The sequence below is a fragment of the Diuraphis noxia genome, unplaced genomic scaffold (assembly GCF_037042655.1).
Source record: "Diuraphis noxia isolate RWA-SAM2 unplaced genomic scaffold, SU_Dnox_SAM2 contig0001, whole genome shotgun sequence".
NCBI classification, from domain to species: domain Eukaryota; kingdom Metazoa; phylum Arthropoda; class Insecta; order Hemiptera; family Aphididae; genus Diuraphis; species Diuraphis noxia.
Window position 1 is genome coordinate 12,354,954 of NW_028301711.1, and position 52,891 is coordinate 12,407,844.

Genomic DNA, 52,891 nt, shown 5'->3' on the forward strand with positions numbered 1-52,891 from the left:
AAAAATGAACCATGTGGTATTCCAATCACTAAGAAAACAGATATCCTTGATCAATTAAAACAGGTTTTGCCAGAAAATCGAAAACCATTTTGGAAAAACTTACCATCAACAAATAGCAATTGATCAGTTTTTAATAATTGTAAATATATGTGATTATAATATTATTATCAACTAACTTATGGATCTCGATACAAGTCAGTATCTAGTCACTATCCTGTTAAAACAATATTTTATTAATCTATCTATGTTGTAACAATATTTTATATTAATCTACCTATCTTTCTATATTGATACAAGTCAGTATCTAGTCACTATTTAGTATTTTTATTGTTATTAACTTTTTTATTATATCCACTAACCTATGATATAACAATATTTTGTTAATCTACCTTTATCCCTTGATACAAGTCAGTATCTAATCACTACTTTTGTTGTTATTAATGTTAATATTATTATTATTAACATAAATCAGAAAATAAAGAAATTGTGTTTTAAAATGTTTTATTACTAATTAGTGTTTTTATCTAATAAATTTACAAACCAATCAATAATATACTTTTGTTAGGTATAATTATGGTGTTTTAGTCTTTATATTTCTTGTACTTGGGTAATTAATTAATTTTATAAATATAATTAATAGGCTTTTTTTTATTGGGAAAAGATTATTAACTTAATCAACTTTATATTTTAGTTTAACTTAATGTTTCAGTAGAAGGCTGCTGCAGAGTGCACATAATATAATAATTAAGAATTATAGGAATGGATTTACTGCATTTTGTAAATTTAATGTGGGTTATTTCCTAAGTAAAAATGCAGTAACTCCTATAATATGTTTAAAAGTGGTAAAAAACATACAAAAAATGAATAAAGTACAAAAAAAATATATCAACAAATAACTTGAACATCTATTAAAAATGATTTATAGAAAAAATCATAAAAAAATAATAACTTCTGGGTCAAAAATTAAAAAAAACCTTTAAACACGATTTCCCAACATTTCACTTTTTGGAGTTACTGCAATTCTTGGTAGCAGGGCAGTATATGCCAATTGCAGAATATTTTGAGGTAATTATTTATAATATAAATAATATAATATTCAAATTTTAAATTTTAAGTATAACTTAACTATTTAATGTAGATAAATTACATCCGTGGGAGGCAAGCCAGAGGTCGGAGGAAAGGAACTGAACCCAAATTCCCCCCAAAACTGTGGAACCAGTACCATACAGTACTCCAACGATTGGCAAGAACAAATAATTTGTCAGAAGGATGGCATAATCGGTTCCAAGTGGTTGTTGAACGACAGCATCCTAGCGTATACACATTTTTTAACGAACTTGGAAAAGAACAAGCTGACACTGAGTGCATGTTACGACAACTGAATCTTGGACAAAAAATAAGGAAATGTCGTAGTAAGGTACAACTAAAAATAGAGGAACGAATTTATAATATTGTTTCTAAATATGACGAATTTGTTAATAACAATGATATTATTGCAAACCTCACGGCTATTGGTCATAATTTAAAATTTTAATACTCTTATTTGTTAATAGTAATTTTTTTTGACTTATACTTTTTAATTTTTATACTTATGCATTTTAAAATTAACAATAAATCATTTCTGTTTTGTATTGGGGGGAATATAGTTTTTTAAAAAATAAATAATTTTTATTATTATATATTATATATTATATTGTGAAAAAGAATTTTTGGAGAAAAAAAAATGTGACAAACAGATTGGAAATAGTGTCTCCCTACCGTTAAAAATAATGTTTGTGCCTGGCCCAAAAAAGATGTCAAAAAAAATGTTGAACGAAGAGTATTAGCCAACAAATTTGATTTCAACTATTTTGCATCAAGAACTTTAAAGAAAAATATTGGTGAATATTGGCTGTTATAATTTTTCACTAAACCTATTATAATTTATAATTTTTCATACTTTGAAGTAAATTTGTTTAATTATTATTAGTACTTATAATAAAATAAGCCATTATTCTAAATATTTTATTTCTAAATATCTATCATAATTCCTAATTTTAATTATTATTTTTTAGCTACTCTAACAAAAGCTAGAGCGAAACTAAAAAAGGCCGATCATACTTCAGATTTATCTACTTGTGATGACGAGATTTCAAAATCTCGTACAAACAAATCAAAAGTATTAGAACCTCCAACGTATTCCTATAACAAAAGTATATTAAAACTTTACTACTTATTTTATTTATTTAATTTGTTAGTTGAAGTAACTACTTAACTACTGTCAGGACGGATTGGGCCATCGGGAAATCGGGAAATTCCCGATGGGCCGCGTGCTAACTAGTTGACGGGGCCGCTGCATGCGTTACCAAACTACGGCTGTAACCTGTCGCAAATTAAATTTTAAAATTTATAGATTTTCATAAATACGATTTTAAATTTTATTCATATCAATTATTGCAAACTAGAAAGCAATAAGTCAATAACCAAAATATGAATAGTAAATATTACCAAAGTCTATGACGCATAATATTATTATATTAATTATTATATTGTATAACAGGATAAATTTAACAAAAACTGAATAATAATTTAAAGTTATAGCAATAATTCTAATCAAAAATAAAACAATTTCCGTGAACAGTAAATCTACAAATAATCTGATATTCCGTCTTCGTTTTGTCGCCTGTCAGCGGGTAACGACGACGAATTTTAACAATGCAAGTCGGCATGGAACTGTAGTCTGAACAATAAAAATGTTTTTATTTTAAATTTAGATTATTTATAATATTGTAATAAGTAGTATCGAATTTATATAATTATAAATATACATATTAGTTTACCATCTAAACATGGGGCCGCTAAAAAGTTATTTTCCCGGGCCGGTCCAAAATTCCAATCCGTCCCTGACTACTGTAACTACAGTATATAATTAGGTTATGCTTTACAACAGAACATGTGAATAAAATCAATACATTCTTTTGTTACACTCAGAACCTAAAATAAAAATATGATTGTATTGAAATACTTATCATTTATTTACACAATTCATGTAAATTTTATAATTAATAGATCTTATATATAATTGCACAGGTATTTCACCCAAATCTAATGCTACAACTAATCATACTCAAGAAACTATAACAAATAGTCATAGCTTAGATCGTCCAACACTTAAAGAAAAGAAAAACTCTTATAGTATTGATCGTTCATCTTTTAGTCAATTAGGTATATTGTAATATTAAATCTTATAAATTAAATATGTTAATTTCATACACATTGTTTATTATAAATGTTATAGATGTTGATAGCAAGCAAGGTCATAAAAAGAAATATGAATCAAACTATTAAAATACAAGTTACAGTTTACCTTTAAAAGCAAAAAGAAAGCTTTTTGATAGAAACTCATTCAGTCCTATTGCAGGTATTTTAGAAAATTAAAATATAACACTAATTTACTTGTAAAAATATATATTTCAGTTTTACTCAGTGAAATTATTTAATTTAATTGTATTTATCCTTACATTAATTATAGCATTACCTCGAGAGCATAATATTAATACATCAAGTAGATATAATCATGAGTCTGATGTAAATAATTCACCTGCGTCGGTTACTTCTATCAAATGTACCTATATAAGTATGAAATTATAATTTATTTAATTGATTTACTTTACTTCTAAAAAATTTAAAATATACATCTTTATTGATAATTATTTGACAGGTTCCTCAATTACACCTAAAAAACATGATTTGTTTAACTTATCTCGGAGTGAATCTGAAACATCATCTAGTCCAAAAATTGGTAATTGAAATAATTTTTAAAATAAAACTGAAATTTTAAATGTAATATTTATAGGCACACAAATTATTATTATACTAATATATATATATATATATATATATATATAAATTATATGTATATAATAGAGCCTAAAAGAGCCCCGATTACTGAAATTATCCACACGTCGTCATTTCCTTTTAAAGTTTCGGAAGCTGTACAAGATGATACAAGTGATTACCTGAATTATGAATTATTAGACTTAGCTGGTCATAAAACTTAGCTATTCATACAATATTATTCTTATATATTAAAATATAATGTTGACTTACAATTTTGTGTTATTTTAAATGAAATTGTAGTTCTTTAAATTTCTTTACAGATATAAATTTACAGTCATCTTTTAAAAAAGTGCCTAGTAATACGCAAAACAAACTCAAATTAAAAAGTAACTGCTTGGCACAAAATTCTGAATCAAATGGTAATATCAATAATGGTCTATACTTCAATGTATATTAACTTCTCTGTAATAAATCTTATATTAAAAGAGCATATATTTTCATGTTTGTTTCAGATGTAATGAATAAAATTTTAAGAGTTGTGTTAAAAATCAAATATGATGTAGAGGCAATTGCTCAAAATCAACTTCAGATGGACAACATTTTAACTGACACTGTGCTTTAAGCAAAGGATAATGAAAATAATTCTTAAGAATTATTTGAATATGATTCATTTCTACCAATTAAAATGAAGATCAATTAGATGAATTTGAGACTAAGTTGCAAAACAAAAATTTTAGAAGGAACATTGTAAGTAATTTTTTAGAATATATATTATAAAATAAATAATATATTTTTATATAGTTAATAGATTAATATGTATATTGATATGACTAATATTTATATTCATTATTATGTATTGTGTGTCACATAGGTTAATGGTCTCAAACGTTTAGCAAAGAAGACATTAACAGGAACTATAAGGCAAATGTTAAGAAAAATTTTTGAGGATGATATTTTGAAAATGTACAGCTTTGTTAGACAGAAAAAGAAAAAGATTTTTTCTTCCTTAGGCTCATGTATAATTAGTATAATTATTATTGGTAAGAAATTGTGTTTAGATTATGTGAAAATATTATTGTGTTATAGTTTACAAGTTTGTTTATTAAATATAGTTAGTAGTTATAGGTTCACCAATTATGTATAATGAATAATGATAAACTTACAATTATTAATGTAGTAATTATTAACTCCTGGTTGTGGTGTTATTTTACTTTCTATAAAAATACATTCCTAATGGTTTGAAACATATATTTTAGGTAAAAATAACTTTATTAGTGAATTAAATTCCAACATATACTCAATAGTTTTTTTCCCCTTTCGTAATAATGTTGAAATTTCTGTTAAATGATTTTCTAAATAAAGATATTTTTAAACAACTATATATTTAATTAAATTGCTTAAATAAATTGAATATGACGTAATTATATTTGGATAGTTTTTTCAATTTTTTTTTTTATGTGTTAGGTATACCTATTAATTTTGTAAATGTTATTATGTTTTTGAAATATATGCCGCGAGATTGTCTAGGTGTGCCACGAGAAATGTTATTAAATATGACATTTTTTTTTAACTCAGCAACAAAATAATATTTTAAGAACTAAATTATTTAAAGTAAACAAAGGAATATCATATCATAAATTTAATAGATTTTTAATTATTAGTGAGAAACTTGAGCTTGTCGTTTCGTACACAAAAGTTCAATACGTGGTCGAGTTGAAGACAAGCAGACACGCATTCTCTGATCAACGGAAAGAAGCCTCTCCCGTTTTTTTGTTTTTTATGTTTGTTAGTGTTGAAAAGCCTAACTTTCTGATGTTGTTGTGGATGTCAAGACAAGTGCGTGAGTGTGCCGTGAAAACCAGTGCCGCAACTATTAATTCTGAGGCCCGTGTGCAAAATTTGATCGAAGGCCGTGAAACGATGTGAAACGATCAGAAACACATTTCATTCCATTAAACCGTTCTTTGAGTTTAAGTATTATACAATCCACGACTGGTAAAAATACTTTAATCCTAAATTTATCTTCAGAAATATCAAATCTCCGGTCACCGTCAACTTCTCCAAATACTTTTTTATGAAACTTAGGTCTCGAAGAATGGAATGAAATATTAATTCCCCATTCATCACATACGCGTTTTGATTCTAAATATATTGTGCTGTAGTCATTTCGCATGTGTTGCATATTTTGAATAGCTTTATCCAGAAGCATAGAAGCATTCTCTAATGAAATATCCGTACTTTGTAAAATTTTAGATACAGTATTTAAATATCTTAAATTCCTTAAAATATTTTCCCAAATATATAAAATTAATACAAATTCACTCGATTCTATTTTATTTTTAAGTACTTTACTCATATCTCGTTCATCTTTTTTACTACTTGTAAGTGATATTACTGTTAAACACTTGATTACATCAATAAACCGTTCTTTTAATGCAAATACTGCAGTATGTCTAGATTCCCATCGGGTAGAGCACACTTTTTTAAATACTTTTTTCCACAGATATATACAATAACTAGATAGCTAACTGATTATATCTGACACACTATGGGCCAGTTGTACCGTCTCTGATTAAAGTTAACCGGAGTTTAATCGGCCGAATTTGCACGGTTAAATATCTGTTATCAGCTGATTAAGCGTAATCGAAGTTTAACCGTAGACGGTACAACTGGCCCTATGAACAAGAAGCCGAAAGCCATATGCGTGGTATTGGTTTGTTATCAGTTTATCACTTCAAATTTATTATCATTATTGTTATTATTATTATTATTATTATTATTATTATTTATTATTATTATTGACTACCACTATAACTACACTATAACTTTTTATTGTTCTGTGCTACCACGCATATGGCAGTTGACTTCCAACTGCTATCTTAGTTAGCTATCTAGTTATTGTATATATCTGTGCTTTTTTCTTAATTTTTGATGCTGTGTTATCTCCTAATGCTAATGACGCTCATCGTGGACCACTTGAGCTAAAGAAATTAAACACATTCTGCACGGATTCAAAAAATCTTGACATGCTTGGTGAAATTTTAGAGGCATCAGATATCACTAAGTTTAAGTTATGAGTACAGCAGTGGACAAATGATGTAGTTGGAACAATTTAATTTATTCTCTTTTGGACTCCAGAGTACTGACCACTCATTACAGATGCTCCATCATATCCTTGTCCTCTACAATTTTTAATGTTTATATTATTTTTGTGTAAAACATCTTGTATTAACTGCGCATAGTCCATTGCTCCATGCTGTTCTAAAGCATAAAATCCTAAAAATGATTCTTTAATATTAATTATATGTGTTTCATAGTCAACAATCACATACCTTATAATGACACTGACTTGGTCAATTTTTGTAATATCTTGAGTAGAGTCTAATATTATTGAGAAGAAAGAACAATTTATTATTTCTTCACATATGATATTACATAAGTTTTCAGATAAAATGTTAATCAATTCATTTTGAACCTTCCAACTTAAATATTTGATGTGTTTGGTAGGGTCATTTAAAAGTTCATGAAGTAATGGGTCAAAATCAGCTAATAGACGAATTGTTCGCATAAAATTACCTTCAAGCTCTTCAGGCTTATAATCGCCTTTCTTACCTTATTCATTTCCTCTTAAAGCAGTGTTTCCTGCTGTGAGAGTTAATATAACTTTTATAATGCCGTCGTAGAATATTTCGCCAATATTCTGCTTCTTTAGATATATGTTGTTCTATGCTCTTGTCAATTGTAGCATTTTTAACCCAAGTTCCTCTAACTGTTGTGGCTTCAACATGTTGTAGTGATTTTTCATGACGAGTTATTAAATATGATAAATGCTGCCAATCATCAATACCAGATATCCATTCAGACCTGTAGCTTGAATTATTTCTGTTTGCAAATAACCAACATGACTCACAATAAGCTTTTTTTAAAATTACAGAATAACACAGCCAGGAACGTGGAATTTTTGAACCAGTCTTAGTAATCATATGATAATAACTCACTGAAAACTTGTGATGTATAATAGTGTGCCGTGAACCAAAAAAGGTTGAGAACCACTGATCTATATTATAAGTTCTTAAAATATATTTCTTAATTTGAAAAAAAGCACTATTTTTGAATAATTCATATTTTGCATAGAACCATTAATTGATTGTCAATGATCCTTTTAAATTATTACTATTTGTTATTTTATAAATAAAATATGATTATCTATTGTTTTCCATGTTAGAAGCTGTAAGAAAAATTAAAGCTTTCGAAAATGCAACAAATTCTGAAATTGAGGGACCTATAAAAATCTACTTAGCCGGTGCAGCATTCAGAAAGAAAAAAATATTGTAGTGTGCTCACTTACAATTTTATGTACATTTAATTTTTATATAGTTGCTATATATTTAATAAAGACAAGTATTATCATATTTCAAATAGTTTTTTTTATTATATTACTTATTGTTTGTTCATCTATATCTACTTATTATTTTGTATTTTTTTATAGATACCTAACTGTTATTTTTATTTTCTCGAATATTTACATAATAATGATGTCAGAGAGTAAATTGTTTTTAATGTGATATAAACTGCTAGTACACATCATCATCATTATATAACTTATAACAGTAACTAATACAAGAACAGGTACTATATAATATAATATGAATATATTATTATATTATATTAATTGATGAATATCATAAATTAATATTGATGAAAGTTCATTAAAGATTAAAAAGGATTAAATTCCACTATGGTAAGTTTGTCATACAACCAGGGGCGAATAGGCTAAATTGATGTTACTGGGAAATGTATGATAAAATGTGCTATTTTCATTATCTATAAAATTATTATTTATTAGGTATAATAAGTTACATAATAAATTATATATTATTAGTTCGGCCCTGTGTGGCTGTGTATATTTATATAAGTATTGAGTATAGGTAGCGACTAAGTCAAACTCTGTAATTATAATAGTGTTTACAAAAAGAGCTTACGGAGAGGAGGGCCTACCAGGATTCGTCTGGTATTCCAGGGGGGCCATCCGCCCCTGCCTACAACTGATATGAAAATTAAAAAAGTAATTACAAAATCATTTTAAACCCAGTTTTTTAGCTATAAAATAATGTATTAATAATATTTAAATAATGTTTTTAGCTGTTAAAAAAATATTATGTTTGTATTATCATAATATTATTATATATGGGACGTTATAAAAATAATTAAACCCGGGCCAAAAAATAATACTAAAATATTATTAAAACAATATCTTAATGGCGCTATACTTAAAATGTAATGATAAAAAAATATTAGTCATTACAAATGTAATTAAATAATAATGTTATTATGTTGTAATTTTGCTATCTGGGAACATATTCTTAAAATAGCAGTTGAAAAATAAAAGAAATATATTATAGTCACCATTTTATTTTATAAGCATTTAAAGTTCAAATTTTGATAACATAGGTACGTAAAAATCACAAAAATTCGCAAATTATTTTATTTTAGAAATTTATAAAAATCTTTCTTTTTAAATCTAAGATTTGAAAATTTTTAATAATGTGTAATATATCCTAGACAGATAAACCGGCTTCGCTCAGAATCGTTTTTCGTATACAATGATATAATATCATTGGATTCAAATTTAATTTCATCCATTACAGTAACCCACTTTTAACCTACTGTACAGCATAGCGACATCCACGACTTACCTGCTTCTTTTTTTTATTAATTTACCTATATAATTTAGCCAAATTTCTGCTGGTCCTTCGCATATGACCGACTGGTTCCAATCCACATACTCCCTATTTTCAGAAAACATACCTTGTGCTTCTTTTATATATTTAAAGTATTAATGATTCATCTTGCAAGCAATGTTTGTGATGATAATATAAAATTAAAAATAACAAATCTTAAAAAAAAGTTTTACTTAATATAAAATACCTATATTACTACATTAGGTATATTATAAACAGATGTTTAATATTTTTTTTTTAGTATTATCACAATAGAAACACTGTAAACTTTGTAAAAAAATAGCTCAGTTAAATAAAAAGCTATTTACAAGACATTTAAGCACTTTAAATATGTTTAGATGTGAATAAATGCCATAATCAAGTTAAATCAAAGTATATTTCCTTTATTCCAATAATTTATTTACTTAGTGAGGAGTTTTTACTTCACATGACATAAATAAGCTGAATGAAAATATTACAAGGTATTAAGATTAATACCCTCAAAAATTTTATTCTCTACTGTAAAACAAAAACAAAAATGATTTTGCTTAAATAAGTTTTGTTTATGTTGTGCATATAAGAGATTTGAATCGGTTTTATACAGAAAATTTAATAAAATTTTTTTCGAAAACAACTATCCACTTTTTCCAAATTATTCTTAAACCATTCAAAATTTTACTTTGAAATTGTGAATATTAAGTATTTTAACATATTAATAAATTTAAATATAAAATGAATTAAAAAACGTGAGGTAGTCTTTTTGGATTGAACTTAATTTCAATTATTTCATGATGAGTTTTTTAGAAGTTTTATCAGACAAATAAATTTGTAAATACCTTAATTAGAGAATAAAATGTATTCTTTTAGGGGGAAAAAATATAAAATAATTAATATTCATGTAACACTATGTATTAGCGGTAGTGCTCTGCTTATTTACAGTTTATCAACATTTCTGGAAAGAAGGTCCTGAAAAATGATATTAATTTTAGAGGTATTTTGTATTAAATGCAAGTATTGACTGTAATTTTTTAAATATATTTTCATTAGTGTCTTGAGTGGTCCAGTAACCAGAAACATATTTAGGAAAGCAAATATATCTTGCTGTCCAGGGTAGATCATTTTTCAGCAAACAACAGGAAAAATGTTCTCAATTATCACATTAAAAAACAAAATAAAATATCAAATGTAATACAATATTTAGAATACATAAATATCATACACTAAGGCGAGATTGAATTTTGTGTGGAATAATTTTGTCTTAACCCATTCATTATCATACCATTAAAAATATTTTGAGTTTTACGATGAGACACAAGACGTTTGGTCTTTGACACAACCACCCCCCTGACCTCTGTACTATTGTATTTAATGTTTATTAATATAATATATTACTTACCATTATTTAATATACCTAACCTAACCAATAATGAATTTGGTAGAAAAACTGTTATTAATGTTGGCATTCGCTTAAGTATGTTTTAAGCTTAATAATATAATATCATATAAAAATAAATATCATTTTAAACGTTTTTTAAAAATTCTAAATCTGAATCATGTTACATTATAAACAAAGACTTTTTGTTGTATTTTTTTTTTGCATTATATTAATCCATAATATTAAATAGGTATTTTGTTGTATAATATGTAATACATAAATAATATTATAAATATTATTTGTATGTATATTTTAAATAATTTAATGTACCTAATATGTAGAAGTTAGTGTTGTATTAAACTTGCTGCACCCACCACAAGCTAGCTTTATGGGTGGTGTCATAAATAGTTATTTTAGTTTTGTTATCTTTAAGTATATTATTTTAACAAATAAACTTTATATTATTATATATTTACTTTTTTGTTTAATTATTTTAGATATTAAAACTGCGGGGTTGATTATTACATAACAACATAATAATTCATTTGTTTAATCAAAAGAGAAAGGATTATACAAACTTTTAACCATGGTCTACCACAACAATGCAAGACTGTGAAAATGAGTCTTATATCTGATTCTGTGCAAACATCTATTTTACAACTACTACCCGTTTTAAAATCCCATTTTCCAGATTTATAAAAATGTATACATTACTAAAAATCTAAAATCTATTTAGTTTTTAAACTAATACACAGAATTATAAATTCTGGTTTAAATGTCAATGGGGAGCAAATTAAATTAAACTTAAAACAAATTGAAACGTGTTATTTGATAGGAATTACTTAGGCATCAAAAGAAAAGTCCATTGCATTATTATTAGGTACATTGAAATAATTCTAACAAAATTACATAAAGTGTTTCTCTTGTTACCTTATTACTACCCAACACTGATTGTATTTACTTTTGTATTTCTTTTTTTTCTTCGTTAAACTCGCTCACTAGGACCGTCTTGATCTACATCCTGTCCTCAAGTTATAACTATCCAACGCCTATATCATCCACTCTAGACCTCCTTCTAACACATAATTCCCTGCTATTTCTGTCCTCACACCTCAGGGCTCAGACGTAGTTTCCCCAGCAGTCTTTTCTTCTATTACTATGCATATGATTGGGTTTTGGTAACGCCAAGCATGCCCAGCCAATTATAATCTTCTGTTCTTTACCATTTTCAGTATTCTGGTTTTGTGGCAGAGAATTTTTAATTCATTGTTTTTCTTTATTCTCTTCTTATCACTAGCATGTATACTACAGGTCCAAAATCTTAAGCAGTATTTTCCTCTCCAGAACTGAGAATTTTATTTTACCACTTTTTAAGCCATGTCTCTGCTCCATAAGTAATTAGAGGTTGTATTCATATGGTGTATAATAGTATTCTTAAATCCTTTGAAAGTAAATGTGATCCAAGCAATTTCGCAAGACTCTAGAGGCTTTTTTTTATTGATCCTATTTCTTTTCCGGTTTGATTTCTCTCAAACAGTATAGGCTTTATTTGTATTGTTTTTTTCTTTTGAAATTTGGGTTGTTGAAATTAAGAGCTGGATATAATATCATGTTGTTTTGGTTTCCTACAATCGTGTATTAGTTTTTTTCCTCATTAATTTGAGGTCAACTTTGCTATGTAGGGACTTATACCAATATATTAGACATAATATTATTACACTGTTATTCCTATATTTTTTTAGCATAATAAAACAGTTCATGGCACTCTACTATATTATATAAAAATATATATACTATAAAGTTTAAAAAAAATTATTTATTGCTTACACTAAATAGAGAAGTCTGGTACAAATATAAAAATCAGGTAGTTAGTACGAAAAAACATATTAGAGACTGATCATCAGAAAAGCTTTTAACACCTGTCTATAAATAGGATATTACATTTTGTCATCTACATTAAGTATTCAATTCAAATTAATGTATTACTTCTTGTATTTATATTGTCATTTATAATTATGTAGAAAAATAACTACCACATATTAAAAAAATATTATTCCTTTATATTAAGTATATTCATTACTTTATTATTATTTTTTGTAAGCACTTATTTTGGCAAACTGTTGTAAAGTAATCAAGAGGACGTGATACCTAAATATGTTGTCTCGGTCTTACAAGTGCGTATAATAGCAAATTTTATACTCAGCAGATCACATTTAGTTCCGTTAGTTTAAAAATTAGAGAGAATTTACCTCTTATTATTATTTTTAGATGTACACAAAATTTACAATTTTAAAATACTAATAATTCGCTTCAAAATTAAAATATAGTAAGAAGCTCACGAGGTCGTCTAAATAATAATCATACCTTTAAATTTTATAAGAATTTTAAATTCAGTCTTATTTTCTAACTAACAAAGCTAAATGTGATTTGCTGAGCATACAAATTGGTAGTATACACACTTGTGTATACATGCGGGTCACATCCTCTTAACTTGAGTCATAAATATCACTAAATATTTATAATATTTCGTACTATAAACTTAATATCTGTTTATAGGCATTTTATTTTTGCAAAAGTTTTAGTTTTGTTAATACAAATAATATGTAATTTTGATAATATCTGTTAAAGAATTGTTTTGTTATGTTGTGTACAGAAATTAATATAGGAATTAAGTGATTTTACTGAATATAATTGAATTACTTATAAAAATAGTATATAATATAGATATTATAAAATGTATGGGTTTTGTATACCATTTGATTAAAATAATTGTGTTGATTAATATTTACTTTATTAACACTTATTCTATATGGGATATAAATAATCAAGGTAAGTTTCTGAATGACATTACATTTTTGTAAGGTTTATATTTGACCAAGGTAAGTTAAGAAATAATAACATATGAAGGAAAAGAATTGTAATATAAAAAGTTTTATTAAGTCCTGTTCATAAATATGAAAATTGTAATGTTTATTAATTTCTTGCTCATTCTTTCAACCTTCTGAATGGTACAATATGAGGTTCTGAATCAAAAAAAAAAAATAATAATAAGGTAATATAAAATATATAATATTAATTATACTTTGCATAATATATGCCAACATAAATAATTTTAAATAAGGCAATGAAATATTTAAATACAAAATATATATAATACAATACAACAATCGAACATTTTAATTTCAAATAATATTTTATATTAACATTTGATAGGTTCATATTAAAATCTAATTAATTTTTTATTGTATCTACTATTTTATTATAATAATATTAAACTTTGTATTATTTGAAATTAAAATGTTTCTAACATGAACTAGATCGTAATTTACTTAACAAAAATATTAATATTTAAAAAAATTGTAAAAAATCAGCCATTTGACTTAAATAAGTGTTTTTACCATACCTATAAATTTTCCTAAAAATCAGATTTACAAATTGGTTATATCGAATATTCCGAAAACAATTTTTATCAATTTTCAATTTTTTTTATTTTCAGCATTAAAAAATAAAAATGTATTCTACAATTAATGTAGCCCAAGTGTCTATGAATTATATTCAAAAGAAATTTTTGAAAAATATTGATTAGAACAAAAGTTATTTCATTTGTCAGATATCTGTGGGACACCCTGTAGGTATTAAGCATTTTTAATGTAACATTATTATATAAAGTACAGATTTGCATGCATTTTATATTTGATAAAATGTATGAAGTTTGGCAATATTAAAAAATGTTGTGACTGTTAAGTACTAAGCAAAGAACATATTAATAGAAAGCTTAAAATACACAATAATTATATACATATTAAAATATTAAAATAAAAATACATAATATTAGAAGAACTTTGCAGATTTTGTAGAAAAACTAATAAATGTTATTTTTGTAACCTCTTGGTATTTTCATTCTTTTTTTTGTAAAAAACTTGTTAATTATTATGTATTTCAAGAAAAAAGGCTACTTTCAACATAAATATAAAAGAATACTGTAGAAGTTTTCAAAATAATTAGACTTACCTTTTGAATTATAATCAAAAACAATGAATTTCTATTGATCCAATTTCCAAAAATTAGTAATAGAGTAAAACGAATTAGTTATAGTAGGTACAACCAATAAGACACCAATCAAAATTTGTCGACACAGTCATGAAAAGCAATAGACAATGTCTCAGTTGTTGACTGAAACACTTAATGTGTTAAATGATTTCAAGCTTCATATCCAATATTAATAATAATAATAAAAAAAAAACATGCAATAGAAATTTGAAATAAATCTATAATACTATTATTAGTACAATTATGCAAGTATATTTATAAACATAATCAATAATAATAAAATGATACATACCTGGTCCATGTCGCATATAATGTTTCCATCCGGTTGACATTTGAATGCCAATATTTCTCCACTCAGTTTCAGTCATTAAATGAGTCACAGGCAACTTTTTGGCCAAATCTTCTGGTAAAATCACGTGCCTGTCATGAGCCATATTCACCAATATTATTCAAATACAAATCAACACCTCGATAGTCAAAGATAATGGTACATTAAACACACATACCTGTAAACATACGTGTCGTCTTCATATTTTGTTGAATATTTTATATCATCTACAGATGACGTCATGCTGGATGAGAATAACTGAAATACCGAAACGTGGTTTAGAAATCGCAATAATGCTACCTACTACTTATTACTTAAATCACAAGTCATGAAACATAACAAAACAATTTGGTGGAAAGATCTGTGTAATGAAAAATGTATTGATAATATCTATAGACATATAAAACAACTAGATAGCCGACTACGGAATAATATTGAAGTCAGCCGCCATATTATGCCAACAGGGCAATGTTTACAAAATCGCATGGTTGATAAGAATATTTATTAATGATAACAAAATTAATATAATTAATATTTGTACTGTAGTATATTATGTACTTATTACTACTTTATCAATCACCACAGACATGTGGACCTCCGATTGTAATAAATCTTACTTAACAGTGACGTGTCATTTTATACATAATTATCGTTTACATTCTCCGGTACTTGCTACAAGAGAAGTTAAAGACAGTCATACTGGTTTAAATATTGCTACTTCTCTTACGCATATTTTTAATGAATGGGCTATTGGGAATAAAATAGTTACTATTGTGTCTGATAATGGAACAAACATTAAAAATGCTATCAACGAACATCTTTTAAAATACCACCATCCATGCGTGGCGCATACACTTAACCTTAGTGTAAATGAAGCAATAAATGGAAATTCCGATGTCCACCAAATTTTAAAAAAATGCAGGGCAATAGTAGGACATTATAAACATAGTAGTTTTGCTACAGGTAATTTGAGGGATTTACAATCACAAATGAACCTACCTTTATTAAAGGTAAAGCAAGATGTCTCTACAAGGTGGAACTCAAGTTTGACAATGATCGAAAGACTTTTAACAATTAAAATTCCTCTTACAGCTTCAATGTCATCTCTTCCTCGTGCTCCGAATTGTTTAAACGCATCAGAATGGGAAGTAATATCTGATTGCATTAAAATTTTAAAATCGTTTGAAAATATTACATCAGAATTGTCAGGAGAAAATTATCCAACACTATCATTAGTTATACCGTTAATTCGAGGTCTTCAATACATGTTAAAAAACTTAAGAACAGAAACTACTATAGGAAATGAATTTAAAAATAAATTAATTGATGTAGTTGGTAGACGTTTGGGTAATTTGGAAAAAGACAAGATAGTTGCGAAATCGACTTTTTTAGATCCACGACTAAAAAAAACAGCCTTTGGATTACAGGAAAATGCTGATAATGCGCATAAATGGATCTGCGAAGAATTAACTAATATGATAGGTGCTAAAAATGACAACACCGAAATAACAGAATCAGATACTACACAATCTACATCGAGTGCTAATATTTATTCTGTATGGAAACATTTTGACGATAAAGTTTCACAAGTCAAAATTACGTCAAATCCAAATGCTACTGCTTCTAAAATGATACGCCAGTATTTAGAAATTCCACCTTTAGATAGGAAAAAAAATCCTTTAGAATTTTGGAAGCAATATGAAATTACGTTTCCAGAATTATATGAAATGCAACGGAAGTATTTAAGTATTCCGGCTACATCCGTTCCATCAGAGCGTGTTTTTTCGAAAACGGGACAAATTACTAATGAACGTAGAAACAGATTATCACCAAAAAATTTAGATTTTATAATTTTTTTAAACAGTAATTTAAATATTTTTTAAATTCCGTTTTTAATTTTTTAATTATTAGTACCTATCTATGTATTTTTAATTGATAAAAAGTTTTTATTGTTATTATATTATATTAGTGGTTACTAATTATTTTATTATTATGTGTACATATTTACTTATTTAATGTTTATAATTATAGGTACACGTACCTATACATAAGGATATATGAGATACTAAGAGTTGTAATCAATTATATTTAACTGCTAATTAATTTTTATATTTTTCAAAGATTTGAATAATTATATAGCGTGAAAAAGTATTTCATTAAAAATTAAAATGTTTAAATAAATGTATAACGCGTCGAAAAGTTTTTATTATTCAATAGACATGATAAGTAATAAGTATTAAAATAACAGTAATAAACTAATAACTAACAATTTACTGTAGTAAAAATTAAAAATCTGTATATTTCTTAGTTTCTTACTAATTGAATACGATTTATTTAAAAATTTAGTTTCTAACAATTGTCTTGATAACTAATGATAATTCTCATTACTAAATATTATTCGATATTTCGTTCAAAACATTTCGATTATTCGATATTTCATTCAAAACAATCCGATTATTTTGAACGAGTGATATCTCGATTATTAATATTTCATTTGGACATTTCGAATGATTATTTCGAGTGATATCTCGATTATGAAAATGTCTCGATTACTAATCATTCGATTATGCCCATCACTAACTTCAACGTTCTTATGGGAATGTAATTCACAGTCGGCTATCTAGTTGTTTTATATGTCTATGATAATATCATTACGGAATAATTATTATTCAATAATCAATGATAATAGGTATTAGACAGTTGTAAGTGTGCAGAAGTCCGTTGCCTGGGGGGCGATTCTTGGATCACTCGATAAAATTATTGAATACAAAATAAATACCGGAACAAGACAGTAAATAAAAACGGTTTATATCACAAAAAAAAAACATGAATGGATCTTCGCAGGAAAAAAATTTTTGTGTCCGTATAAAATATTGCCTACATTTCGCCCCTTTTGTGCAGCTATCAAAATGTGATAACATAATTTTCATTATAAATTATATTATATTTTATTATAATTAGATTTAATGGTTTTATAATTTTATATATTGCTAAATTGAAATTCAAATAGTTAAATAAATTTAATATAATACGCAGTTCGAATAAAAACACGATATTCGCTTACGGTCGTCATTTAAAAGCTACCATTCAACAATTAAGAAATTCATTTTTTTTTAACGATGTAGAATGATTGTCATATAAATGAACATTTAAAATATTTTAATGAAGAAACGTGGTTGTTTTTCAATTTTTTTTTATTTTTTTTTTATGTTAATTGTATTCATATCCTCAGTTTGCATAGGTTTTGATTAGTTTGTAAGTGATTCACTAATTTTATTGCAATGTTTTAAAATATGTTTTAGCTGATAGAGAAAAATTGGCAAGTAGCAATATTATTTTATATAATACTATAGTACCATCTATTATACTGGTTCCTATTCAAAAAGTATTAAATGATGTTCAAGATTCTGTGAAAGGAACAGCATAGTAACGCTTACACTATAGTGTTCAATTATAGGCCAAATAGTTAGTAAAATGTATTTATAATCTAATTTTGTATTTGAAATACTGGACAGCAAGATGATTTTGCATTAAAAAAAAAAAAAAAATACAAAATATAGCCTAATTATAACATTTCTATCATATTTTCGCTTGAAGTATTCGCAACGAATTGTGTATTATTAAATTTATTTAACTATTTTAATTTTAATTTAGCAATACATAAAATCATTAAATCTAATTATAATAAAATATAGTATTATAATTTATAATGAAAATGATGTTTTCACATTTTGATAGCTGCAAAAAAGGGGCTAAATATAGGCAATATTATATACGGACACAAAAAAATTTTCCTGCGAAGATCCTTTCGTAAAAAAACTGTTTATATCAGTATCATGGAAGAAATGTGTCATATCTGTTCGGCTTGGAATAAACAACAAATTATAACATTGCTGGCCGCCAAGTTCAAATATTTATTATATTTTTATAACTCAAACAATATTCATTGATTCATTAATTTATTCAAATAGATAATTTTTAAGTACTCTTAGTTAATATAAATAATTAAAACTAGTAGGATATTGCATATTTGCATCCTAGAATTTATATTATATTATTCTATGTACCTATAGTTGTATGATAAAGTTTTCAGAGGATAGTTTAATCTAATTGTTTTGTGATTTAATGTTTCTCACACCTTGCAGCTCCAATAACTGAAATATTTGTAATTAACTGCTTAAGTTAATACTAAATTATATCCTATGAGCTATGGGCTATTACCTACCAGGGCACAGTGGTTACACTAAGTCATAAAAAACTCAGAGGCAGCCTCTTGATTACTCCCCTTGATACACAGTACACACATAACTACAAATACACAACTGAATAAAATATACATATAGGTTCTTAATTTCAATGATATTGGACACTTAACCATTTAGCAATTAGTTTTATTTATAACATATCAAATGATAAATGACTGTGATATTTAGATTACCCACGAGTTTCTTGCATTTAATTAATAGCTCTGTAATCTTTACCTGATCTTGAGTAGTTTAAGACTTAATTTATCTATTGTATACTTTTACCTTAACTATTAGGCCTTCTTAAAGTTATTTTTTTGTTAATTACAATAATGCCTTAAAGGGTAATCAGTATATTAATAATGTACATTTAACATTATACCATGCTATAAAAATATATATTGTTAAACAGAATACAAAACTAAAAATTGAGGTAATGATTATACAATAATATCATGTAGTATTATACATATATAATGCCTTGTTCTTTAAAATGATTTAACTGTCATAATAAATATCAAATATAAGTAAGCAGTTACATGAAAATAGGTAGAAGGCGGTTACATCAGTAGAATAGTTATGTTTATTTAACTTAAAAGAAATTAAAATGTAAAAGGTTTCATATGGATTTTTTTATCAAATTATTCTCTATGATTTGGATGACAACCAACAAATAATTTAATAATGTTATTATATTGTTATTAATTGTTATTTGTTATAATAATGTTATTCTTTATGTTCACAATAAACACTTCAGTATTAGACCAAATTAATGTGTACCACAAATTAATTTGTATTTAATAGTCATCTATGCGATCAAGCCCGTAACTGGAGGAACTCTGGACCCTTAGAAATATACATTAATGCTCTTATTATGTGGAATCTTATAAAATAGTAAATATGCAAAAATAAAAAATTTATTTTATTTTAATTATTTTCAACATTACTTATAAAGGATACATGATTGCTATTGAATTACAGTTTTTATCCTAAAAATCAATATTATATAAAATTTTTTAAGAAATAAAATTTGTGTTTATACGATAATAAATACATAACAATTTAATGGGATTAGATAATTCACGACTATAAATAAGACTAAAAATACTATTTTACTATAAAATTTAACTAAAAAATAACATAGGATGCATTTAAAAATCATTTATATGCAATGAAAAATCACAAATACAAAATTAACATTAGAAAATTAGTATTTTTCAGATATATTAGCATATTCAATATTATATAAAATTTTTTAAGAAATAAAATTTGTGTTTATACAATAATAAATACATAACAATTTAATGCGATTAGATAATTCACAACTATGAATAAGACTAAAAATACTATTTTACTATAAAATTTAACTAAAAAATAACATAGTATCCATTTAAAAACCATTTATATGCAATGAAAAATCACAAATACAAAATTAACATAAGCTATTCAAAATTAACATCAGAAAATTAGTATTTTTCAGTTATATTAGCATAATAGCATACATATCTAATTGACATTCTGTCTTTTTACATTTAACTAAGTATTTTGATGGCTAAGAATATACAATTATGTTTTTGTTTTGTAATATTTCCCCTATTTTATTATTAATTATTGTTGGCTAACCTCCACCAAACTTTTTATTTTTCTTACTACTTTTTGTTCTGTATTATTGTCCATTAAGATGCTTAATCAAGGCTGTATCTAAAAAAAAATATATATTAATATCTAATTTTACAGCAAAACAATTTGATTATTTAAATATTTTGGAATTATTATTATGATAATAATAGTTACCAATAATAATGCCATGAATTGTTTGATCCATAAAAGCAAATTTGTTTGAATTTTTCCTCTCATAATTATATAATGAGCCACATTGGACAGTAAACAATAATCTAAGCATTTAAGCAGTAGTATCTTCAATTGTGAAACAACCTCATTGCTTGAGCTATTCAATCAAATAAAAAAAATCAACAATTATAATTATATTGTTAATTCATCAAATGTTAAACTCCTATAAAAAATTATTTAAACATTGCATACAGTTAAGATATTTTTTCAGTTCACAAGAAGTAGAATAATGTCTTCATCTTACCCTGTGTGTAATGTAAATTCTATATAAGTTCATTCGAATGCTTACTTCAGATTTGTAGTGCGTGTAAGTAACATTCAAATAATTACTTGCACGTTCTACCAGCTGTGTTTATTGACATAATTTTTGTAAATGAGCTGGCCCTCTGGCTGCTCAATTTCCGAATCAGTGTTAGGTCAGATCACTTTTAGACACCATAAAATTGTAAATTATTTGTTCGTTAGGCGATCGTGTTAATGGACTGGCTATGAAATTGTTTTATTAATAATAGAATATCCGTATAAATTTGTAATAATTACCTATTTTATGTCTGGTATCAACAATTTGAATATTTTGAATTAAAAAATAATATTAAATAATTTGTCAATTAAAAATATGTTTAGTTATATTTATATTACAGTATAGTTGGCAGTTGCGTATTTGTAAGACTAACTATTATGCTATTGTATGTTTTTATTAGTTACTAGCCCTTTGCCCCAAGCCTTAGTTCCACGGTTCCACCAATGTTAGGACCAAATAAATTGATTGTGTTCGGGGCTTTAAGAATCCCAGTTACGCCACTGAAATCGTACTTTTAAAAAAACTTTAAAAACGAGTCCTCGGACGTTTTATCCCCATCTATTATTAAGATAGAACATTTGGCTCCCAGTAGTTATAAGCAGGAGTTTTATCTATTTTAGGTATATGGTTATATACCAGTGCCGGATCTTGAACTCTGAGGGCCCCGGTGCAAAAGTTTAAAGGCCCCTATTTTTGAAACTATTAAAAAAAAGCCACAAATTTACAACTATGATAACTAAACAGTTACAAAATAATGAATTACAACTAAAAAGTACAAAGTATAATAAAATGAATAATATATTATTAATTTATTATATACAGAATATATAGATATCTGATTCTGATATAATAGTAAAAAATAAAATATTCTATTTTAAGAAATTTTTTTTCTTGACTTGGCATTGGCAAAATTGTCAATTATCTTCTCAATGTCAAGAGTTTTTGTTCGTTCCTTTTCTATACTTAAAATTGATATATTAGATAAACGTTCTTGTCCACATGTATTTCTTAGGTGATTCTTTATAAGTTTTAATTTGGAAAATGATCTTTCTGCTCCTGCCACAGTGATTGGCATTGTAAGAAAAATTACACAAGCACTTAAAACATCTGGAAAACTACTAGATAAATCATTATCTATAATAAAACTACCCAAAAGTTTTATTGTTTTTAATTTTTCATCTTTAATTACTGTTTTTAAAGATAACATTTGCCGAGGGAAGTCAGAACTAACATCATCTTTATATGTTACACAAAAATCGTATGATGATTTAATAATATATTGATTAGTTTGTGTTGAAAGAATAGTAGGGTTTAAAAAATTGAAATCTTCTAATACATCATGCATACCTTGAAACCGACTAATAAGTTGAGATAAAACTGTATCCAACACAGGAAAAAATAATTTAACTTTAAAGTTCTCTTCAGTTGTGTTAAGTAACCTATCTCCATTTAAATTGTCATAAAACTGTTTTTTAGCATAAGATAATCTTTTTTCTACAAATTTATCTGGAATTCCCCATCTTGAACACAGTGATTTTGCATTATTTAGTATATTTTCATTGTAGCTATTTCTTGTCTCTTGAATAAAATTTACAGCATTATTAAGCATTGTAGAAGCTTCTTCTAAGTTCATATCTACATTTTGTAATTTTTTAGAAATAACTCCCAATGATCGTGTTATAGGTTCCCAAGTACACAATATTAAAACAAATTCAAAGTTTTCAATTTTACTTTTCAAACTAGATGCAATTGTTCGTTCAGTTGTTTTCTTGCTGTTGAGAATTATACAAGTCAGAGCCTTAAGTATATCAATGAAACGCTCTTTCAGTGAAAACACAGCATCATGCCGAGCCTCCCATCTTGTTGGGCATACTTTTTTAAAAACTTTTTTCTGAACTTTATTGCCAAAATCTTGACCCAAAGCTAATAAAGCCCATCTTGGGGCACTACTGGCAAAAAAATTGAACACAGTTTGAAAAAAATTTTGTACTTTACTGTGACACTTTGCTGCATCTGAAATAACTAGGTTTAAATTATGGCTACAGCAATGGACATACTTGGCAGAGGGAACAATATGTTTTATCCTTGTTTGCACTCCTGAATGTGCTCCACTCATCACAGAGGCTCCGTCGTGTCCCTGGCCTCGGCATTTGTTAATATCTAAACCAAGTTTTATTAGAACATCTTGGGTAAGGTTTACATAATCAACTGCGCCGTAAATTTTTAAGTTATAAAATCCAACAAACGATTCTTTTACTTCCAACGTTTTACTTTCATAATTGATAAGAACATAACGAATGATAATACTTAACTGATCCAATTTAGTTATGTCTTGAGTTGAATCAGTAATAATTGAATAACATTGGCATGCATTTATTTCAGCACAGATTGTTTTAAGTAAATCATTTGATAATATAGTTATTAGTTCATCAGTAATAGTATGACTTAGGTACTTAACTTTACTTTTTTCGCTTGATATAAGTTTAGCTAATACATGATCGTAATTTACAACCAGTCGAACAGTCTGTAAAAAATTTCCTTCGCCAAATAAGTTGTCCTTGCTAAATTTTTTTTCATTACCACGAAGCGCATTATTTCCAGCAGTAAGATGTAGTATAATTTTAATTATTTTCTCTAAAACACTTCTCCAATAAGCTGCTTCTTCCGAAATCTGATTTTCCAATTCCCTATCAATTACTTGGTTTTTTGCCCAAATAAATCTTATTTTATTAGCTTCAATATGTTGAACCGAAGTTTCATGGGCACATATTTTTTGTGAGGCATGTTGCCAATCATCAATTCCATATATCCATGTTGCATTATAATGTTTGTAAAATCGGTCAGCAAAAAGCCAACATGTCTCACAGTATATTTTATTCAAAATAATTGAATAACAAAGCCAACTACGAGGGATTTTATTACCAGATTTGGACATTGTAAAATAATAATCTGAAGAAAATTTTCTATGTTTTTCATTTTGAGGAAATTGAATATTTGGCTTACATGGTCCATACAACAGTATACTCCGTTTAACCTTATCTGGAACTCTATTCTCACCGAAGTGTCCACGGTCTGTTGGGTACTCATTCTTTAAATTTAAATCTAGCTCGTCTTTGATAAGTTCAACTAAAATTTACAAATAAAAATTGGTAAATTAATTTTAAAATTAACTTAATATATTAAATGCTTACTGGAAGTAGATGCCCCAGGATCAATACAATTCAAAATTTGTCTTACATCACCTTCATCTTTACCATCAATATCATCATTATCTTTTACATTTTCAACATCACTTTCAACAATATTTTTGGAGTTCATTGATACATAGATCTCAGCTAAAATGTTTGTAAAATTTGAAATAAAAATTAAATAATTAATTTAGGTTTAATTATAATCATTAAATCCCTCTGTTTTTATACCTTTCTTAATTTGCTTAATTATTATTATTAGTTAATAGTTATTTATACCAATAAAGATTCAAGTAGGTATATAGAGGTATATTATAAAAAATGTCTTGGGTAAATACTAAAAATTTACTCAACCAGCCATGTTACATAATATTTAATATTATTTTAAAAATGTTATATTTTACAAAACTCATATTGTAAAATATTATAACATTTTGCTGATACCTATACAAATATTAGAAAGAATAAGGTGAAAACAAAATTTAAAAATTGGTTGAGATAAATAAAATGCAGCAAAATAATAAACAAACAACAGTACCATTATGATCATCTATTTGAAGTTTGACATCATGTTCAATGAATTTCCTATTTGTAGCACTATCAATTCCTAATTTATTAATTTTACCAACTCCTTGATCTGCTTCATTACAGTTGTCTACTAAAAATAAAATAAAAAAATAAAATTTAAATCTTCCTATTTAGTTTAGAAAATTGTATTGTATTATTAAGTTTTCATTAAAATACCTACCTACACACACTAAACAAAAAAACTATGTTTTATCTTATTTAGCTCACCTAACAATAAACACAATAAAAAATAATATTCATACCTAATTAAATAATTTTCTTAGTTAAATATCTAAAAATTTTTATTTTATATTATAACAATAAAAACTTATTGATCATCTGCATCTCTATTAAGCCATAAAACTAATTTGTACGTACCAGTATGATTTCGTTGACTGCATGCAAGGAAACTGTTAATTTTTTTGATTGTTTTTAAAATGTAATTTTTCTGTTCTAGTTTTCGTTTCCTTTAAGCAGCTCCATTTTGAGTTTTTGGTGGCATGGTTAAAGAAAATTAAGTAATAAATAATAATATATTAATATGTCGTACACAGAATGATCTAAGATCATAGAACGTAAGAACGATACACAAGATGGTCGATTATTGATTTGATTAACTTGATAACAAAATTGGGTTTTATTGTTCTTTGATATTGTGTAACTCAACTACCACAAATTATGTGTTATTGATTTATTTTGATAACACCTTGGAGGACAAACAGTATATTGCCAATATGACATACTGATACTGACATAGTTAATATATGTGTAGTTGTATGCATAATATATTAGGTACAGTGTGAACTAGTATTATTTTCTATTTCATAGGCTATTTTGGTCATAAGTAATTATATTACTATACTTACTATATTATTATACTACATTCCAAATAAGTTTGGAAGAACTGTGCAGCCTCTGATGATAGGACTGCTGTGATTGACTAGTAGTTAACAACCGCTAACCAGAGTGCAAACTCCGAATGTTCTATTGTCAGAATATTGAATTTTTAATACTTGTTAAGTATTTCTTTACAATTTAATTAATATTTTCAAGCTGTCTGTACTATTAAAACTGGATACTGGTTCAACAAAATTTTAACACCTACAAATTAAAAGTTTGTTAAAAATATTTCAATGCACCATATATTTTCTCTCAGACCTAAGATAAACATAACAACCAAATTTGCGCACAGTAGATCCAATTTTGATATGTTATCTTTAATATTAGAATTAATATAGAATCAAAATTGAAAGAAAAAATATTTTACAAGTAAATATTTATTTATATTTTATTTTTAAATGAAGTTATGGGTATTTAAAATGTTTAACATACATTTTACATTGTTATTTATTTATTTGTTTATCATGACTAAACAGGCTGAGCACTTTAGACACTAATATCAATCCACGCACACATTTAAATATACCATAATAAAACTGTATAACATAATATCAGACAATATAATAATATGACCATACAAATAACTCATTTTTAAATTAAAATATCAATAAGATTCTCTAAGGTTACAGGTATAGACAACCAAAAACACATTTAATTGACTTGGACTGCATTTGAAAATTGACTATGACAATGTTATCCAAATACAATATTCACCAACCAACAAATGTTTGATAACTGTACATTTGTAAATGTACCTGTCATATTTTTATATAGGTACTTATTTTTAGATTCTGAGCGGAGCGATGAATGTATTGATTTTACTATGATGTGTGTTGTTTTTTTTTTTTAATTTTAAGTCGAAAAACAGCAATTTAAATTTGGGGATTAAAAATACCGTGAACTAAACGTCCTATGGTTAGCTAAATAAGTGTATATAACAGTGCCGGATAAACCGCCGGTGCAAGCGGTGCATTGCACCGGGGCCCCGACTCTTTGAAATATTTGAGGGCCCCCGATATTATGAATAAATATTATAAAATATTATAAAATAAAAAAAGAATGGTACTTAACAAAATGTATATTTTGTTTTTTTCAAATGGGTGTATTGGATTTTATTTTGAAAGTATATTTAATTTGTTCCCATTTCCCATAGGTAGTTAATGAATTACAATTGTGAACTTTTGATCGATTGTTTTGTATTTATTATTACATTATCGTGTATGCTGGTACATCAACTGACACGATAACGTAAATGTCTACGTCGCGTCGCGTCGTCGCGCGTCGTGTTGCATTCGGCGAAGCGCGACTGAATCCAAAAATAGACGTATTGGACATTTTCTAATATAGTGTAGTAGATTAGTACGATAACGAAAAATAAACATATTATTTTCATAGACGCACATAAAACCAAAGAACAAACAAGAAACGACACTCTGCCGTGTGATAACATAGTGGAGGCTTGGCCTTGAAGTTATGATCGAATTACTGGAGGCTCTGCCTTGAAGTTGGTACCGGTTTTTGTTTACAATAAACCAAATGTATAGTAGTATTTTATATTACAACTATTTGTTTACATAATATTTGAATTTTGCGCGTCGCTTTTGAATCTCACTCATATTTTTTTTACTCACCCATGTGATAATTTTCCAAAAGAATTTTTAGTAAACCTTTTTATAAGGTTTAAAATTTATAGCACACTGACACATGCAAATAAATTTCATCACAGTACCAGATCAAATAAAGGCCGTAGAAAAATTCAAATTTTGTCAAACTTGTAATTATACCCCAAGTAGCAAATACATGTTTTAAAAATGTATTTAAAACATTACAACATTGCTGTTGTAACAAGATGCAAAAACAATGTTTTTAAAGTATTTTTAAAATATCAGTTTTTAAATATTTTTGTAGTAATATTTTTTTAACAACAATTAAATATTTTTCATTACATATTTTATTAACCATGTTTAATATGTATTTTTTGAAAAATATTTTTTTAATCTACGTTTTAAAAACGTATTTATAAAATATTATTATAATGTTTATTTACATAACAAAAACATGATATTATATTATATAATATATTATATTTATCTATTATCGCATGAGTAATAATTATAAATTTATAAATTATATTAATTGCGATAAATAATTTTTTGTAACAATATAATTAATGTTGCGTTATAATATATAATAACCTATTATTATAATAAGGTATATTTTAAAATATATAAATTATATAATTGGTATACGGTATATTCGCGACTCATCGCTATATAGAATATATAATCATAGTATATCGGATGGCTAATGAGTAATTTATTATGAATGAATGTAAATAAACGCGAGCAATATATTGCGGCGTTTAAAAAACGTCCGTGTGTAATACAAAACCAGAAATGCACGAGAATTGCATTAAGAAAATATTGTTTAATTATAGCTAAAAATCGTAACCGAACATGCGTCTCATTTAGTCATTTATATGTGTGAAGTGAATACACCCATATAAAACTGTATACGTTTAATTTTGAACGATTTATCACGACGTTTTAAAAATGCAGACGCACGCGTCGAATCGCCTATAATAGTGTGTAGTCCCCTATGGATCAGATTTAATGTGAATTATTTTGGTAAAAATAAATTTTCCCAGACGACCCGCGACCCACAGATACATGAGTATAAATTATATTTTATAGTCGCCCAATTAGTTATTGACTTCACTGTCTCATAATAATTTTTGCTGGTGGCTGGTGCTGTTTGATAATTGAATTGAATTTTTCTTCTGGCTATTTGTGATTACTGATTAGTAATTACATTATTACGGTATTTGATTTAATGTTTAGTCTAAAAATACATTTGGTTTTTATATTTTTCCCGCAATGTACAATATAAGACGGAGCTGCTTTTACAACTATATTAGTATAATAGATACTAATATATATATATTATACATATTATATAATGCACATTATCGTTTAATAAAATATATTCTTGGATATTTTCAACTAAAATTATTATCGTGGTTCAGTTATCAGACATATTAGTTATCGTTCCTATATAATCCGTAGTACGCATGCGTTCTGTACCAACAACGCTGGTCGTCGCATCGCCCGTTTTCTACCGTTTATTACTGAAAACGTGTATTGTAAATTTGTAAATTCAAAATTGCAATCGGTAATCACTATTGTTCATCATATTACATACTTTATCGACGCAGATTTTTGAGCCGCCTAATGCGCCTTTGTTGATTGTATATTTATAATATTTATATAAAAATTCATCGACCATCAACGTTAACCAGTGTGACTGTGACTGTTGTGACTTGTAGTGATTCGTGTCGATAACTTGTCTCTTGCGGATATTATTTAATTTTTTGTTTTTGCCATTTAATTTATTTTTTCTACATATAAACACGCCGTGCGTTATTTTTGAGTGCTCATCACTTCGTCGCCACGCTATTATATACCGAACAGGTAAGTACTAAGTACATTGTACATATATGATATACCTCGTGATATACCTATATATACTCCTATTATAGTCCTATATATTATATTATTATTATGTGTATACTTTATAATTTTTACTCCATATAATTATAGAGAGTACTACTCTTTATAATTATTATATATTATCTAAGATTAAAATTTATATATTGTCATAAAAGTTGGTGCATATTAGATTACTTGTTCCATATTTATTTCTATTATATTTAAATATTTTATACAATTTTGGTACATATATATATATATATATATATATATAACCTAACCAATTCTGGTCTCTATATTAGTTTTTAGTTTGGCAAGTAGTCTTCTATTCTATTTCTTTACTATTATTAGCTAACTGTGACTTTTTAGCTAATGTACCTACCTAGTTGCAAATACTGAAATAGGTAGGTACCTAGAAGTTTATTATTTTAATAGTAGGTAGTTATTTTTCAATATTTTCATTTAGTTTCACTTTTTAATAATGACTTGGATCAAAATATACCTGCATATATTTTTTTGCATAGTAGATAGATAAGGTAAAATGTAGATACTATTAGATTTGATGTAAACACATGATTTACCATTTCAATAATTACTAATTAGTAATTATGTAGACCCAAATATATTATTATTCTACATTATTTTAGAAAATGAATAGAAAACGTCATTATTTTCATCAATTATCCGAGAGATCTAAGCGAAGGCACATCAATGTTGATTCAACTTCTCATCATGATTCAGATAATAGTTCTTCGACTGTTCCAGTTTATAAATCATCATCAGATATTGGTCATTCTAATTATATTGATGAATCAACTGATACAGATAATGATAATACAAATAATAATAGTATTTTAACTGAATCTGATGAAACTGAAAATTTTATTTTTAATTCAACTTCAAGTAATGATGATACGTCTGAAGAAAACAATTTACTTAACAATTTGAATGCACCTCTAATTTTGAATACTGACATTTCTAATACTAAAGAATCTCTTACGGATGTACAGAATTTTCTTCGGTCTTGGGCAATTAAACACAATGTAACTGCAACTGCAGTTACTGATCTGTTAACTGGATTGAAAAAAAAATGTTAAATGTTTAAACAATAAACTACCCACCAACGCGAGAACATTATTAAAAACAAATATGTTTTTATTAAAAAAGGTTGTGGAACCTGGAAACTATATTCATTTTGGCTTAGAAAACAATTTGAAAATGTTGATAAATAATTATTCATTTAATGATATTTATGAACTAAATTTATTAGTAAATGTTGATGGTTTACCATTGTTCAAAAGTTCATCTGGTCAAGTGATTCCAATTTTAGTTACAATAATCAATATACCTCATTTAAAAAAAATTGTTTTGCCAGTTGGATTGTATTATGGATTAGAAAAACCAAGTGATATGAATATTTTTTTAGATTCATTTATTTCAGAAATAGTAGAATTATCGCAGCACGGTATAACAAACAGTAATGGTATATTATTTTCTATAAAAATTGTTGGTTTTGTTTGTGATGCACCAGCTAAAAAAGATTTACTAGGTATAAAAGGGCACGGAGGATATTTTTCATGTACCAAATGCACTGTTCGTGGTTCTACAGTCAGCCGTAAAAGGGTATTTACAGAATTAAATTGTACAGCCAGAACACATGAAAATTTTATTAACTGGGCTGATTCTAATTATCGTCTTCGCGATACTGCTTTAGTTAGAATTCCTAAGATTCATTTTGTAAATTCATATATATTAGATCCAATGCATTTAATATATTTGGGAGTTATGCGAACTATGCTAACAACGTGGTACCAGGGGACTCTTCCATATAAATTATCACAGCAGTTAATTAAAAAAATATCAGATTTTATGGAAATCCAAAATCTTCCAGAAGAATTTATAAGAAAACCAAGAGCTTTAAAGTATCTTCTTCGTTGGAAAGCTACTGAATTTCGTTCATTTTTATTATATACTGGACCAATTGCCATAAGAGGAGTTTTAGACAGAGACAAATATAATAATTTCATGACATTAAATGTAGCAATTTCCATTTTACTTAACCCAAATAGTTGTGGTGATTTAGATTTGCGAAACTATGCTAGGCAATTACTAATGCATTTTGTTCAATCATTTATTATTATATATGATGAAAGTTTTATTACACATAACTTTCATGGATTGATCCATTTGGTTGATGATGCTGATTATTTTTCATCGAAAATAAATGAATTTACATTGGATAAGATCTCAGCATTTCCATTTGAGAATTACTTACAAAAAATTAAGTCGATGGTTAGAGGTAGAAATAAGCCCCTAGAGCAAATTGGAAACCGAATGGCAGAACTGTTTTGTGATATTAGTTCGTCATTTCCATCCTTGAGAACTCTGAATCAACAGTTTCCTTTATTATCTCATATTCATTATAATAATGGTGCATTACCTCTTAAATGTGTGGGTCTCCAGTACAAGGAAATACATTTTCCTAATTTTAGCTTAAAAATTGAATCCCCAAATAACTGCTGTGGTCTAGAATGTGGAGACATAGTCATGGTAGAAAATATATGTCATTCTATTGATTTAAACTGTACTGTAATTATTGGTAGAAAATTTTTAATCAAACGAAACTTTTTTGAAATTCCTTGTAGTAGCTCATTAATAGGTGTTTATGAAGTTGAAAAATTATCAGAGCCTGAATTGTGGCCCATTTCATTTATTTGTAAAAAATATGTGTATTTCAAGCATAAACATAATATTTATGTTGTTTTCCCCCTATTGCATACAGCATAATAATACAACAAGCTAATTTTTAATTTTATTAATTTCCAAACAAATTATAATTTTGTACATTATTGTATATAAATCATTATTAGCATCATATTCAACTATATAAATACACCTGTCAATATGGTATAACATTATTTATAATTTTTTCCTATATTTTATCCATTATTTTCCTTCTATCTTAATTATATATCACAATTTATATGAAGAATTTTAATTATTTATGCAGGTGCTTATTAATTTATTTTAATGATTATTAAAACAGCATACCATGATTTATGTTAGATATAATTGATTAAGTTTTTTATTTTAGAATGTGGACACTCATACATTTATATGAACCTCCAGATGCAAAAACCCCGGATTTAATTCCAAATGCATGGATAATCGATAATGATGCATGTTGGTACCCTATGTCATTTCGATTATCTAAAATAAAATCACTTGCTAGAGAAAAAGCAAAACCAAATACAAATGATTGGGAAAAATTTAAAATTTAAATAGTTGAGAGCAACATAGGTATCTAATTTACTATATTTATTTATTGTAAATTTATTACATTATTGTTTAAACTTATTATTTATTAATTTGCAGATAATTATGATTATGGTATAAAACTTATGTATAAATTGTTGAAAAACAAAAGCAAAAAAAATTTACACTCTGATGCTGAATTGAAAGGACGTGGAATGAGAAAAAAATTAAAATATGAAGATCATAATACTAAAAATTTATTTTCTAATTTAACATCTGACTCTGATAATTCTGATGAAGCTTTCCATATCAGTATCAAACAGAAGTCATCATCAACAACCCAGTTAGACTATCCGAATTTTCCAAAAGAAAAAAAAGGTATTAATATGATTACAGTAGTTCAGTAGTGAGTTATTATTATTATTTCTAGGTATAGTTTATGTTTAAATGATACATTTTTGTTTTTCTTAGAAAATCATAATTTTGATGAATGCACTGTACTAAAAGAAAAAACAAGCACTCCCCGCCAAAGCAATAAGTTAGGTATGTATAATTAATAGACTTAAATAAAATTATTGTGATCATAAAATTCAGAAATTAAAATAACACAAATGTCAAATTCTATTTTTGTTGATAATGGGAATATATTTTTATAATTCAAATGAACTTGCTTAAGAAAAATGAGATAATTATGTAAAATGAAATACCTACAGCTGATATTCTAATTACTTATTTAATAAAATGTTGTGTAATGTAATTGTTTAATACATTTTAAATTAATAATAAATGTAACTTTCTTAATCAACAGGATTATCTGCAATAAATACAAGTACACCATTAGATAATCATCAATTAATTGATGCTGATTTTGAGACTCCTCATATTGCATTACATAATAACTGTAAGAATATTATATAACGTTATATTAGTAAATAAATTATGGCAGTATTTTATTATAATAAAATGAACATTTTTTATAAGTGAATTATTTATTGTAATTCAAGCATTACATAGAATAATTTACTTATCTTAATATATTTTTAAAGGTTTTACATTTTTTTGAAACTAAGTTAGATTTTGGACTAGTTGTTTATGACTATTTCTAATATTATTTATAATTATTGTTTAATTTAATTTTAGATGACTCAGCTCTAAGTAATGTAAACTGCAAATTAAATAAGAAAAATAATCATCATTGTTTGTTTGAATCTCAAAATAACAATACAAACAAAGATGAAAACTATCAACTATTAGTATCGTTGGGACATCAACTTTGTCGTCTATCTGGTAATAAAAAAAAAAATTATTATTATTTAAACTACATAAATTTGTATGTTTATTAACACTAAATGACAATGTATTATAATGTTAGATATGAAAATATATTAATTAAATATTTTAACAATTACAGCTGACTTTATGAAGTTCAAATCAAACATGAATTACTTAAAACTGGAATTAACTTCATTCATTGAAAATAAAGAGGCTTCAACACTTCAAAATAATACATTCAATCAGGAAAAAACTGATGATGTTGTATCAACATTCCCAATTAATGACGAGGAAAAGCTTTTGACTCTCGAATCAAAGCTCGCATCTTATGACCTTGGATATAATGATAAATTGGTACCTACCTATCTATAACTTATTTTATAAGCATTAAATTATTGTGTTAAATAATGTTTGTTTTTTTTTATACATGTATGAATAACAGTTGTCAGCATTTATGTTTGCTTCTGAAGGGAAATCAATTTCCAAAGTAACCAATAGTTTATTGAAAACAATATTTACTGATAAATTTGCATCTGCCTATAGCTGGAAAGGTCAAAAAGAAAAAAAGAAATTAGAAAATTATAAAATTTTCAAAGTTATTATAAGTAAGTCATATTATTTTTTTTTTATTATTATAACATATTATTGAGGTAAACATAATTTGTGTAAATATTGTTTTAGTCTGTGTTGGTAAAAAATTTCCTAATTCAGAAAACTACAAGATGGATGTCATTGCAAGTGTAATGAATTGGTTTGCCCAAGCACCTACTAGAATTCTTAGGTATGTTTATTATACATATAATAATATATAGTAGTTTTTTGCACTATACACTAAACATTAAATATTTATGATACAACGTCAATAATTTATATTGATTTTTGAAATTTGTTTTCTTGTATTATAATGGAAGATATATAAGTTTTATAGGTTCTGTTATGTTATAAATACTGAGAATGTATCAGTTTTAACTAAATTACCTAGTTTCTTATAATCTTTTTAATTTTTGTTGGGTGTTATAGCTTAAACATTGGTATTTATTATTAATTCATTTAAATGATAATAAAATAAATAAGTGATATTATTTATTCTTTCAATATGATAAATTTATTAGTTATAACTTATAAACATAATAATATGGTATTGAGTATATTTTATATTTCTTAATCACATCATTATAAGAACTGGTTTCTGTGTTGAGAATTATAGCCATTAATTTTGAAACTACATAATACTTACATACTTATCAGTATATAGTACCAATAAGTGATAATTTTTGAAAAATTATTAAATTTGAATTTTCACAAGTAGCATATATTATATTTTGAATTTATTTTATATATAGACTGGGCCCAAGGACACAAATAATTTATGTGTACATATTTATAGACATAGTATAAATAAATAACTATCATCTTTATACATCAATATCTAAATAATACATTTTAATCCAAATATAAAATTGTATTATAATTATAGTAATATATTTATGCTGAATTTATTTTTGTTTTGTTTAATATAGAGACGAAAAAAGAAACATAAAATCTACTGAAAATATGCCAGCCGCAGGACTACTACAATCATCATCATTTGATGAAGATGATACTATATAATTCATTATTCATATAATATTATAATATACTATTAATTATCATTATATATTTAGTATTATAATATTATAATATTTTATAGCCTGGGCTATATCAAATATATTATGAATGTTATTTTAAAAATAATAACAGTTGTTGATTTTGTTTATTTTCCTGAATAAAAAAAAATATTGCAAAATAAATAATTATATATTTTATGTAATTTTTATGATTTAGCATGTGGATGTCAATTTTATTGTTTCCGTCAAAGCTATTTTTACCTATATTATTGAGATGGAGTTTAAGAACCTTTAGTCTGTCTATATATAGTTTATATATAGATCTGATAATTTATACACATCATCTTATATTATAGATGATATTTTGGTGTTTTATAAAAAAAAAAAAACATTTTAAAAATACCTTAAAAACAATAAAAAAAAGATATTTTAAGTATATGAAATAAATTTTTAAGAATGGTTTTAAAAATATTTTTTATCATTGAAAACAAAATGTATTTACAACCTATTTAAAATGTTAATTAAACATTTTCAAAGTAATGTAAAAGCGGCCATTAAGATATTTAAAAAACATTTTTAATAATATTATTATATATTTTTCATACTTTTTTTAAAACGTTTCAAAAACATTTCTTTGCTACTTGGGACAGATAAATAATATTAATATATAGTTATAAGTACTTTTTAAATGTAAAATGACTAAATTGTCATTATAAGTAAATTATAAGTTAATTGTTAACTTTTAAGTTTCAAATGTGACAAAAATTAATGTGTATATTATTATATTTTGCAAAATCATGAAAATAAATTAATTTGTTATCAAGAATCAAAATTGTTTAATTTCTTATCATAACTTTTTGGCGGCACTTGGCAGGATCCAAGGTCACCCATTTATTTAACATAGAAAGATAGGGAATGTCATACCCCTGACAATATGTTCTATATGGTTACACTTAAAACAAGAATTACAATTAAATACATTTGTTTCTTTGTTGTAAATAGCAAGGAGGGGTTCCAAGTTCCAGATAGACCAAGATATCAATGTATAACATGGACACTCAATTAAATTTTCTTCAGTTCATTTGTATATTTCATCTTTGTCAATTTCAGATGGATGACATACTGAGTGATATTACTGGATAACCATTTGATCATTTTTGAAATTAATTATTGTTGTGAGGAATGAAGTATGGACATTAATTTATTGTTAAGATTGTATGAAACAAATTTGTTTATTAACATGTTATAAATTAAAACTAAATTGAGTTGTGCATTTGTTTAATATTGTAATAAATATATAGGTTTAAATTTATAAAAAATTAAAAATAATTTATTTTTATTAAGAATTAGGCTCACCAGAAACTTAGGTCTTAAGTATTGAAAGTATTATAGGATATTTAAAATATTCACAATATTTTAAATGTCTAACTACATAAATCTGACTCTTTAGTATAATGTGCAAGCATTTCTATTTGTTATCTAATAATTTGTCTTAAATATAACTAAATAAGATTTTATATTTAATTTATAATTAATACAACTAATAACTTATCTACCGTTAGGTACTACCTTGAATATTCAAATTAAAAATGTTCTTGAGAACTTTGCATGTCAATAGAGATTTGGTTACCAGCTTATTTTTTTTACATTATTAAACATACCATAAATTATTATATTTGTATAAAGGTGTATAAATTATATTCATATGTTTATATAATAGTTTAATGGAATTAATTATGAATGTTATGATGTTAGAAATGTAAAAATTTTTAGATTTATGAAAGAGACTTATACAGTATTACAATTCACACAATGAACATCTTAATATGTTATTGTAATGCACAGTACTTTAAATGTTATTATGTTATCTGGTACTTAGGTACATATTACGGTATCTTTATAGGTATGTATAATGATTTATTTACATTATTTATTCAAGAAATGTATTTTTGTATGGTCCTTCATTTAAGTTTGATAATTTAACCTGTACATAGGCGTGCACAGACATAGCTTGCAAGTGGTGCATTCCTATTTTACAATTAATCACTATATTCGCTACTATTTTTGCTACCATCCAAAATGTTTTCCTATCCACAATAATAGAAATGCTTGGCATGGTCTATAAATGCAGATGTACCTAGCAAGCCTATAGATACTTTTTATTATAATACGTTCATGCCTATTGCCTATGATAATTGATAACTATTAAGAAAACAAATTTTAGATATAATTTTTGATTGATTAATTACAAAAGATATACTAATAGTAACATACTTAAATAAAAAAATAGTTTTCAAGTTTCAGCAGGTGGTGTATTGCCTATCCTGCACCACCCGTGCGCACGCCTATAGAGCATAAGAGAATAATAATGAATAATAAATTAACAATCTTATATTATGCTCACCTGTTTAAAGCCATTTAACATATAAATCAAATACAAAATACATAAATATAAAGTTTAATGTTATTACTTTTTTTCTTGCTATGTTAATAAACATAATCTAAATACCATTGTAATGTATGATTAAGAAGTTATAAATAAAACTATTTGATGTCATTATATTAAACTTATATGAAACAACTATGTGCACATTAATTAATCATTGTCAATTTATAATTAACCAATTTATGAATAATATAATATTAAACAAAATAAAAATTTAAATATTATTCCATTTGGCGGCCATCAATTTTATAATTTGTTGTTTATTACAAGCCGAACAGATATGACCATAGAGTAATATAGAGAGGGTCTAGTCTATACCGTACGTGTTCAGAAAGTGAAGCAGGCCAGTTTGAACGGTACTCACTTGCCGAAACTATTGGCCGCGAGATGGCGTGCAAATTTTAACCTCAGATATATATTTTGTACGTTTTTTTGTTTTATACATTTTACCGTCAACTGTCAAGTGTAAACAACAACAACATTTAGATTTTTGTGTTTCGTCAATAATGTAAATTGTCAATTGTCATTAGGCATTCGACTTTATAGTCAATCGCCGACTTTTCTATATAATTGTTTTCATTTAAAATATTACAATGCCCAGCTGTAATTTGTGTGGTAGAACCCAAAACGCTAAGAGTAAAGAAAAAAATTACTTTTCACAGGTTAGTGAGATTTATTTGTATTTTTTAATGGATTGACATATCTTTGTACCTTGGATACAATTGTATTGTAGTGCTTTCTTATTAAGTATAAGCATCTAACAAATCATAATTGGTAAAGTCTTTCAGAAAAAAATATAAATTTATTTTTATTTTTATCATGAGCATCTGAAGTTATTCAACTATTATGTAGAAATACTTTAAAACCTGTATATTGTGTACTAGTTATGGATGAAATGGATGTAAGGCAGCATGTAGAATGGGATGGAACAAATTACCATGGCTATGTAAATGTTGGTGAATCTATTTGCAATGAAAGCATGGAAAAAGCTAAAGAGGCTTTAGTTTTTTTAGTAGTTGCTATAAATGAGGCATGGAAAATTCCTGTCGGTTATTTTTTAATAAATCACATTAATAGTTCACAGAAAGCAGAATTAGTTAATCGTTGTGTAGACCTTCTCACTAAAACTGGAGTAACAATTGTCTCTCTTACGTTTGATGGATGCCCAACCAACATAAATATGGTCAAAATTCTTGGTTGTGGTTTGGATGCAGACAAATTCAATACAAGTTTCAAAGTTGATGGTGTTGCCAACACCATATCCATAATTCCAGATCCTGCCCATATGGTAAAATTAATTAGGAATGCTTTTGGAGAAAAACGACAATTTATTGACATGGATGGGGGTGTCATTGATTTTGAATATATCAATAAACTGTTAATCTTACAAGAAGACGAAGGATGTCATCTAGCAAATAAGCTTAAAAAGCAACATGTATTTTACTCGAGATAAAAAATGAAGGTAAAGTTAGCGACCCAACTTTTAAGTCGATATGTGTCTGAAGCTCTAACATTTTGTAGAGATAATTTAAAACTTCCTGCTTTTAAAGACAATAGTCCTACCATAAAATTTATAAAATATTTCAACGATGCATTTGACATCCTAAATTCTAGGTCCATTAATCAGTATGGGAAATCAAAAGCTATATGTAAAAAAAACATTATAGAAATTAATGAATTTTATGAAGAATTTTCTAATTATATAAAAAAATTAAAATTAGTAGAAAATAAAAATGGCCAAACAACTCATGTACCAATTTTAAAATCTGCGAGGAAAACTGGTTTGCTAGGATTTCTTATTTGTTTTGAATCTCTAAATTCATTATACAATAATTATTTGATGCCGGATTTAATTGATTATATTTGCTTTTATAAACTTAGCCAGGATCATATTGAGCTTTTTTTTGGTATAATCCGGTCTCATGGTGGCCACAATGATAATCCTACAGCTCGTCAATTTAGATCCGCTTATCGTAAATTATTAATAAATACCAAAATCAAAGATGGATCCCTAGGAAATTGTATACCTTTAGATAAAATTGATATATTAATTTGCTCTAGTGCCACTAATACCATAAAAGATCCAGTAGACATAATTAATGATAGTAATGCTATTTTGTATAAAGATATAATTTCACAGCCTCAAACTCTTCATATTAAATATCATGATTATATAATTGTATCAGATCAAAATATTATCATGAGTAACTATCTAAAAGAAGTTGTGATTTATATCTCTGGTTTTATTTGTCATAGATTATCATCTAAAATTAAATGTAATGTAATAATTATAATATGTTACATGATACCTAAATATATATATATATATATATATGTACTACACATCTACACACTTAACATTATGTACGATGAACTGCTGACCAATACAATAATAATAACACACACTCATAACTGTAAGACCTATGGTCAATACACACCATGTATGAAGGAAGGTAGTTCACTGTGTATCTTAGACCTCAACACTCAACAAACATCGAACTCCGTATAACTACGATACAGTCAGATAGTTGGATAGAATATAATTTATATAGCTTGTGAGTATTATTATTTGTAAGTGTTTAATCTATAATAAAACTTAATGATAACTGAAACGGAATCCTAGTTATTTAAATATATTTAAGATCCTGTTATATATATATATATACCCCTGGCTACGGTAATTATATCTATAGAGTCCTACGACTCTCACTGGATATCTTATATTTAACTGGTCGTTCCCCCGACCACGTTACAGTGATATTTGTTGTAATGCTTTGTTTGGTGATAAAAAAGATTTTATGACTTCATTAATTAATGTTAGAGACAAAGGTGGATTGTCTTATCCAAGCGATGATGTCATTTTAATAGCCCTTCAAACTGAAAAATTCATGAAATCTTACAGTTCTGACACAAAACCATTAAATAAAATGTTAATTGTTACAAAAACATTAAGTTATTTTTGTAATAATCATGTATTTGACTCAATTGGTAGACATAATTCTGACAATGGTCCATTTTCAAACCATATCATATTACTTATAAAATCTATTATAAATTCGTATTTTGATATTAAAACACACTGCTACTCATGTAGAAAACAAAATGAAACCGATTCAATGCGAACGTGGTACAATAAAATTACATTATTTAGAGGACAGTAAATTTTATTTTGAAACCTATACTTTTTTAAGCTCATCATTATTAATTTGTGTATGATATGCATTATGTATAATAAATAATATGTACTTATTTAAACATAAAAGTTGTTATTTTTTTTTTGTTAAATACATTTTTTATTTGTAACTAAAATGTAATAAAAATGCAGCTTACAATTTGTTAAATTTATTTTTTATTTGTAACTAAAATAATATAAAAATATAATTTACAGTTTGTTAATTTTTTTGTTTTTTTTTTTACTGACTTTTTTACTTTGAACCCTGGGACACGGTAAATAATAAAATTTTAATACGGTATTAATACCTACCATGTAAAACATATTTATTATGTATTACGTATTTTGAATCTTATGACTTATATTCAAAATATATTTTATCAATGATCAAAGTAATTATTATTTATAATTATAATAAATAAGATAATAATATTTTGGTACAATATTCCCATTCAAACGGCCTTTGCGTGGCAAACCGCGCAATTACTTCTCTTTTCAACCGCCAATCGACGACGGACGACACCGACACGCGATAAGCGCGCCTGGAACGGTCGATCCGCCGAGACCAGTGTTGCCAGGCGTACGAACATGTTCGTATTTGTACGAACTTCTAAATTATCGTACGAACACGAAAAAAAAATGTTCGTACAAAATTAAGAAAAATAAAATTCTACGAAATAATAATTTGTATACTATAATTATTATCATGCTTAATATCAATTCTTGTAAATAATAAACAAAATAATAATTTTGTTATGTGATAAAAATATCCATCTATAAGAAATCTATTTTTAGACGGAAATCCAAATATTCCAAATTATTAAACAATGAAAAGTAATCGTGGGCTGAAGCCGTATACGTATAATTTTTATTATATTGTCATTGTGGTTTCTGTAGCAGATTGCTGTGTACATTGTATCGTTGTTAATATTTGTTCATTTGCTATAGCTAGTGCTTGTGCTACATATAATTTTTATTCTACAATTACTTGTACAATATTGTAATAATTTTATACCAAAATGGATAAATATTTAATAAAAAAGAATTTGACTATGAATGTTACTGAACAAAATGAGGAAAAACCTTGCTGTTCAAAAAGTATAACAGAAAAATTGTCTGTAAGTATTTTATTATAACTGTCCCACACAGCAATTGTCAATCTATACAATTGTATAAATGTTTAAAATTCATTGGATTTCAAATATTTGAAATAAAAGATTTATACAAAATTGTGTGTAAATTGTAATTCTTTATATTGTACTCGAAGTATTTGATAATGGATAATAATGATTTAAAATGCAATATTGTTTTTTCAATCAAAATTTTGTAATAACATATACTTTAAAATGCAATAATTATTCAATATATTTAGATAATTATTTAATAAATATTTATTTCTCATAGTTTACACAATATTTTCATTCAATATTTAATTTTAATTTTTTATTAATTTATAAAAAAAAAAAAATGTTAATGATAATTATTGAAATTAAATGAAAATTTAAATGTAAGATTAATTAACCATTAATTAAACTTTAATTATAGTTTATTAAATTTTACCATTTTGGAAAACTTGTATATTTTAGCAAAATATATTTGAAAATATTTCTCTTTAAATCCCAATAGATTGAATGGGCGCGCTACAGAGCGAGTAGTCAATAAATATAGTTAAAGTAAAACAACAATAATAAATTGCTAGTTGGTTGAGTTATTTCCATAGAACTTATAACTATAGTAGTATAGTCCGTACCTATAAGTTTAAGCAGGTCTATCGTGTTATTTCGAGAGTATTCATACTGTATATTATTAATTGTCGTTATAGACAAACGACATCGTTGGAATTTCCAATTTCCAAGTTGGAAACCGGAAAGACCTGGCCACCTGGGAAAATTTTCAAACGCCGCCGTCTATTATAATAATAGTACATTAGTACCTATACGACATCGAGAAATTTTCGAAAGATTTTTATTATTTCCTATTCTTCAATTTCATACGACACACCAGCGAATTAAGTTGTACGACTTCAAAACGTTTGACTACTATGTATGCCTCCTTGGATAGAAATAATATTGTGTTAATATCGATAATCTACGCCGCAGCCGTATCACAGTAATTAATAAATAGGTAATTCGGTAGGTACTCATCGTATTCCGAACGTTTTAAAAAGAACTAAAAAGGTTTAATTTTATTTGATTTGTACTTATTAAAAACAATAATTATTATAAACTCGACATTTATAAAAATTATTGGCTAACTGAGAATGTGACAAATACATAGTAGTTCAATGTAACACATGTAGTTCAAACAGTTATGTCCTTATCTAAAAATAAAAATAAAATCTTCCGATGTAGACGCAACAACGAAGGCAAGATATTAACTATTTAGATTAGATACCTACGGGCTACGACCTATCTACATATTATTATAGAACATAATAATATATTATGTAATGTAATATAACATAACATAATATATTATGTAAAATATCTATTAGCGAGTAGAATTAATATTCAAATATTATGTATTATGAGATCATATTATGGTACATCGCTACTTATTTTAATAATGTACTATCATTTTTGATTTTTTTTAAAAATTATATTATAGTTCATGAATTATGATAATATTATTACGTAATTTATAATCATAATATCGACCGCTCGTATTATAAACTGTTATCACTGTTATCAGTCTTATCCACGTGAATATAAATATTCCACAAGCGGTTCATTGTTCATACGACTCGTTCGTATCGTTACCCTTACCATACATTCAAAAAATAGTAGCGAGAGCAGCAGCTGCAGCCATAAAAAAGATATGGTATTCAAACAAATGACACAATACGCCATGCGACTATAGTACCTATTGAATAGTAAAATCGCCAATCGGTAATGCTCAAATGTTTTGGAACATATGACTGAACCGAAAACCATAATACACAAATACATTATGGCCTATCAGTGACCGTCAGTGCGGCGGTTGCCAGTTGGCGGTTATGACTATTATGAGTGTACTGTGTATGGCTTATCTTATCAAATCAAAAAATTGTTATAGACCAAAATAGAATTAAACTGGATTTTCGTAAAATTAGTGATTACGCAACACTACAACAGTATTCGGCGTCCGTCGGCTTCGATTATGTCGAATGTCGATTATGAACAAATAAACATTTAAACATTGAACCATTCGTTTCGTGTCGTGTCCTCATGTGCTACACGTTTCTGTGTCTCCGCGACTTTCATTGTTACGCCAGAGTTCCAGTTTTGAAAACGTATTATTTATTAAATTTCTCATCGTATTTTTTGGTAAGTAATGAATGAATTAAATTAAAAATATTTAAATATTTAAATTCATTATACCTACAATTTTTTTTTTTAGATTGGTTTTAAGCCTCCTGTCTTACACATGGTCCGTGTCTCCGCGACATTTATTGTTACACCTGCAGAGTTCCAGTTTTGAAGATTTATTATTTATTAAATTACTCATCATATTTTGGTAAGTTGTATGCTGGTTAGGTATTATATATAACTGTATAATATTTAAGTGATCATTATTAAGTGTACCTACGACCTACCTATTTATATACATATTATTTAAGTTTTAAGTAGGTATTTGTATTTAATTATGTCATACCATATCCTCAGTAAATCTACTAAGCGTAGACGATTTTTAGAAGAAAAAGAGACTGTAGATTTTCTGATAGATAATCAACTCGAGTTAAATTCTCAACCAAGTACATCTCAAGTCAGTTTGACTTCACTACCTTTGGAAAGTTCTAATTTACCTGGTTCTGTTGATGATACATCTAACAATTTGTTTTCGTTTGAAACTCCCCTGAGTTATATTTCAGATAAGAGTGATTTTGATCAAAATGATTTTTCGTATAATTCTTATTCTGATACTGATGAGTCCGATAATAATGAAATTGACATACTTAATGATGAACGACTCATATTAAATTCATTAGCCAAATGGAAAGTTAATTACTCTATAACATCTGTAGCTTTTTCTAGTTTATTAAAAATTCTTAAAGAACATACATGTTTCAATAAATTTCCAGTTGATTCTAGAACAGTTATGAAAACTAATAAATCTAATATGACTAATCAAATTCAAACTGTTAACTCTGGCCTATATTATCATTTTGGGATATCAAATGGTTTGATGTCAGTCTATGATCTAAGCGTTTTTGAGGAAGTTATAAAATTAGTTGTGGGGATCGACGGCTTACCACTTACAAAGAGTTCTTCAAGTACTTTCTGGCCAGTTTTAGCCTATGCTCGTTGTCAGTGGCGTACCCAGGATTTTCAAATGGGGGGGGGGCTAAACAAAGTAAATTCAAATTTGACATCATCTTAACAATTTTCAATAAAGTCTTATAACAGTTAATTGTAATATTTCATTATAATATAATTCTTATAACACATACATAATATATTAGTGATATATTTAATTTGTAGGAACTAGGAAGTAGGGACTGATTTATTATACAAAATATGTTATACGATAAATTATTTTATTTTATATAGGTAACTTCAAAATACATATTTTATTTTTTACATTATTTGCTCCAGTCTTCTAATTGCATCCTTCTGGGTGCCTTTTTGGAAAATAATTTAATTATTTCATCCTCACAGAGTAGTTCTTTTTTGTTAATATTTGTTAATGCCAATCCATTGAGTCGTTCTTCCGACATGGTTGAACGTAGATATGTTTTTAATCGTTTTAGAGTTGAAAATGTACGTTCAGGCGTCGCCGAGGTGACTGGCAATGTCGCAAACAATTGTAAAAGTATTTTTATATTTGGTACGACAGTTGTGCAATGGGGTAATGTATCAATAGCTGAATCTGTTTTAATTTGCTTATTTTTCCATTGGTGTCTCCAAATGCGCAACTCTGCTTTAAGAATAGAATTATCATCAGTTGAAAGATCTTGAGCATAGATAGAAGCCGCTTTCAAAATAGTTTCATCATCGTACATACTAAAATTTGATGGAATAAGTCCCTGTAAAGGTATTATATCACTAAGTCGTTGATTAAATCGTGCATCCAATTCTTGAAGGATGAAATCAAGAAAAGGAAGAAACACTGATACTTTGAAGTATGTCTCTGGATCTTTTGAATTTATATTTATTCTTTGTGTTTGCCTACCACATATCCGAGGCATGCATATTTCTACATTTGCTAAATTTGCAATATCAGAAACATCCTTAAAAATTTGTTTAAAGTGTCCATCTGCACCTTCTCGAAGCTCTTCTAGTGCACTGCGAATAACCATTACGTCGGATAATGCTTTAGAAATATCTTGTTGTTTGCTCTGAAGAGAAATACTGAGTTGCAAAGTGTAGGCAAAACAAGTTACTGTAACTTCAAGTGCAACGAGAAAATCAATTTTCGTCACTGAATTTAAATATAATGCTGCTTTGCATGAGCTTTCAGGATTAGGATCATGTGAAATATCTTCAAGAACATGCACTACATAAACATACAATTGTTTAAATGTAATCAATGCTTCATGACGCTCAATCCAACGTGTCTCGCACAGTGTTTTCAATTTTTCTTTTTTTTGTGAATTATTGCTATCGCTTAAAATAACTGATTTCAATTTATCAGATCTCTTAGCTGAAGCAGAAAAAAAAGCAGCAATACTTGATACAATTCCCATCATATTTTTGATCGAGGAAACATTACAGGCCTTGGATAAGCAAAGGTTCAAAGAGTGGCTAAAACAATGCGTATAGAATGCTAGTGGTTGCTCATTTAAAATCAGACTTTGGACACCATTACGTTTACCAGACATGTTTGCTCCTCCATCATAACCTTGTCCTCTAAGATTATCTATGCTAAGACCAACTTCTTTAAGTTTTATTAATATTGCATCTTTTATTGCTAAACCAGTAGTTGAAGTCATTTTTACAAATCCCAGAAAATCTTCTCTAAGTATCCAAGATGACGTATCTACATATCGTATACATACTGTCATCTGTTCAGTAGTGCTAATGTCAGTAGTTTCATCACATAGTAATGAAAAAAATCGAAATTGTTTGACTCGTTCAACTATTTTCCCTACAATTACATCACCAATCACATCAATTATCTCATTCTGGACTTTGGGACTGATCATTGTGCAGTTTTTAGGGGAAGTTTCAAAGTGTCTTTGAAGTTCTGTATCACCACTGTCTACCCGAAAAGCCAGAAGTGCACGAAGAACACCTTGTTCACCAACTATACAAGAACTTCTCACACTTTCTAATGATAAAGAACCAGTTTCTCGATGACCACGCAATGGTAAATTATTTCTAGCACAGAATAATATTGTCTTAACAATTGGTATCAGCCTTTTTTTGTTGCTCTCAATCGTTTGTTGTAGATGTTTATCAAAGAGTACATCAACTGTTTTTTCAAACCCACTTTCAAAATTGATTAGGAAGTCGTTTGCTCTTTGAACAGAAAGAAGATGATATTCTGTTTTTGAATGTTTGTTGAAGTCATTCTTAGCATCTTTAAACTTTAACATAGGTGCAGTTACTAATTTTCCCAAATTCTAAAATTATGTATTCTTAAATTATTAAGTTTTAATTAATATGTTGTATTTTAAAAAGTAAACTAAAAATCATTAGGTACCTATATAGGTTTAATACATAAGCATAAATTTACCTGTCTGCCTATTCCACCACCAGAAAAAGCAAACAAAACGCAAAATTTACAATAGGCTCCTTTATGCATATCACTATAAGCAAGCCAAGAATATTGTGTCAAATACTTATGCTGAAATTTTCTTTTTTGTTTGCCTTCTATGTTCTCTGGAAAATTAAAATCTAATGGAGGTATCCAAATGTGTTTTAAGCAATCAACAATTTCAGACTTTTTCAGCGTTCGGTTCATTATGAAGCAAGCAATATCATTCTTGTAAATTTTATTTTCAGTCATAGCAGGCATTGATAAGAACTAAGAATACAAATATACAATGTCTATGATTTAAAACTTACAAAGACAGCAAAGCAAATAATAGTTAATTTTAATTTTATCAATAATTATATCTAATAAAAATTTGCACCTAATGAATTGTACTTAGTAATGCAACGATAAGCATTATATAACTATTATAAATTACAATGCTCTATTATTCTATAATTATTAGATAATTTAAAATGACTTACTGAACTTTTCAGGGTCTCATTTTTTAATAAATTAGGATTGTCAACTTCTATACTATCGGGCAAAAGGCTGTTCTTTTTTATTTCAATATTACTACAACCATCCTAAAAAAAATATAATTATACTAATCTATATTTTGCTACCTACCACATACAAATTTATTTTTTATTATAATATTTACTTACGACAGACTCAACTTTGCTTTTCTTAAAATTGAATACAGAAAACACGTTAGGTCTTTTCTCAGACATTATTCACAAAAAAACTGTACAGAAAATATAAAAAGTAGTAGCTAGTATTTAGTAAAGGCTAAGGAGTAAGGATTGACGATTGTGATACTCAACACTATCAGCGATAGTGTTGTTGGTCGCGCATCACGTGCGTCATGCCGTACACCGTACACCACAGATAACAGTCGTTGTCGTATCTTAATGTTTGTTACTATGTTCATACCGATCAAATAATAGTATATCGGTACCATATACGGAACGTTTATTCTTTGGCTAATATTATGTCGTTGTTACTTAAGATAATACCACAGATTATATATATTATTTTTAATCTGTGATAATATGTTGTGTACTCAACATTGTTTTTAGGAATATCATGGTTTGTACTTTGTATTTTATAATATAAAATTTATTTCATAACACGGCCAATGGGGAGGGCTGAAGCCCTCTAAGCCACCCCCTGGGTACGCCACTGCTCGTTGTCCTCTAAATAAACCTAATGTATTTATTGTTGGTCTTTATTGGGGGAAAGAGAAACCTCAATGCAGCAATTTATACTTAAGAAGTATGGTTGATGAATTTAAAAGTTTATCTGTGAATGGTTTTAAAACAGAATATGGGATAAAATTTGTGGTATTTGTTCGCGTCATTGAGCAGCGCAAACAATTATTGGGCCACAGCTGCGTACGTTGTCCCCCTGTCGGCTGTGATACTAGTGATATGCTCTTATCAAGCTGATGGTGAGCGGCGTGCGTAGCTGTAACGGTATTATGTTTTTTGTATTTTTGTGTGTGCTCTCATTAATAACTTATTTTTATTCAACCTTTGAGCCTTTTCTGTAATAGATAATGTTTCCAGTGCCACCGAAAGTCAGTGTCTAGCTTTTATTTTATTTCATGGTGATACTGCATGAGTATACTTCCCTTTCATTGGTCACTATATTTTTTCATTACAAAGTTTAGCAAAGATCTCAAGTTTTTATATACGATCGGGTTGTTCTTTTCCGCCTCTCGAGCTGTATGTTCATACTCAGCTAGTGGTGTTTCATTTTTTTTTCCTGTGGTTATTCGTGTTACCATTTGTACATCAAAGTTCCTTTTTTTTTTTATATATAATCATATATTGCTGTTGTTTTACTTTTTGTTCATCATCACGTTACGGTCAAAGGTTCTGTAAGTATCAATATTGTTATACTACAAAGTTTTAATTATTATTCCCCGATTCAGGGCGGTCAAGACACGCGCTTACAGAACCACGTGACCATTTATACCACTTTGTGTTGTTTTGTTTGTGGTAAGTTGTTCGTGAACTATTCGTTGAACTGGGGGCCCGTTGGTCGTACGTTCTCGGGATTGTCCCACATTTTATTTTATATTGTATTATTTTTTGATTGTACAAGTGTGGGCATTCCGAGACGGTAGCGTTTTGGTTCGAAGCCGCCAACGGACACCAGTTCCCAGGTAATAGGCTGACGAGCTTCAGTATTATTATTTTTACTATTATTGCATACATATTATTCATTGTTTGAGCCAGTAGGGCTATTCATATTTTTTATACTCATTATTATTATTACCATTATTATATAATTTTATATAGCCGCTTATGGCAGAATTGATTCATTATACTGTTGTGTTGAGCCAGCTTAGGCCAACTATTATTATATACTTTGTATAGCCATCGAAGGCAAAATTCATTCATATCATTTTATACATACATACTCATTGTTGAGTCAGTAGGGCTATTCATATTTTATTTATACACATATTATTCATTGTTAAGCCAGTAGGGCTATTCATATTATATTTATACACATATTATTCATTGTTAAGCCATTAGGGCTACTCATATTTTTTTTATATATACCTATATTATTGTTATTATTGAGTCAAACAGGACTAATCCTATTTTATATATCAATTTATTATACATTATTATATTTATGCAATCAGGCATTATATGGATATAGTTATTTGAATTTATTATATGATTTTTTATCCTTATATTATTTAGCGTACCGGCGTACCTGATATTATTTAATAAAGGACGCCCATTGCGCCAACATTTTGGTGACCTCGACGTGATAGAAAACATTAATTCCATAAGTCATTTTGTTTCATTTGTATTTTCTTTGGTCATTAGCATAATATCATAGCTGCAAATATTATCAGCATTTGGTTTTTCTTGTAAATGCTAATCATTAGTTAAGCTGCAGGAACATAGTTATTAACAAAAAATATTATATTTATTATTGTCCTATGTTGTGTTATTGTTGAATGTAAACAACAAACCCTATAGTATGTAGATTATAAGTAAAATTATTCACACTGTAGTACAGCAGACGCTGAATAGGCATTTTGTATTACTAGCATCATATTCGTTCTATGTAGTAGCCTGTAGGACGATTAGTCGTTGTTTTATATTACGCCTCAGAGCACTATAGTTATTCGTATCAATTATACATATTATTATTATATTATTACATACAACCGATCTTATTATTATTTACCTTTAGCTTCTGTGTATCTGGTGTACTTCAACAGGTTATGGGTCCAGTATAGTAAGGTAATTATAATAAAGTCGTGTATGTTTGATACAATAATTATTGATTTACGAATCGCATGTTTGTGTACAGACAGTGTACAGCAATAATAATTCGCGAAGTATAGTGCAGTGCAGTGTTAGTGCATCGATCGTGTGAAGCGCAGCAATTGTGTTTGTTATTATTACATTTATAGTGTACAGACATTGTACAGATAATTTGTTATTATGGAAAACGAATCTATAAAAATTAATAAACTAACCGGTAATGACAATTGGGAAACATGGAAATTCCAAATAAAAGTCATAATGACTGCAGCCGATATATTTGATGTTGTGACCGGAAAATCGAAAAAACCTGCTCTTACAAAATCAAGTTCAGAAACTGAAGAAGATGCAAGAAAAAGGTATGGTGTAGATTATTCAATATATAAAAAAGCGGACAACAAGGCTCAAAAGTATATAGTCACGTCAGTGGATGAACAACCACTGCAGTACATAATGAATTGTGACACGGCTAAAGAAATGTGGGACAAGTTGCTTAGTGTATATGAACAAAAGTCGGACTCGAGTGTAACGTTGATTCAACAAAAGTTCTACAGCTATGTTAAAGACCCAGATGACAATATGGCGATTCATATTTCGAAATTGGAGAGTCTTAGTAGAAAATTAAAGCAGTTAGGTGAACCAATATCCGACTCAATGCTTATGACCAAGATACTAATGACTTTGCCAGAAAATTATAAACATTTCTACAGTGCGTGGGATTCGATACCAAATGTGGACAAAACATTGTCTAATCTGTCATCTAGACTCATGGTAGAGGAAACAAGACAAACTCAAAGTTATGATGCTGAGAGATATACTGCAAGTAGTAGTGCATTTTCGGCAAAGAAATCATTTGGAACAAATAAAGAAAAACGTACGAAAATTGGCAATTCTGAAAATCAATGGAACAATGATAAAAAACCAGGCAAGTGTAATCATTGTAAAAAACCAGGGCATTTGAGACGTGAATGCCGGATTTTCTTAAAAGAACAAAAAGAAAGAAATAAGAGCAACTCAGGAAATGCGTTGGTTGGTGTACAATCAAAGGACATCAAAATCAGTGAGTCAGAAAAATGGTATGTGGATTCAGGTGCTAGCGATCACATGACTAGCAGAAGAGAATGGTTCAGTAACTATGAGTCATTTGAAGTTCAGTTACCAGTACGTATTGGTGATGGCAAACATATCATGGCAATTGGCAAAGGGAATATAAATGTTCAAGCGAAAATCGGTAATAAATGGGTTGACAGTCATTTGTCAAACGTTTTACATGTACCTGATCTTAAGGTAAATTTGTTTTCGTGTGGAGCGTGCCTTGACAAAGGTATAAAAAT

General features: G+C 27.1%; 6 protein-coding genes, 1 long non-coding RNA gene and 1 pseudogene across 8 annotated transcripts; 5 read left to right on the forward strand and 3 right to left on the reverse strand.

Annotated features, from left to right (window-relative positions):
- Positions 1-1,041: 1,041 nt before the first annotated feature.
- Positions 1,042-3,561, forward strand: LOC149059700 (uncharacterized). Its single transcript, XM_089225631.1, has 6 exons — positions 1,042-1,065; positions 1,139-1,412; positions 2,055-2,192; positions 3,070-3,204; positions 3,278-3,400; positions 3,512-3,561. The coding sequence occupies exons 1-5, from the start codon at positions 1,042-1,044 to the stop codon at positions 3,325-3,327; spliced, it is 621 nt and encodes a 206-aa protein (XP_089081757.1). The 3' UTR covers positions 3,328-3,400; positions 3,512-3,561.
- A 583-nt stretch (positions 3,562-4,144) lies between these two features.
- Positions 4,145-4,878, forward strand: LOC149059701 (uncharacterized). The gene is made up of 3 exons (XR_016189532.1): positions 4,145-4,238; positions 4,332-4,566; positions 4,691-4,878. It is a non-coding gene; the product is annotated as an uncharacterized LOC149059701 (long non-coding RNA).
- Positions 4,879-13,848: 8,970 nt separating this feature from the next.
- On the reverse strand, positions 13,849-15,696 carry LOC149059702 (cyclin-dependent kinases regulatory subunit-like). Of its 2 annotated transcripts, none has more exons than XM_089216306.1 (3): positions 15,471-15,696; positions 15,257-15,384; positions 13,849-13,937 (listed from the first exon to the last, which is right to left on the reverse strand). In XM_089216306.1, the coding sequence occupies exons 1-3, from the start codon at positions 15,533-15,535 to the stop codon at positions 13,900-13,902; spliced, it is 231 nt and encodes a 76-aa protein (XP_089072432.1). In that variant the 5' UTR covers positions 15,536-15,696; the 3' UTR covers positions 13,849-13,899. The 2 variants fall into 2 exon arrangements, 1 of the variants encoding a protein (XP_089072432.1); XR_016189489.1 differs by having other exon boundaries at positions 13,854-13,937; positions 14,926-15,384.
- Positions 15,697-15,879: 183 nt separating this feature from the next.
- LOC107171788 (E3 SUMO-protein ligase ZBED1-like) lies at positions 15,880-18,719 on the forward strand. The gene is made up of 2 exons (XM_089225644.1): positions 15,880-17,104; positions 18,595-18,719. The coding sequence occupies exons 1-2, from the start codon at positions 15,880-15,882 to the stop codon at positions 18,717-18,719; spliced, it is 1,350 nt and encodes a 449-aa protein (XP_089081770.1).
- A 3,843-nt stretch (positions 18,720-22,562) lies between these two features.
- Positions 22,563-23,882, reverse strand: LOC107171789 (zinc finger MYM-type protein 1-like). Its single transcript, XM_089225648.1, has one exon. It carries the CDS (start codon positions 23,802-23,804, stop codon positions 22,563-22,565), a length of 1,242 nt encoding a protein of 413 aa, XP_089081774.1. The 5' UTR covers positions 23,805-23,882.
- Positions 23,883-29,903: 6,021 nt separating this feature from the next.
- Positions 29,904-32,618, forward strand: LOC149059703 (uncharacterized; annotated as a pseudogene).
- Positions 32,619-33,008: 390 nt separating this feature from the next.
- On the forward strand, positions 33,009-35,969 carry LOC149059704 (uncharacterized). Its single transcript, XM_089225655.1, has 9 exons — positions 33,009-33,018; positions 33,207-33,464; positions 33,558-33,629; positions 33,895-33,987; positions 34,227-34,373; positions 34,498-34,712; positions 34,801-34,963; positions 35,040-35,139; positions 35,879-35,969. Exons 1-9 carry the CDS (start codon positions 33,009-33,011, stop codon positions 35,967-35,969), a joined length of 1,149 nt encoding a protein of 382 aa, XP_089081781.1.
- A 10,175-nt stretch (positions 35,970-46,144) lies between these two features.
- LOC107170715 (52 kDa repressor of the inhibitor of the protein kinase-like) lies at positions 46,145-48,992 on the reverse strand. Its single transcript, XM_089225661.1, has 4 exons — positions 48,927-48,992; positions 48,744-48,845; positions 48,241-48,531; positions 46,145-48,127 (listed from the first exon to the last, which is right to left on the reverse strand). Exons 1-4 carry the CDS (start codon positions 48,990-48,992, stop codon positions 46,145-46,147), a joined length of 2,442 nt encoding a protein of 813 aa, XP_089081787.1.
- Positions 48,993-52,891: the final 3,899 nt, after the last annotated feature.

Coding starts and splice junctions, on each gene's coding strand:
- LOC107171789 (XM_089225648.1), bottom strand. CDS start 23,804: ATGAGTGGAGCACATTCAGGAGTGCAAACAAGGATAAAACATATTGTT.
- LOC149059704 (XM_089225655.1), top strand. Junction 34,374..34,497: donor TCAACTTTGTCGTCTATCTG/GTAATAAAAAAA, acceptor TAACAATTACAG/CTGACTTTATGAAGTTCAAA. Junction 34,964..35,039: donor AATTTTCAAAGTTATTATAA/GTAAGTCATATT, acceptor ATATTGTTTTAG/TCTGTGTTGGTAAAAAATTT.
- LOC149059702 (XM_089216306.1), bottom strand. CDS start 15,535: ATGACGTCATCTGTAGATGATATAAAATATTCAACAAAATATGAAGAC. Junction 15,385..15,470: donor GACGACACGTATGTTTACAG/GTATGTGTGTTT, acceptor GGCTCATGACAG/GCACGTGATTTTACCAGAAG. Junction 13,938..15,256: donor TTATATGCGACATGGACCAG/GTATGTATCATT, acceptor TTTTTGATTCAG/AACCTCATATTGTACCATTC.
- LOC107170715 (XM_089225661.1), bottom strand. CDS start 48,992: ATGTCTGAGAAAAGACCTAACGTGTTTTCTGTATTCAATTTTAAGAAA. Junction 48,846..48,926: donor AAAGCAAAGTTGAGTCTGTC/GTAAGTAAATAT, acceptor TATTTTTTTTAG/GATGGTTGTAGTAATATTGA. Junction 48,532..48,743: donor ATGAGACCCTGAAAAGTTCA/GTAAGTCATTTT, acceptor TTGTATTCTTAG/TTCTTATCAATGCCTGCTAT.
- LOC149059700 (XM_089225631.1), top strand. CDS start 1,042: ATGCCAATTGCAGAATATTTTGAG. Junction 1,066..1,138: donor CAATTGCAGAATATTTTGAG/GTAATTATTTAT, acceptor TATTTAATGTAG/ATAAATTACATCCGTGGGAG. Junction 3,205..3,277: donor TTCATCTTTTAGTCAATTAG/GTATATTGTAAT, acceptor TAAATGTTATAG/ATGTTGATAGCAAGCAAGGT.
- LOC107171788 (XM_089225644.1), top strand. CDS start 15,880: ATGTGGACCTCCGATTGTAATAAATCTTACTTAACAGTGACGTGTCAT. Junction 17,105..18,594: donor GGGACAAATTACTAATGAAC/GTAGAAACAGAT, acceptor AATATGTTTTAG/CTGATAGAGAAAAATTGGCA.